Source organism: Triticum urartu, chromosome 2A, assembly GCF_056163025.1.
Source record: "Triticum urartu cultivar PI428250 chromosome 2A, HENAU_Tu73, whole genome shotgun sequence".
NCBI classification, from domain to species: Eukaryota; Viridiplantae; Streptophyta; class Magnoliopsida; order Poales; family Poaceae; genus Triticum; species Triticum urartu.
This window is the reverse complement of record NC_141874.1, coordinates 631264550-631336638: the sequence shown is the minus strand read 5'-3', so window position 1 is coordinate 631336638 and position 72089 is coordinate 631264550. Positions and strand designations below refer to the sequence as shown.

At 45.1% G+C, this 72089-nt stretch overlaps 1 protein-coding gene across 2 annotated transcripts; it reads right to left on the bottom strand.

Moving 5' to 3' along the window:
* Positions 1 to 44935: 44935 nt before the first annotated feature.
* On the bottom strand, positions 44936 to 53092 carry LOC125539157 (xyloglucan galactosyltransferase XLT2). 2 transcript variants are annotated; one of them, XM_048702527.2, is made up of 4 exons: positions 52465 to 53092; positions 51590 to 51670; positions 45794 to 50837; positions 44936 to 45560 (listed from the first exon to the last, which is right to left on the bottom strand). In XM_048702527.2, the coding sequence occupies exons 3-4, from the start codon at positions 47250 to 47252 to the stop codon at positions 45352 to 45354; spliced, it is 1668 nt and encodes a 555-aa protein (XP_048558484.1). In that variant the 5' UTR covers positions 47253 to 50837; positions 51590 to 51670; positions 52465 to 53092; the 3' UTR covers positions 44936 to 45351. The 2 variants fall into 2 exon arrangements, with proteins under 2 accessions (XP_048558484.1, XP_048558485.1); XM_048702528.2 differs by having other exon boundaries at positions 52655 to 53092.
* Between the last annotated feature and the right edge of the window lie 18997 nt (positions 53093 to 72089).

Here is a 72089-nt window from a genome sequence, read left to right as displayed (position 1 = left end):
CCCGGATGAGATCCCGGATGTCATGAGGAGTTCCGGAATGGTCCAGAGGTAAAGATTTATATATGGGAAGTCCTGTTTTGGTCACCGGAAAAGTTTCGGGGTTTATCGGTAACGTATCGGGACCACCGGGAGGGTCCCGGGGGTCCACCAAGTGGGGCCACAAGCCCCGGAGGGCTGCATGGGCCAAGTATGGGAGGGGACCAGCCCCAGGTGGGCTGGTGCGCCCCCCCACAAGGGCCCAAGTGTAACACCCCGGATGTAACTTTCCCAATTTGTACTCCAACTCTTGCCGTTTCCGGCGTTAAGTTATATTTATTTCCTTGGGTTCGGGTTCTTTGTCCCCGTGTATTGTTGTCGTTGTCATGCATCTCATATCATGTCATCATGTGCATTGCATTTGCATACGTGTTCGTCTCATGCATTCGAGCATTTTCCCCGTTGTCCGTTTTGCATTCCGGCGCTTCGTTCTCCTCCGGTGGTCATTGACAGCTTTCTTTCGTGTGTGGGGATTAAACATTTCCGGATTGGACCGAGACTTGCCAAGCGACCTTGGTTTACTACCGGTAGACCGCCTGTCAAGTTTCGTACCATTTGGACTTCGTTTGATACTCCAACGGTTAACCGAGGGACCGAAAAGGCCTCGTGTGTGTTGCAGCCCAACACCCCTCCAATTTGGCCCAAAACCCACTTAACTCTGCTCCATCATCTAGAGCGTTCGATCACGATCACGTGGCCGAAAACCGCACCTCATTTGGACTCTCCTAGCTCCCTCTATGCCTATTTATACCTTCCCCATTCCAAATCCGGATCTCTCCCTCTCCGAAACCCTAATTTTTCCACCGCGCGCCGCCGAACAGTGTCCGCCCGGGGCGGACACACCGCCGCCAGCCAACCGCTTCCTGCCACGTCATCGCCCGCCGCCGCCACTCCCACCGCGGCCTGGGAGCCCGCATCCGGCCCCCGCGGCCCGGTGAGCGCCGCCGCCGCCCGGGTCTCGTCTCCCGTGCCGCATCGCCACCTCCCTCGCCTCCGGCGCTCCGGCCGCTGAGCCACCATCGCCGCCCCGCCGCAGCTCCTTGCCGGCCCTGCCGCCTCCGGCCACCGCACCGGCCTCGAGTGCGCCGCCCGCCGTGAGCTGCCGACCGCCGCCGCCCGGCCCGGATCCGGCGAAGATCCGGCCGGCCCCTTGCTCCCCCGGCCACTCCAGCGAGCTCCAGCCCCGTCGGTGAACAGTGCGCGCCGCCGCCTCGATCTGCGTGCCGGGTCAAACCCTAGATCCGGTGGTAAAATTTCGTCTAAGTCCCGGAGATTTTCAATTCAAGTGCTCCTGTTCACGGCCCCGTAACTTTGCATCCGTAGCTCCAATTCATGCATATAGCATACCAAAATGTTCATCTCAGAGAGTTCATCATTTCATTCCATTGCATCATTTTCATTTGAGCTCACCGTGATGCCCGAAATGCTGTTAGAAGAGGGCTACTTGAGTTAATTGTCAGATCTGCTACTCCGTTTAGCACTTTTGTCATTTTTGCCATGATTATTGTGTGCACGATATGCCCGTGAGTTCTACATGTGTTTTGTTAAGGGTTTTGTCATCTTTCCAGAGGTGCAACCCATGTATTTTTGTGATGAGTGTGGTGACTAGTGCAAGCTTTCAAAGTGGTGCACTTGCTAATTCTGTTTTCAGGGACTTAGTAGTTTCACTAAGTCCTGAAGCTGTTTTTCTCATGTTGTCATATGTTCATGTTGTTTTCTAGTGATTCGTGCCTCTTTTGAGGATGATCAGTAAGGGAGTTTTGTTAGTATTGTAGTGCTCTATCCATCCATGTCTTTGTTTGCAATTATGGAGCACCCTAGCTTGAGTCAATCGAGCTCTACTTTTGCTACTTTGTGAATCTGGGCAGATTGTCAACTTGTTTGCAATTTTGCCGATGATGTTGTGGTTGATCCGTGCATGCTATGTTATTGTTCCTGCCATGTCTAGCTTGCATTTTATGCCTTCTTGATGGGTGTATGCTTGTCTTGCCATGACTTGCACCGTGGTGAGTGCATCGAGCTTGTAAACATGCCTACTTGAGTTATATTTCAGCATGTGTCAGTTTTTCACAAAGTCTGAAAACTGATTATGTTTTTGCTATGTTCACATGCTTGCAATTGTATTTTTTGATCCCTTTTGGCTCAAGGTCACTAAGGGACTTTTGTTAAGCTCTTTGAGTAGCTCCATGCCATGCTTTACTTTGCCATGTTCAGTTCCTGTAGCTTGTAGTTTTGTTGCTCCGAACAGGGCTACCTGATCTGAAATTCTAGACAAGTGTCAATTTCACTAAGTCTGAGATCTGTTTGTCATATGCATTTTTGCCATGCTTGTTTGAACCTGTTAATGGATGAATTGGCCGTAGCTCAGTGCTAGACTTTTGTTAAGCATCTTGTATGCTTCCATGCCATGTATTTTTTTGTCATGTTTGGGTGCTGTAGCATGTTCATCTCATTGCATTTAGATGCCTACTTGCTGTAAATCGCAGACCGGTGTCATATTTGAATCGCTTGCCATTTCCAAACCGTATCTCTGATTCCGGCATTCTTTATATCGTTTTCAAGCGATTTCATCTCATCTTTTCAGTGGCACACTTGGATTTCCAAGTTGAGGCCAGGTTCTTGCATTTCCTGTCATATCTTGCATTTTACATCCCGCATCGCATCCCGCATAACATATCATCATTGCATCATATTGCTTGATTCTTGCACGTGGTTGATTGTGTACTTGTTGCTTGTTTGTCTTGTTTGGGTAGAGCCGGGAGACGAGTTCGCTAACGAGGAGCCCATTGAGTTTGCTTTCGAGGATCCAGTCAACTCTAACAACTGTGCAGGCAAGATGATCATACCCTCGAAATCACTACTATCTTTGCTATGCTAGTTTTGCTTGCTCTTTTGCTATGCCATTGCTACGATGCCTACCATTTGCTTGCAAGCCTCCCAAATTGCCATGTCAAACCTCTAACCCACCACGTCCTAGCAAACCGTTGATTGGCTATGTTGCCGCTTTTGCTCAGCCCCTCTTATAGCGTTGCTAGTTGCAGGTGAAGATTGAAGGCCGTTCCTCGTTGGAACATTTATTTACTTGTTGGGATATCATTATATTATCTTGTTATCTTAATGCATCTATATACTTGGTAAAGGGTGGAAGGCTCGGCCTCTCGCTTAGTGTTTTGTTCCACTCTTGCCGCCCTAGTTTCAGTCATATCGGTGTTATGTTCCTGGATTTTGCGTTCCTTACGCGGTTGGGTTATAATGGGAACCCCTTGATAGTTCGCCTTGATTAAAGCTTTTCCAGCAATGCCCAACCTTGGTTTTACCATTTGCCACCTAGCCTTTTCTTTCCCTTGGGTTCTGCAGACTCAAGGGTCATCATTATTTTAACCCCCCCCCCCCCCCGGGCCAGTGCTCCTCTGAGTGTTGGTCCACCTGTCAGCTACCGGTGGCCACCAGGGGCAACTCTGGGCTGGCCTACACGTACCTAGGACAATCTGAGTGTGCCCTGAGAAAGAGATATGCGCAGCTCCTATCGGGATTTGTCGGCACATTCGGGCGGTGTTGCTGGTCTTGTTTTAACCTGTCGAAGTGTCTTGAATTACCGAGATACCGAGTCTGATCGGAACATCTTGGGAGGAGGTTTATTCCTTCGTTGACCGTGAGAGCTTGTCATGGGCTAAGTTGGGACTCCCCTGCAGGGATTGAACTTTCGAAAGCCGTGCCCGTGGTTATGGGCAGATGGGAATTTGTTAATGTCCGGTTGTAGATAACTTGAACCTTAATTTAATTAAAATGAATCAACCGAGTGTGTTACCGTGATGGCCTCTTCTCGGCGGAGTCCGGGAAGTGGACACGGTGTTGGAGTAATGTGTGCGCAGGTTGTTCTCTAGTTTCTCGCTCGTGCTTTGCCTCCTCTTCTCGCTCTCTTTTGCGAATAAGTTAGCCACCATACTTGCTAGTCACTTGCTGCAGCTCCACTCATATTTTACCTTGCCTTACCTATAAGCTTAAATAGTCTTGATCGCAAGGGTGCGAGATTGCTGAGTCCCTGTGGCTCACAGATTACTATTACACCAGATGCAGGGCCTGATGATTCCGCTCCAGGAGACGCGTATGAGCTCAAGTGGGAGTTCGATGAAGACTCTCAACGTTACTATGTTTCCTTTCCCGATGATCAGTAGTGGTGCCCAGTTGGGGGTGATTGGGACCGTGTCGCATGTTGGGTTCTCTTTTATTTTGGCGCCGTAGTCGGGCCATGAGTGTTTGGTTGATGTAATGTTATTTATGTACTTGATTGACGTGGCGAGTGTAAGCCAACTATGTTATCTCCCCTTTTATTATCATATTACATGGGATGTTGTGAAGATTGCCTAACTTGCGACATATGCCTTCAATGCGATTATGTCTCTAAGTCGTGCCTCGACACGTGGGAGCTATAGTCGCATCGAGGGTGTTACAAGTTGGTATCAGAGCCTTTCCCGACCTTAGGAGCCCCATTGCTTGATCGTTTTTAGTGGCCGAGTTGTGTCTAGAAAAATGTTTTGAGTCTTTTAGGAATTATATATCAGAGAGTTTAGGAATTCTTTTTACTTCTCAGTCTCCTCATCGCTCTGGTAAGGCATCCTGACGTAGAGTTTTGACTCTTCTCTTCTCAAATTTCACTAAAAAAAATTTAGGATCACGCGGGTATCTTGGAATCGTTCCGATGGGTTTATGATGAGAACATTGTCTTGGTGCCTCCTGTCAGGGGTTTAGTGGAAGTGTCCCGGGGAGTTGAGCTCTGAGGTGTTGTCATCATAATTTTATCGTTGCAGTTCTGGAATACCTGAGTTTAGTACGCCGACATCGAAAATCTCTTTTATGCAGTTCGTTGGTGAGATAATCTCGACGCCACCCAGTACTGGGGCGGGAGTTCGGGAGTATCGCCATAACTTGTATAACGGATGCTTTTCGAAGGTTGAGGTAGATGGTTTCCGAAGTTTTTCTCGGTTATGTGTTGAAGGATGGATACAGCTGGATGTAGGATTTGCTAGTTTGGGTGAGATATTATGCTTCCCCTGTATCCCCAATACCTGATTGCATAACCGGAAAGGTTCGGGAGTTTCATAGGTGGGAATTCTAGTAGCTCTAGTTCTTCTTCCACGGATATTGGTTTGAGATTGGGATTTCTTACCGATTATTCGTTCTTGATCCGTACCTTGTTGATTTATTTCTCTACCTTAATTCTACGTGGCTTCTCATTTTATGGATATGTGACCATTTCAAGAGGAATGCATTCGTTCATTTTGCTCGGATGTGAAGACTATATGTTGCAATTTTCATTCCGTTGGATTCAGCTTCAATAATTGTCTATCAATGTGCTAATGGTGGTCAACCTCTTCAGGATGGCTCCTCCAACGCGCACGACTCCGAATCCTAATCCGCCACCACCTCCACCTCCTCCGGAGGCATGGCAAGCTGTGATGGCCGCAACCAATGCAAACACACAGTTGATCATGCAAATTCTTCAAGAGCGCAATCAAGGCAACCAAGGGAATCAAGTCAGCAATCAGAATCACTTTGCTTCACTCAACCAGTTCCTTGCTAACGGGCCAAAGACTTTCAGCAATTGTGTTGAGGCAACCGATGCTGACGATTGGCTTGCGGATCTATGTAAGCATTTCGAGTGCAGTAACGTTAGGCCTGAGGACTTTGTTAAGTTCGCTTCCTTCCAACTCAAAGATCAAGCTGCAGAATGGTTCCAGCAGTACAAGGACTCCAAAGGTGGACGTGTTATCACTTGGGATGATTTCCGTCGAGATTTCCGAGCTCATCATATTCCCCAGAGCGTGGTTGAAAGGAAGCGTGAGGAATTCCACAACCTGAAGCAAGGCTCTTTGTCTGTCTATGACTACAACAAGTTGTTCCAGAAGCTCGCCCGCTTTGCCAAGCAGGACGTCCCTGATGAGAAGAGCATGATATACCAGTTCAGGGGTGGTCTCAGAGAAGAAATTCAGCTAGCTCTTGTTCTCTTCGAACCCTTGAGATACGATGAGTTCTACAACATGGAACTGAAGCAAGAGGCTGCTCAGTTGAGGTGTGATGGTTCCAAGAAGCGAGTCAGAGATGTTACTCCTTCTTCCTCTACTCAAGTGGCCAAGCAGCAGAAGTATTGGCTTCCTCCTCCTCCCCCGTTCCTTCAGCCGTATCAGCAGAAGAGCAAAGGTGGCAGTGGTTCTTCCCACCCACCCAACCCTGGCTTTCAGAACAAGACTACGTCTCAAGCTCCAAGATCGAGTGCTTCGTATCACCGTCCGCTTTCAGAGGTCACGTGCAACAAGTGCCAACAGAAGGGTCACTATGCCAACAAGTGTTTCAACCAAAGGCGTCTTCCTCCTCCTCCTCCTATCAGATCGGCAAGTACAGCTGTGGTCAAGCATAACCCCAAGCACGCCAAGGTCAATTTGATGAATGCAGCTCAGGCAGAGGACTCGTCAGATGTGATCATGGGTAACCTTCCTGTTAATGATATACCTGCAAAAGTTCTTTTTGACACTGGTGCATCGCATTGCTTCATCTCGAGACCGTTTACAAATAGGCATGAATTGGTTTCGCAAGTTTTGCCTAGTCCTTTAGCAGTTGTCTCTCCCGGTAAGCGCATGCAGGCTAACTCCATCGTTCCGGATGTTGCTATCACTTTGGGTGACTACAAGTTTTTAGCTTCCCCAACAGTTCTTGGTGACTCGGATATTGATCTTATTCTCGGAATGGATTGGCTTTCTAAGCACAAGGTACATCTTGATTGTGCAGCCAGGCAGATTCAATTGACTCATTCGTCTGAGGATGTAATTGTCTTTGCCGCTTGGGATAATACCATCCGTTTGTTTTCTCTCAATGAGAAGGGTGAACTGGATGCTATCTCGCAATTTCCAGTCGTTTGCGAATATCAAGACGTCTTTCCAGAAGAGCTCCCAGGAATGCCTCCACACCGGCCAGTTGAATTCGTTATTGATCTTGAGCCTGGTACGGAACCTGTGTGCAAACGTCCTTACAAGCTCGGACCTGAAGAATTGAAGGAGCTGAAGAAGCAACTCGATATTCAAGAGAAAATGGGTCTCATCCGGCCTAATTCTTCTTCGTGGGGTTGTGGTGTTCTTTTTGTGAAGAAGAAGGATGTAACGGACCGACTTTGTGTTGATTACCGTCCAGTGAACAAGAAGACCATCAAGAACAAATACCCACTTCCTAACATCAATGAGCTGTTCGAACAACTCAAAGGTGCCCAAGTATTCTCCAAGCTTGATCTCCGTATGTGTTATCGTCAGATTCGAATCCGTGAGCAAGATATTCCCAAGACGGCTTTCAGGACAAGCTTTGGTTCATATGAATATACTGTCATGTCTTTTGGCCTCGTCAACGCTCCTCCGACGTTCTCTCGCATGATGAACTTCATCTTCAACGCCTACACCAATGACTTCGTTTTGGTCTATCTCGACGACATTTTGGTTTTCTCCAAGAACAAGGAAGATCATGCCAAGCACTTGCGTTTGGTACTCGATAAGCTCAGGGAACATCAGTTCTACGCCAAGTTCTCCAAGTGTGAATTTTGGCTCGATGAGGTTCTTTATCTTGGTCATATCATCTCTGCCAAGGGCATTGCCGTAAATCCTGAGAAGGTGTCTGCAATTCTGAATTGGGAACCTCCTCAGAACGTGAAGCAACTCCGCAGCTTCCTCGGTCTCGCAAGCTATTGCCGAAGATTCGTTGAAAACTTTTCTAAGATCGCGAAGCCTCTCTCTAATCTTCTCCAGAAGCACGTCAAGTACGTTTGGTCTCCGGAGTGTGACATTGCTTTCAACACTTTGAAAGAGAAATTGATCACTGCACCAGTTCTGACTCCGCCTGATGAATCCAAGCCGTACGAGGTCTTTTGTGATGCCTCTCTCCAAGGTCTTGGCGCAGTATTGATGCAAAAGAAGAAAGTTGTTGCTTATACATCTCGCCAATTGAAGCCTAATGAGAAGAACTACCCCACTCATGATCTCGAGTTGGCGGCAGTTGTGCATGCTCTTTTGACTTGGAGACATCTTCTATTGGGAAGAAAAGTGGACATTTTCACTGATCATAAGAGTCTCAGGTACATCTTTACTCAGCCTAATCTCAACCTCAGGCAAACTCGATGGGTCGAAATGATTCAAGAGTATAATCCGAGTATCGAGTATACTCCAGGCAAGGCTAATGTGATTGCTGACGCTTTGAGCAGGAAAGCTTACTGCAACAGTCTGATTCTCAAGCCTTATCAACCCGAGCTTTGTGAAGCTTTCCGCAAACTTAATCTGCAAGTTGTTCCTCAAGGTTTCCTCGCCAACCTTCAAGTCTCTCCTACCTTGGAAGACCAGATTCGCCAAGCCCAGCTTCTTGATGCTATGGTGAAAAAGGTGAAGATTGGGATTGCCAAGAGTCAGTCCAAGTACAAGTGCTACCGCCTTGATGACAAGGACACTCTTTTCTTCGAGGATCGTATTATGGTACCCAAAGGTGACCTTCGTAAAGTGATCTTGAACGAGGCTCACAATTCTCTCCTCTCCATCCACCCTGGGAGCACGAAGATGTATCAGGACCTTAAATAGGCTTATTGTTGGACTCGAATGAAGCGCGAGATCGCTCAATTCGTGAATGAATGTGATGTCTGCAGAAGAGTGAAGGCAGAACACCAAAGGCCAGCTGGTCTCCTCCAACCTCTTGTCATTCCAGAATGGAAGTTTGACCACATTGAAATGGACTTCATGACTGGGTTTCCAAAGTCCAAGCATGGCAATGATGCTATATTCGTTGTCATCGACAAACTCACCAAAGTGGCTCACTTTCTGCCTATCAAAGACTCGATCACTGCGGCTCAATTGGCGGAACTCTATACCTCTCGTATTGTCTCTCCGCACGGTATTCCACAAGTGATCTCTTCAGACCGTGGCAGCATCTTTACCTCGAAGTTTTGGGATTCTTTTCAGAAGGCCATGGGCACCAACATCCGCTTCAGCACAGCTTTCCATCCTCAAACTAGCGGTCAAGTCGAGCGTGTCAACCAGATTCTTGAAGATATGCTCAGGGCTTGTGTGATCTCCTTCGGCATGAAGTGGGAGGATTGTCTTCCTTATGCTGAATTCTCCTACAACAACAGTTTTCAAGCAAGTTCGGGCAAGGCCCCATTTGAAATTCTGTATGGCAGGAAGTGCCGTACCCCTCTCAACTGGTCTGAAACCGGTGAATGTCAGCTTTTGGGTAATGACTTAATCACAGAGGCAAAAGAAATGTGCAAAGTCATTCGTGATAACCTCAAAGCAGCCCAATCCCGTCAGAAGAGCTACTATGATAGTAAGCACCGTGATTTGGCTTTCGAGATTGGTGATCATGTTTACCTCCGTGTCTCTCCTATGAAAGGTACTCGTCGCTTCGGTATCAAAGGGAAGCTTGCCCCTAGATACGTGGGACCTTTCAAGATTGTCAGCAAGAGAGGCGACCTCGCCTATCAACTCGAGCTTCCTTCAAACTTTGCAAATGTTCATGACGTGTTCCATGTCTCTCAGCTTCGAAAGTGCTTCAAGACTCCTGACCGCACCGTCAACTTCGAGGACATTGAGCTCCAAGAAGATCTATCTTGTCGTGAGCACCCAGTTGCTATTCTTGAAGAGACTGAATGCAAGACTCGCAACAAGTCAATCAAATTTCTCAAAGTCAAGTGGTCACACAATTCTGACCGTGAAGCTACATGGGAACGCGAGGATCACCTCCGTTCTGAGTACCCGGCGTTCTTTCAGTCCTAGATATCGGGATGAGATCCGTTCGTAGTGGTGGAGTGTTGTAACACCCCGGATGTAACTTTCCCAATTTGTACTCCAACTCTTGTCGTTTCCGGCGTTAAGTTATATTTATTTCCTCGGGTTTGGGTTCTTTGTCCCCGTGTATTGTTGTCGTTGTCATGCATCTCATATCATGTCATCATGTGCATTGCATTTGCATACGTGTTCGTCTCATGCATTCAAGCATTTTCCCCGTTGTCCGTTTTGCATTCCAGCGCTTCGTTCTCCTCCGGTGGTCATTTCCAGCATTCTTTCATGTGTGGGGATTAAACATTTCCGTATTGGACCGAGACTTGCCAAGCGACCTTGGTTTACTACCGGTAGACTGCCTGTCAAGTTCCGTACCATTTGGACTTCGTTTGATATTCCAACGGTTAACCGAGGGACCGAAAAGGCCTCGTGTGTGTTGCAGCCCAACACCCCTCCAATTTGGCCCAAAACCCACTTAACTCTGCTACATCATCTAGAGCGTTCGATTACGATCGCGTGGCCGAAAACCGCACCTCATTTGGACTCTCCTAGCTCCCTCTATGCCTATTTATACCTTCCCCATTCCAAATCCGGATCTCTCCCTCTCCGAAACCCTAATTTTTCCACCGCGCGCCGCCGGACAGTGTCCGCCCGGGGCGGACACACCGACGCCAGCCAACCGCCTCCTGCCACATCATCGCCCGCCGCCGCCACTCCCACCGCGGCCCGGGAGCCCGCATCCGGCCCCCGCGGCCCGGTGAGCGCCGCCGCCGGCCGGGTCTCGTCTCCCGCGCCGCGCCGCCACCTCCCTCGCCTCCGGCGCTCTGGCCGCCGAGGCGCCATCGCCGCCCCGCCGCAGCTCCTCGCCGACCCCGCCGCCTCCGGCCACCGCACCGGCCTCGACCGCGCCGCCCGCCGTGCGCCGCCGCCCGCCGCCGCCCGGCCCGGATCCGGCGAAGATCCGGCCGGCCCCTTGCTCCCCCGGCCACTCCGGCGAGCTCCAGCCCCGCCGGTGAACAGTGTGCGCCACCGCCTCGATCTGCGTGCCGGGTCAAACCCTATATCCGGTGGTAAAATTTCGTCTAAGTCCCAGAGATTTTCAATTCAAGTGCTCCTGTTCACGGCCCCGTAACTTTGCATCCGTAGCTCCGATTCATGCATATATCATATCAAATTGTTCATCTCAGAGAGTTCATCATTTCATTCCATTGCATCATTTTCATTTGAGCTCATCTTGATGCCCGAAATGCTGTTAGAAGAGGGCTACTTGAGTTAATTGTCAGATCTGCTACTCCGTTTAGTACTTTTGTCATTTTTGCCATGATTATTGTGTGCATGATATGCCCGTGAGTTCTACATGTGTTTTGTTAAGGGTTTTGTCATCTTTTCAGAGGTGCAACCCATGTATTTTTGTGATGAGTGTGGTGACTAGTGCAAGCTTGCAAAGTGATGCACTTGCTAATTCTGTTTTCAGGGACTTAGTAGTTTCACTAAGTCCTGGAGCTGTTTTTCTCATGTTGTCATATGTTCATGTTGTTTCCTAGTGATCCGTGCCTCTTTTGAGGATGATCAGTAAAGGAGTTCTGTTAGTATTGTAGTGCTCTATCCATCCATGTCTTTGTTTGCAATTATGGAGCACCCTAGCTTGAGTCAATCGAGCTCTACTTTTGCTACTTTGTGAATCTGGGCAGATTGTCAACTTGTTTGCAATTTTGCCGATGATGTTGTGGTTGATCCGTGCATGCTATGTTATTGTTCTTACCATGTCTAGCTTGCATTTTGTGCCTTCTTGATGGGTGTATGCTTTTCTTGCCATGACTTGCACCGTGGTGAGTGCATCCAGCTCGTAAACATGCCTACTTGAGTTATATTTCAGCATGTGTCAGTTTTTCACTAAGTCTGAAAACTGATTATGTTTTTGCTATGTTCACATGCTTGCAATTGTATTTTCTGATCCCTTTTGGCTCAAGGTCACTAAGGGGCTTTTGTTAAGCTCTTTGAGTAGCTCCATGACATGATTTACTTTGCCATGTTCAGTTCCTGTAGCTTATAGTTTTGTTGCTCCGAAGAGGGCTACCTGATCTGAAATTCTAGACAAGTGTTAATTTCACTAAGTCTGAGATCTGTTTGTCATATGCATTTTTGCCATGCTTGTTTGAACCTGTTAATGGATGAATTGGCCGTAGCTTAGTGCTAGACTTTTGTTAAGCATCTTGTATGCTTCCATGCCATGTATTTTTTTGTCATGTTTGGGTGCTGTAGCATGTTCATCTCATTGCATTTAGATGCCTACTTGCTGTAAATCGCAGACCGGTGTCATATTTGAATCGCTTGCCATTTCCAAACCGTATCTCCGATTCCGGCGTTCTTTATATCGTTTTCAAGCGATTTCATCTCATCTTTCCAGTGGCACACTTGGATTTCCATGTTGAGGCCAGGTTCTTGCATTTCCTGTCATATCTTGCATTTTACATCCCGCATCGCATCCCGCATAACATATCATCATTGCATCATATTGCTTGATTCTTGCACGTGGTTGATTGTGTACTTGTTGCTTGTTTGTCTTGTTTGGGTAGAGCCGGGAGACGAGTTCGCTAACGAGGAGCCCGTTGTGTTTGCTTTCGAGGATCCAGTCAACTCTAACAACTGTGCAGGCAATATGATCATACCCTCGAAATCACTACTATCTTTGCTATGCTAGTTTTGCTCGCTCTTTTGCTATGCCATTGCTACGATGCCTACCATTTGCTTGCAAGCCTCCCAAATTGCCATGTCAAACCTCTAACCCACCACGTCCTAGCAAACCGTTGATTGGCTATGTTGCCGCTTTTGCTCAGCCCCTCTTATAGCGTTGCTAGTTGCAGGTGAAGATTGAAGGCCGTTCCTCGTTGGAACATTTATTTACTTGTTGGGATATCATTATATTATCTTGTTATCTTAATGCATCTATATACTTGGTAAAGGGTGGAAGGCTCGGCCTCTCGCTTAGTGTTTTGTTCCACTCTTGCCGCCCTAGTTTCCGTCATATCGGTGTTATGTTCCCGGATTTTGCGTTCCTTACGCGGTTGGGTTATAATGGGAACCCCTTGATAGTTCGCCTTGATTAAAGCTTTTCCAGCAATGCCCAACCTTGGTTTTACCATTTGCCACCTAGCCTTTTCTTTCCCTTGGGTTCTGCAGACTCAAGGGTCATCATTATTTTAACCCCCCCCCCCCCGGGCCAGTGCTCCTCTGAGTGTTGGTCCACCTGTCAGCTACCGGTGGCCACCAGGGGCAACTCTGGGCTGGCCTACACGTACCTAGGACAATCTGAGTGTGCCCTGAGAAAGAGATATGCGCAGCTCCTATCAGGATTTGTCGGCACATTCGGGCGGTGTTGCTGGTCTTGTTTTAACCTGTCGAAGTGTCTTGAATTACCGAGATACCGAGTCTGATCGGAACATCTTGGGAGGAGGTCTATTCCTTCGTTGACCGTGAGAGCTTGTCATGGGCTAAGTTGGGACTCCCCTGCAGGGATTGAACTTTCGAAAGCCGTGCCCGTGGTTATGGGCAGATGGGAATTTGTTAATGTCCGGTTGTAGATAACTTGAACCTTAATTTAATTAAAATGAATCAACCGGGTGTGTTACCGTGATGGCCTCTTCTCGGCGGAGTCCGGGAAGTGGACACGGTGTTGGAGTAATGTTTGCGCAGGTTGTTCTCTAGTTTCTCGCTCGTGCTTTGCCTCCTCTTCTCGCTCTCTTTTGCGAATAAGTTAGCCACCATACTTGCTAGTCGCTTGCTGCAGCTCCACTCATATTTTACTTTGCCTTACCTATAAGCTTAAATAGTCTTGATCGCGAGGGTGCGAGATTGCTGAGTCCCTGTGGCTCACAGATTACTATTACACCAGATGCAGGGCCTGATGATTCCGCTCCAGGAGACGCGTATGAGCTCAAGTGGGAGTTCGATGAAGACTCTCAACGTTACTATGTTTCCTTTCCCGATGATCAGTAGTGGTGCCCAGTTGGGGGTGATTGGGACCGTGTCGCATGTTGGGTTCTCTTTTATTTTGGCGCCGTAGTCGGGCCATGAGTGTTTGGTTGATGTAATGTTATTTATGTACTTGATTGACGTGGCGAGTGTAAGCCAACTATGTTATCTCCCCTTTTATTATCATATTACATGGGATGTTGTGAAGATTGCCTAACTTGTGACATATGCCTTCAATGCGATTATGTCTCTAAGTCGTTCCTCGACACGTGGGAGCTATAGTCGCATCGAGGGTGTTACACCAAGGCGCCTAATGGGAGGAGGGGGGCAAACCCTAAGGGCAGATGGGCCTTAGGGCCCATGCCTGGTGCGCCTCCCTCTCCCCCTCCACCTGGCCGCCACCCAGATGGGATCTGGGGGCTGCCGCCACCCCTAGGGAGGGAACCCTAGGTGGGGGCGCAGCCCCTCCCATCCCCCTATATATACTTGAGGTTTGGGCTGCCCAAGACACACGAGTTCCTCTCCTTCTTGGTGCAGCCCTACCCCTCTCCCTCCTCGTCTCTTGCAATGCTTGGCGAAGCCCTGCTGGAGTACCACGCTCCTCCACCACCACCACGCCGTTGTGCTGCTGCTGGATGGAGTCTTCCCCAACCTCTCCTTCTCCCCTTGCTGGATCAAGGCATAGGAGACGTCACCGGGCTGTACGTGTGTTGAACACGGAGGTGCCGTCCGTTCGGCACTAGGATCATCGGTGATTTGGATCACGATGAGTACGACTCCATCAACCCTGTTCTCTTGAACGCTTCCGCGTAGCGATCTACAAGGGTATGTAGATGCACTCTCCTTCCACTCGTTGCTGGTTTCTCCATAGATAGATCTTGGTGACACGTAGGAAAATTTTGAATTTCTGCTACGTTCCCCAACAGTGGCATCATGAGCTAGGTCTATTGCGTAGATTCTATGCACGAGTAGAACACAAAGTAGTTGTGGGCGTTGATTTTGTTCAATATGCTTACCGTTACTAGTCCAATCTTGTTTCGACGGTATTGTGGGATGAAGCGGCCCGGACTGACCTTACACGTACTCTTACGTGAGATAGGTTCCAACGACTGACATGCACTAGTTCCATAAGGTGGCTAGCGGGTGCCAGTATCTCCCACTTTAGTCGGAACGGATTCGATGAAAAGGGTCCTTATGAAGGGTAAATAGCAATTGGCATATCACGTTGTGGTTTTGCGTAGGTAAGAAACGTTCTTGCTAGAAACCCATAGCAGCCACGTAAAACAAGCAAACAACAATTAGAGGACGTCTAACTTGTTTTTGCAGGGTATGCCATGTGATGTGATATGGCCAAAAGGATGTGATGAATGATATATGTGATGTATGAGATTGATCATGTTCTTGTAATAGGAATCATGACTTGCATGTCGATGAGTATGACAACCGGCAGGAGCCATAGGAGTTGTCTTAATTTATTTATGACCTGCGTGTCAACATAAATGTCATGTAATTACTTTACTTTATTGCTAACCGTTAGCTGTAGTAGTAGAAGTAATAGTTGGCGAGACAACTTCATGAAGACACGATGATAGAGATCATCATGATGGAGATCATGGTGTCATGCCGGTGATGATGATGATCATGGAGCCCCGAAGATGGAGATCAAGAGGAGCAAAGTGATGATGGCCATATCATGTCACTATTTGATTGCATGTGATGTTTATCATGTTTATGCATCTTATTTTCTTAGAACAACGGTAGTAAATAAGATGATCCCTCATTAAAATTTCAAGAAAGTGTTCCCCTAACTGTGCACCATTGCGATAGTTCATTGTTTCGAAGCACCATGTGATGATCGGGTGTGATAGATTCTAACGTTCGAATACAACAGGTGTTGACGAGCCTAGCATGTACAGACATGGCCTCGGAACACATGCAAAACACTTAGGTTGACTTGACGAGCCTAGCATGTACAGACATGGCCTCAGAACACAAGAGACCAAAAGGTCGAGCATGAGTCGTATGGTAGATACGATCAACATGAAGATGTTCACCGATGTTGACTAGTCCGTCTCACGTGATGATCGGACATGGCCTAGTTGACTCGGATCATGTAATCACTTAGATGACTAGAGGGATGTCTATCTGAGTGGGAGTTCATAAGATGAACTTAATTATCCTGAACATAGTCAAAAGGTCTTCGCAAATTATGTCATAGCTCGCACTTTAGTTCTACTGTTTAGATATGTTCCTAGAGAAAATTTAGTTGAAAGTTGATAGTAGCAATTATGCGGACTAGGTCCGTAAACTGAGGATTGTCCTCATTGCTTCATAGAAGGCTTATGTCCTTAATGCACCGCTCAGTGTGCTGAACCTCGAACGTCATCTGTGGATGTTGTGAACATCTGACATACACGTTTTGATAACTACGTGATAGTTAAGTTAAACGGTTTAGAGTTGAGGCACCGAAGACGTTTTGAAACGTCACGAAACATATGAGATGTTTCGAGGGTTGAAATTGGGATTTCAGGCTCGTGCCCACGTCAAGAGGTATAAGACCTCCGACGATTTTCTAAGCCTGCAGACTAAGGGAGAAAGCTCAATTGTTGAGCTTGTGCTCAGATTGTCTGAGTACATCAATCATTTGAATCGAGTGGGAGTTGATCTTCCAGATGAGATAGTGATGTTTCTCCGAAGTGATTACCACCAAGCTGCTAGAGCTTCATGATGAACTATAATATATCAGGGACATACATGATGATCCTTGAGATATTCGCGATGTTTGACACCACAAAAGTAGAAATCAAGAAGGAGCACCAACTGTTGATGGTTGGTGAAACCACTAGTTTCAAGAAGGGCAAGGGCAAAAAGGGATACGTCATGAAATGGCAATTCAGCTGCTGCTCTAGTGAAGAAACCCAAGGTTGAACCCAAACCCGAGACTAAGTGCTTCTGTAATAAGGGGAACAGTCACTGGAGCAGAATTACCCTAGATACTTGGTAGATGAGAAGGCTGGCAAGGTCGATAGAAGTATATTGGATGTACATTGTGTTAATGTGTACTTTACTAGTACTCCTAGTAGCACCATGGTATTAGATACCGGTTCGGTTGCTAAATGTTAGTAAACTCGAAATAAAAGGCTGCGGAGTAAACGGAGACTAGCTAAAGGTGAGCTGGCAATATGTGTTGGAAGTTTTTCCAAGCTTGATGTGATCAAGCATCGCACGCTCCCTCTACCATCGAGATTGGTGTTTGCGTTGAGCATAGACATTATTGGATTATGTCTATCGCAATACGGTTATTCATTTAAGGAGAATAATGGTTACTCTGTTTATTTGAATAATACCTTCAATGGTCTTGCACCTAAAATGAATGGTTTGTTGAATCTCGATCGTAGTGATACACATGTTCATGCCAAAATATATAAGATAGTAATGATAGTACCACCTACTTGTGGCACTGCCACGTAAGTCATATCGGTATAAAACACATGAAGAAGCTCCATGTTGATGGATCTTTCGGCTCACTCGTTTTGAAGAGTTTGAGACATGCGAACCATGTCTATTGGTGTATATGCATGAAGAAACTCCATGCAAATGGACCGTTTGGACTCACTTGGTTTTGAATTACTTGAGACATGCAAATCATACCACATGGGCAAGATGACTGAAAGCCTCGTTTTCAGTAAAATGGAACTAGAAAGCAACTTGCTGGAAGTAATACATTTTGATGTGTGCAGTCCAATGAGTGCTGAGGCATGTAGTGGATATCGTTATGTTCTTACTTCACAGATGATTTGAGTAGATGTTGAGTATATTTACTTGATGAATCACGATTCTGAATTATTGAAAGGTTCAAGTAATTTCAGGGTGAAGTTGAAAGATCGTCGTGACAAGAGGATAAAAGATCTATGATATGATCATAGAGATGAATATCTGAATTACGAGTTTGGCACAGAATTAAGACATTGTGGAAATTGTTTCACAACTAATACAGCCTGGAACACCATAGTGTGATGGTGTGTCCGAACATCATAACTGCACCCTATTGGATATGATGCATACCATGATGTCTCTTATCGAATTACCACGATAGTTTATGGTTTAGGCATTAGAGACAACCACATTCACTTTAAATAGGGCACCACGTAATTCCGATGAGATGACACCGTATGAACTATGGTTTAGAGAAACCTAAGCTGTCATTTCTTAAAAGTTTGGGGCTGCGACGCTTATGTGAAAAAGTTTCAGGCTGATAAGCTTGAACCCAAAGCGGATAAATGCATCTTCATAGGACACCCAAAACAGTTGGGTATACCTCCTGTCTCAGATCCGAAAGCAATAAGGGATTGTTTCTAGAATCGGGTCCTTTCTCGAGGAAAAGTTTCTCTCGAAAGAATTGAGTGGGAGGATGGTGGAGACTTGATGAGGTTATTGAACCGTCTCTTCAACTAGTGTGTGGCAGGGCACAGGAAGTTGTTCCTGTGGCACCTACACCAATTGAAGTGGAAGCTTATGATAGTGATCATGAAACTTCAGATCAAGTCACTAACAAACCTCGTGGGATGACAAGGATGCGTACTACTTCAGAGTGGTACGTAATCCTGTATTGGAAGTCATGTTGCTAGACAACAATGAACCTACGAGCTACGGAGAAGCGATGGTGGGCCCGGATTCCGATAAATGGCTCGAGGCCATAAAATCCGAGAGAGGATCCATGTATGAAAACAAAGTATAGACTTTGGCAGAACGGCTCGATGGTCGTAAGGCTGTTGAGTACAGATGGATTTTTAAAAGGAAGACGGACAATGATGGTAAATGTCACCATTAAGAAAGCTCGACTTGTCGTTAAGATGTTTTCCAACAAGTTCAAGGATTTGACTACGATGAGACTTTCTCACTCGTAGCGATGCTAAGAGTCTGTTGGAATTATATTAGCATTATTTATGAAATCTTGCAGATAGGATGTCAAACATTGTTTCCTCGACGATTTTCTTGAGGAAAGGTTGTATGTGATACAACCGGAAGGTTTTGTCAATCCTGAAAGATGCTAATAAGTATGCAAAGCTCCAACAATCCTTCTAAGGACTGGAGTAAGCATCTCGGAGTTGGAATGTATGCTTTGATGAGATGATCAAAGATTTTGGGTGTGTACAAAGTTTATGAGAAACTTGTATTTCCAAAGAAGTGGGTGGGAGCACTATAGAATTTCTGATGAATATATGTTGTTGACATATTGTCGATCAGAAATGACGTAGAATTTCTCGAAAGCATATAGGGTTATTTGGAAAGTGTTTTTCAATGGAAAGCCTGGATTAAGCTACTTGAACATTGAGCATCAAGATCTATAAGGATAGATCAAAACGCTTAATGGTACTTTCAAATGAGCACATACCTTGACATGATCTTGAAGGTGTTCAAGATGGATCAGTCAAAGAAGGAGTTCTTGCCTGAGTTGTAAGGTATGAAGTTAAGACTTAAAGCTCGACCACGGCAGAAGAAAGAGGAAGGACGAAGGTCGTCCCCTATGCTTTTGTCATAGGCTCTATACGGTATGCCATGCTGAGTACCGCACCTAATATGTGGCTTGCCACATATCTGGCAAGAGGGTACAAAGGTAATCTAGGAGTAGATCACCAGATAGCGGTCTAAATTATCCTTAGAGGAATAAGGATATGTTTCTCGGTTATGGAGGTGATAAAGAGTTCGACGTAAAGAGTTACGTCGATGCAAGCTTAACACCTATCCGGATAGCTCTGTGTAGAGATACCGGATACGTATAATGGAATAGCTCCAAGTAGAACAGTTATTTGAAATGGCTCCAAATGTAGCGTAGTAGTTGCATCTACAAGGTGACATAGAAATTTGCGAAGTACATACGGATCTGAATGTTGCAGACCCGTTGACTGAAATCTCTCTCACAAGCATAACATGATCAAACCCAGAACTCTTTGGTGTTAGTCACATGGGGATGTGACCTTGAGTGTTAATCACATATCGATGTGAACTGGATTATTGACTCTAGTCCAAGTGGGAGACTGTTGGAAATATGCCCTAGAGGCAATGATAAATTGGTTATTATTATATTTCCTTGTTCATGATAATCGTTTATTATCCATGCTAGAATTGTATTGATAGGAAACTCAGATACATGTGTGGATACATAGACAACACCATGTCCCTAGTAAGCCTCTAGTTGACTAGCTCGTTGATCAATAGATGGTTACGGTTTCCTGACCATGGACATTGGATGTCGTTGATAACGGGATCACATCATTAGGAGAATGATGTGATGGACAAGACCCAATCCTAAGCCTAGCACAAAGATCGTGTAGTTCGTATGCTGAAGCTTTTCTAATGTCAAGTATCATTTCCTTAGACCATGAGATTGTGCAACTCCCAGATACCATAGGAATACTTTGGGTGTGCCAAACGTCACAACGTAACTGGGTGGCTATAAAGGTACACTACAGGTATCTCCGAAAGTGTCTGTTGGGTTGGCACGAATCGAGACTGGGATTTGTCACTCAGTGTGACGAAGAGGTATCTCTGGGCCCACTCGGTAGGACATCATCATAATGTGCACAATGTGATCAAGGAGTTGATCACGGGATGATGTGTTACGGAACGAGTAAAGAGACTTGCCGGTAACGAGATTGAACAAGGTATCGGGATACCGATGATCGAATCTCGGGCAAGTACAATACCGCTAGACAAAGGGAATTGTATACGGGATTGATCGAATCCTCGACATCGTGGTTCATCCGATGAGATCATCGTGGAACATGTGGGAACCAACATGGGTATCCAGATCCCACTTTTGGTTATTGACCGGAGAACGTCTCGGTCATGTCTGCATGGTTCCCGAACCTGTAGGGTCTACACACTTAAGGTTCGATGACGCTAGGGTTATAAAGGAAGTTTGTATGTGGTTACCGAATGTTGTTTGGAGTCCCGGATGAGATCTCGGACGTCACGAGGAGTTCCAGAATGGTCCGGAGGTAAAGATTTATATATGGGAAGTCCTGTTTTGGTCACCGGAAAAGTTTCGAGGTTTATCGGTAACGTACCGGGACCACCGGGAGGGTCCCGGGGGTCCACCAAGTGGGACCACAAGCCCCGAAGGGCTGCATGGGCCAAGTATGGGAGGGGACCAGCCCCAGGTGGGCTGGTGTGCCCCCCACAAGGGCCCAAGGCGCCTAAGGGGAGGAGGGGGGCAAACCCTAAGGGCAGATGGGCCTTAGGGCCCATGCCTGGTGCGCCTCCCTCTCCCCCTCCACCTGGCCGCCACCCAGATGGGATCTGGGGGCTGCCGCCACCCCTAGGGAGGGAACCCTAGGTGGAGGCGCAGCCCCTCCCATCCCCCTATATATACTTGAGGTTTGGGCTGCCCAAGACACACGAGTTCCTCTCCTTCTTGGCGCAGCCCTACCCCTCTCCCTCCTCGTCTCTTGCGATGCTTGGCGAAGCCCTGCTGGAGTACCACGCTCCTCCACCACCACCACGCCGTTGTGCTGCTGCTGGATGGAGTCTTCCCCAACCTCTCCTTCTCCCCTTGCTGGATCAAGGCGTAGGAGACGTCACCGGGCTGTACGTGTGTTGAACACGGAGGTGCCGTCCGTTCGGCACTAGGATCATCGGTGATTTGGATCACGACGAGTATGACTCCATCAACCCTGTTCTCTTGAACGCTTCCGCGTAGCGATCTACATGGGTATGTAGATGCACTCTCCTTCCCCTCGTTGCTGGTTTCTCCATAGATAGATCTTGGTGACACGTAGGAAAAAGTTTGAATTTCTGCTACGATCCCCAACAGGTTCCTGGGTCATTTTACCACCTCTAATCATAACTCTAACAGCATTATCAATATTCTTACTATTCAATTCATTGAGCAAATCATTTTGAGCCTTAAGTACTTGTTCTACTTGAGTGGTAACCATAGAAGCATGTTTACTAATAAGTTTAAGTTCACCTTTGACATTAGCCATATAATCATCCAAGTGTTCAAGCATATTAGCATTGTGTTTTAATTCTCTACCAAAATAAGCATTGAAGTCTTCTTGCTTAACCATAAATTTATCAAACTCATCTAAGCATGGGCTAGCAAACTTAGTAAATGGGATTTCAGCTTTATCATATCTATAAAGAGAATTTACCTTTACTACCTGTGTCGGGTTATCAAGACCATGTATTCCTTCAATTGGAGATGGATTAAAATCATATGTTTCTTCAACAGGCGGTAAATTAAGACCGTGTATTTCTTCAATAGGAGGTAAATTCTTAGCATCTTTACCTTTAATACCTTTTTCTTTCATAGATTTCTTTGCCTCTTGCATATCTTTAGGACTAAGAAATAGAACACCTCTTTTCTTCGGAGTTGGATTAGGAATAGGCTCAGGAAGTGTCCAATTATTTTCATTATTCAACATATTATTCAATAGAATTTCAGCTTCATCCGGTGTTCTTTCCCTGAAAACAGAACCAACACAACTATCCTGGTAATCTCTGGAAGCAGCGGTTAGTCCATTATAAAAGATATCAAGTATTTCATTTTTCTTAAGAGGATGATCAGGAAAAGCATTAAGTAACTTGAGAAGCCTCCCCCAAGCTTGTGGGAGACTCTCTTCTTCAATTTGCACAAAATTATATATATCCCTCAAAGCAGCTTTTTTCTTATAAGCAGGGAAATATTTAGCAGAGAAGTAATAAATCATATCCTGGGGACTACGCACACAACCATGATCTAGAGAATTAAACTATATCTTAGCATCACCCTTTAATGAGAACGGAAATATTTTAAGGATATAAAGGTAGCGAGATTTCTCATCATTAGTGAACAGGGTGGCTATATCATTTAATTTAGTAAGATGTGCCACAACAGCTTAAGATTCATAGCCATGAAAAGGATCAGATGAAGGAAATATGCCCTAGAGGCAATAATAAAGTTATTATTTATTTCCTTATATCATGATAAATGTTTATTATTCATGCTAGAATTGTATTAACCGGAAACAAAATACATGTGTGAATACATAGACAAACAGAGTGTCACTAGTATGCCTCTACTTGACTAGCTTGTTGATCAAAGATGGTTATGTTTCCTAACCATAGACATGAGTTGTCATTTGATTAACGGGATCACATCATTAGGAGAATGATGTGATTGACTTGACCCATTCCGTTAGCTTAGCTCTTGATCGTTTAGTTTGTTGCTATTGCTTTTTCATGACTTATACATGTTCCTATGACTATGAGATTATGCAAGTCCCGTTTACCGGAGGAACACTTTGTGTGCTACCAAACATCACAACGTAACTGGGTGATTATAAAGGTGCTCTACAGGTGTCTCCAAAGGTACTTGTTGGGTTGGCGTATTTCGAGATTAGGATTTGTCACTCCGATTGTCGGAGAGGTATCTCTGGGCCCACTCGGTAATGCACATCACTATAAGCCTTGCAAGCATTGCAACTAATGAGTTAGTTGCAGGATGATGTGTTATGGAACGAGTAAAGAGACTTGCCGGTAACGAGATAGAACTAGGTATTGAGATACCGACGATCAAATCTCGGGCAAGTAACATACCGATGACAAAGGGAACAACGTATGTTGTTATGCGGTTTGACCGATAAAGATCTTCGTAGAATATGTAGGAGCCAATATGAGCATCCAGGTTCCGCTATTGGTTATTGACCAGAGACGTGTCTCGGTCATGTCTACATAGTTCTCGAACCCGTAGGGTCCGCACGCTTAAAGTTCGATGACGGTTATATTATGAGTTTATGTGTTTTGATGTACCGAAGGAGTTCGGAGTCCCGGATGAGATCAGGGACATGACGAGGAGTCTCGAAATGGTCAAGACGTAAAAATTGATATATTGGACGACTATATTCGGACATCATAAAGGTTCCGAGTGATTCGGGTATTTTCGGGAGTACCGGGGAGTTACGGGAATTCGTATTGGGCCTTAATGGGCCATACGGGAAAGGAGAGAAAGGCCTCAAAGGGTGGCCGCACCCCTCCCCATGGGCTGGTCCGAATTGGACTAGGGAGGGGGGCGCCCCCTTCCTTCCTTCTCCTTTTCCCTTCCCTTTCCTTCCCTCCTACTCCTACTACTTGGAAGGGCTCCTAGTTCTACTAGGAAAGGGGGAATCCTACTCCCGGTGGGAGTAGGACTCCCCTAGGGCACGCCATAGAGAGGGCTGGCCCCTCCCCTCCTCCACTCTTTTATATACGTGGCCAGGGGGCACCCCATAGACACAACAATTGATCTCTTGATCTCTTAGCCGTGTGCAGTGCCCCCCTCCACCATAATCCACCTCGATCATATCGTAGCGGTGCTTAGGCGAAGCCCTGCGTCGGTAGAACATCATCATCATCACCAAGCCGTCGTGCTGATGAAACTCTCCCTCAACACTTGGCTGGATCGGAGTTCGAGGGATGTCATCGAGTTGAACGTGTGCAGAACTCGGAGGTGTCGTGCAATCGGTACTTGATCGGTCGGATCGTGAAGACGTACGACTACATCAACTGCGTTGTGCTAACGCTTCCGCTTTCGGTCTACGAGGGTACGTAGACAACACTCTTCCCTCTCGTTGCTATGCATCACCATGATCTTGCGTGTGCGTAGGAAATTTTTGAAATTACTACATTCCCCAACAGTGGCATCCGAGCCAGGTTTTATGCGTAGATGTCATATGCACGAGTAGAACACAAGTGAGTTGTGGGCGATATAAGTCATACTGCTTAACAGCATGTCATACTTTGGTTCGGCGGTATTCTTGGATGAAGTGGCCCGGACCGACATTACGCGTACGCTTACGCGAGACTAGTTCTACCGGCGAGCTTTGCACACAGGTAGCTAGCGGGTGTCAGTTTCTCCAACTTTAGTTGAACCGAGTGTGGCTACGCCCGGTCCTTGCGAAGGTTAAAACAGCACCAACTTGACGAACTATCATTGTGGTTTTGATGCGTAGGTAAGAATGGTTCTTGCTCAGCCCGTAGCAGCCACGTAAAACTTGCAACAACAAAGTAGAGGACGTCTAACTTGTTTTTGCAGGGCATGTTGTGATGTGATATGGTCAAGACATGATGAGATATAAGTTGTTATATAAGATGATCATGTTTTGTTGAAGTTATCAGCAACTGGCAGAAGCCTTATGGTTGTCTCTTTATTGCATAAGATGCAAGCGCCAAATAATTGCTTTACTTTATCGCTATGCGATAGCAATAGTTGCAAGAGCAGTAGTTGGCGAGACGACCATGTGACGACACATTGATATAGATCAAGATGATGGAGATCATGGTGTCATGCCGGTGACGATGGAAATCATGACGATACTTTGGAGATGGAGATCAAAGGCACAAGATGATGATGGCCATATCATGTCACATATTTTGATTGCATGTGATGTTTATATTTTATACATCTTATTTTGCTTAGTTCGATGGTAGCTTTATAAGTCTCACTAATTATCAAGGTACACGTGTTCTCCCTGAGTATGCACCGTTGCGAAAGTTCGTCGTGCTGAGACACCACGTGACGATCGGGTGTGATAGGCTCTACGTTCAAATACAACGGGTGCAAAACAGTTGCACACGCGGAATACTCAGGTTAAACTTGACGAGCCTAGCATATAACAGATATGGCCTCGGAACACGGAGACCGAAAGGTCGAGCGTGAATCATATAGTAGATATGATTAACATAGTGATGTTCACCATTGAAACTACTCCATCTCACGTGATGATCGGACATGGTTTAGTTGATTTGGATCACGTGATCACTTAGAGGATTAGAGGGATTTCTATCTAAGTGGGAGTTCTTAAGTAATATGATTAATTGAACTTTAATTTATCATGAACTTAGTCCTTGTAGTATTAGCATATCTATGTTGTAGATCAATAGCTCGCGTTTAGCTCCCCTATTTTATTTTTGATATGTTCCTAGAGAAATCTAAGTTGAAAGATGTTAGTAGCAATGATGCGGATTGGATCCGTGATCTGAGGTTTATCCTCATTGCTGCACAGAAGAATTAGGTCTTTGATGCACCGCTAGGTGACAAACCTATTGCAGGAGCAGATGCAGATGTTATGAACATTTGGCTAGCTCAATATGATGACTACTTGATAGTTTAGTGCGCCATGCTTAAACGGCTTAGAATCGGGACTTCAAAGACGTTTTGAACGTCATGGACCATATGAGATGTTCCAGGAGTTGAAGTTAATATTTCAAGCAAATACCTGAGTTGAGAGATATGAAGTCTCCAACAAGTTCTATAGCTAAAAGATGGAGGAGAATAGCTCAAGCAGTGAGCATGTGCTCAGATTGTCTGGGTACTACAATCGCTTGAATCAAGTGGGAGTTAATCTTCCAGATAAAATAGTGATTGACAGAATTCTGTAGTCACCATCACCAAGTTAGTAGAACTTCGTGATGAACTATGATATGCAAGGGATAACGGAAATGATTCCCAAGCTCTTCGTAATGCTGAAATCGTGAAGGTAGAAATCAAAAAAAATATCAAGTGTTGATGGTAGACAAGACCACTATTTTCAAGAAAAAGGCAAAGGGAAGAAGGGGAACTTCATGAAGAATGGCAAGCAAGTTGCTGCTCAAGTGAAGAAGCCCAAGTCTGGTCCTAAGCCTGAGACTAAGTGCTTCTACTGCAAAGGGACTGGTCACTGGAAGCGGAACTGCCCCAAGTATTTGGCGGATAAGAAGGATGGCAAAGTGAACAAAGGTATATTTGATATACAGATTATTGATGTGTATTTTACTAGTGTTCGTAGCAACCCCTCGGTATTTGATATTGGTTCAGTTGCTAAGAGTAGTAACTCGAAATGGGAGTTGCAGAATGAACATAGACTAGTTAAGGGTGAAGTGACGATGTGTGTTGGAAGTGGTTCCAAGATTGATATGATCATCATCGCACACTCCCTATACTTTTGGGATTAGTGTTGAACCTAAATAAGTGTTATTTGGTGTTTGCGTTGAGCATGAATATGATTTGATCATGTTTATTGCAATACGGTTATTCATTTAAGTAAGAGAATAAATTGTTGTTCTGTTTACATGAATAAAACCTTATATGATTACACGCCCAATGAAAATGGTTCGTTGGATCTCGATCGTCGTGATACACATATTCATAATATTGAAACCAAAAGATGCAAAGTTAATAATGATAGTGCAACTTATTTGTGGCACTGCCGTTTAGGTCATATTGGTGTAAAGTGCATGAAGAAAATCCATGCTGATGGGCTTTTAGAATCACTTGATTATGAATCAGTTGATGCTTGCGAACCATGCCTCATGGGCAAGATGACTAAGACTCCGTTCTCCGGAACAATGGAGCGAGCAAAAGATTTGTTGGAAATCATACATACTGATGTATGTGGTCCGATGAATATTGAGGCTCACGGCAGGTATCATTATTTTCTGATATTCACAGATGATTTGAGCAGATAGGAGTATATCTACTTGATGAAACACAAGTCTGAAACATTTGAAAAGTTCAAAGAATTTTAGAGTGAAGTGGAGAATCATCGTAACAAAAATAAAAGTTTCTACGATATGATCGCAGAAGTAAAATATTTGAGTTACGAGTTTGGCCTTCAGTTGAAAACAATGTGAAATAGTTTCACTACTCACGCCACCTGGAACACCACACTGTAATGGTGTGTCCGAACGTCATAACCGTACTTTATTCAATATGGTGCGATCTATGATGTCTCTTATTGATCCACCACTATCGTTTTGGGGTTATGCATTAGAGACAGCTGCATTCACGTTAAATAGGGCACCATATAAATCTGTTGAGATGAGACCGTATGAACTATGGTTTGGCAAGAAACCTAAGCTGTCGTTTCTTAAAGTTTGAGGTTGCAATGCTTATGTGAAAAAGTTTCAACCTGATAAGCTCAAACCCAAATCGGAGAAGTGCGTCTTCATAGGATACCCAAAAGAAAATGTTGGGTACACCTTCTATCATAGATCCGAAGGCAAGATATTCGTTGCTTTGAATGGATCCTTTCTAGAGAAGGAGTTTCTCTCGAAAGAAGTGAGTGGGAGGAAAGTAGAACTTGATGAGGTAACTGTACCTGCTCCCTTATTGAAAAGTAGTTCATCATAGAAATCTATTCCTGTGACTACTACACCAATTAGTGAGGAAGCTAATGATGATGATCATGTAACTTCAGATCAAGTTACTACCGAACCTCGTAGGTAAACCAGAGTGAGATCCGCACCAGAGTGGTACGTTAATCCTGTTCTGGAGGTCATGTTACTTGACCATGACGAGCCTACGAACTATGAGGAAGCGATGATGAGCCCAGATTCCGCGAAATGGCTTGAGTCCATGAAATATGAGATGAGATCCATGTATGAGAACAAAGTATGGACTTTGATTGACTTTCCCAAAGATCGGCGAGCCATTGAGATTAAAAGGATCTTCAAGAGGAAGACGGACGTTGATAGTAGTGTTACTATCTATAAAACTAGAATGGTTGCCAAAAGTTTTCGACAAGTTCAAGGTGTTGACTACGATGAGAGTTTCTCACTTGTATCTATGCTTAAGTCTGTCCGAATCATGTTAGCAATTGCCACATTTTATGAAATCTAGCAAATGGATAAACAAAACTGCATTCCTTAATGGATTTATTAAAGAAGAGTTGTATATGATGCAACCAGAAGGTTTTGTCAATCCTAAAGGTGCTAACAAAATATGCAAGCTCCAGCGATCCATCTATGGACTGGTGCAAGCATCTCGGAGTTGGAATATACGCTTTGATAAGTTGATCAAAGCATATAGTTTTATACAGACTTGCGGTGAAGCCTGTATTTACAAGAAAGTGAGTGGGAGCACTACATCATTTCTGATAAGTATATGTGAATGACATATTGTTGATCGGAGATAATGTAGAATTATTCTGCAAAGCATAAAGGAGTATTTGAAAGGAGTTTTTCAAAGAAAGACCTCGGTGAAGCTGCCTACATATTGAGCATCAAGATCTATATAGATAGATCAAGACGCTTGATAAGTTTTTTTCAGTGAGTACATACCTTGACAAGATTTTGAAATAGTTCAAAATGGAACAGTCAAAGAAAGAGTTCTTGCCTGTGTTACAAGGTGTGAAACTGAGTAAGACTCAAAGCCCGACCACGGCAGAAGATAGAAAGAGAATGAAACTCATTCCCTATGCCTTGGCCATAGGTTCTATAAAATATGCCATGCTGTGTACCAGATCTATTGTATACCCTACACTGTTTTTGGCAAGGGAGTACAATAGTGATCTAGGAGTAGATCACTGGACAGCGGTCAAAATTATCCTTAGTGGAATAAGGATATGTTTCTCGATTATGGAGGTGACAAAAAGGTTCTTCGTAAAGGGTTACATCGATGCAAATTTTGACACTGATCTAGATGACTCTAAATCTCAATCTGGATACATATTGAAAGTGGGGGCAATTAGCTAGAGTAGCTCCGTGCAGAGCATTGTTGACATAGAAATTTGCAAAATACTTACGGATCTGAATATGGCAGACCCGTTGACTAAACTTCTCTGACAAGCAAAACATGATCACACCTTGACTAAACGCGGTTGATGTAGTCGTACGTCTTCACGATCCGACCGATCAAGTACCGAACGCACAGCACCTCCGAGTTCTTCACACGTTCAACTCGATGACGTCCCTCGAATTCCGATCCAGCCGAGTGTCGAGGGAGAGTTTCATCAGCACGACGGCTTGGTGACGATGATGATGTTCTACCGACGCAGGGCTTCGCCTAAGCACTGCTATGATATGACCGAGGTGTGATCATGTTTTGCTTGTGAGAGAAGTTTAGTCAACGGGTCTCCCACATTCAGATCCGTAAGTATTTTGCAAATTTCTATGTCAACAATGCTCTGCACGGATCTACTCTAGCTAATTGCTCCCACTTTCAATATGTATCCAGATTGAGATTTAGAGTCATCTGGATCAGTGTCAAAATTTGCATCATCGTAACCCTTTACGACGAACCTTTTTGTCACCTCCATAATCGAGAAACATATCCTTATTCCACTAAGGATAATTTTGACCGTTGTCTAGTGATCTACTCCTATATCACTATTGTACTCCCTTGCCAAACTCAGGGCATGGTATACAATAGGTCTGGTACACAGCATGGCATACTTTATAGAACCTATGGCTGAGGCATAGGGAATGACTTTCATTTTCTCTCTATCTTCTGCCATGGTTGGGTTTTGAGTCTTACTCAACTTCACACCTTGTAACACAGGCAAGAACTCCTTCTTTGACTGTTCCATTTTGAACTACTTCAAAATCTTGTCAAGGTATGTACTCATTGAAAAACTTATCAAGTGTCTTGATCTATCTCTATAGATCTTGATGCTCAATATGTAAGCAACTTCACCGAGGTCTTTCTTTGAAAAACTCCTTTCAAACATTCCTTTATGCTTTGCAGAATAATTCTACATTACCTCCGATCAACAATATGTCATTCACATATACTTATCAGAAATGTTGTGCTGCTCCCACTCACTTTCTTGTAAATACAGGCTTCACCGCAAGTCTGTATAAAACTATATGCTTTGATCAACTTATCAAAGCGTATATTCCAACTCCGAGATGTTTGCACCAGTCCATAGATGGATCGCTGGAGCTTGCATATTTTGTTAGTACCTTTAGGATTGACAAAACCTTCTGGTTTCATCATATACAACTCTTCTTTAATAAATCCATTAAGGAATGCAGTTTTGTTTATCCATTTGCCAGATTTCATAAAATGTGGCAATTGCTAACATGATTCGGACATACTTAAGCATAGATACGAGTGAGAAACTCTCATCGTAGTCAACACCTTGAACTTGTCAAAAACCTTTTTGCGACAATTCTAGCTTTGTAGATAGTGACACTACTATCAGTGTCCGTCTTCCTCTTGAAGATCCATTTAATATCAATGGCTCGCCGATCAATGGGCAAGTCAATAAAAGTCAATACTTTGTTCTCATACATGGATCTCATCTCAGATTTCATGGCCTCAAGCCATTTCACGGAATCTGGGCTCATCATTGCTTCCTCATAGTTCGTAGGCTCGTCATGGTCAAGTAACATGACCTCTAGAATAGGATTACCGTACCACTCTGGTGCGAATCTCACTCTGGTTTACCTATGAGGTTTCGGTAGTAACTTGATCTGAAGTTACATGATCATCATCATTAGCTTCCTCACTAATTGGTGTAGTAGTCACAGGAACAGATTTCGATGATGAACTACTTTCCAATAAGGGAGCAGGTACAGTTACCTCATCAAGTTCTAATTTCCTCCCACTCACTTCTTTCGAAAGAAACTCCTTCTCTAGAAAGGATCCATTCTCAGCAACTAATATCTTGCCTTCGGATTTGTGATAGAAGGTGTACCCAACATTTTCTTTTGGGTATCCTATGAAGACGCACTTCTCCGATTTGGGTTTGAGCTTATCAGGTTGAAACTTTTTCACATAAGCATTGCAACCTCAAACTTTAAAAAACGACAGCTTAGGTTTCTTGCCAAACCATAGTTCATACGGTGTCATCTCGACGGATTTAGATGGTTCCCTATTTAATGTGAATGTAGCTGTCTCTAATGCATAACCCCAAGACGATAGTGGTAAATCGGTAAGAGACATCATAGATTGCAGCATATCTAATAAAGTACGGTTACGAAGTTCAGACACACCATTACACTGTGGTGTTCCAGGTGGCGTGAGTAGTGAAACTATTTCACATTGTTTTAACTAAAGCCCAAACTCGTAACTCAAATATTTTACTTCGGTGATCATATCGTAGAAACTTTTATTTTTGTTATGATGATTCTCCACTTCACTCTAAAATTCTTTGAACTTTTCAAATGTTTCAGACTTGTGTTTCATCAAGTAGATATACCCATATCTGCTCAAATCATCTGTGAAGGTCAGAAAATAACGATACCCGCCGCGAGCCGCAACACTCATTGGACTGCATACATCAGTATGTATTATTTCCAATCTTGTTTGTTGCTCGCTCCATTGTTCCGGAGAACGGAGTCTTAGTCATCTTTCCCATGAGGCATGGTTCGCAAGCATCAACTGATTCATAATCAAGTGATTCCAAAATCCCATCAGCATGGATTTTCTTCATGCGCTTTACACCAATATGACCTAAATGGCAGTGCCACAAATAAGTTGCACTATCATTATTAACTTTGCATCTTTTGGCTTCAATATTATGAAAATGTGTATCACCACGATCGAGATCCAACAAACCATTTTCATTGGGTGTATGACCATACAAGGTTTTATTCATGTAAACAGAACAACAATTATTCTCTAATTTACATGAATAACCGTATTGCAATAAACATGATCCAATCATATTTATGCTCAACGCAAACACCAAATAACATTTATTTAGGTTCAACACTAATCCCGAAAGTATAGGGAGTGTGCGATGATGATCATATCAATCTTGGAACCACTTCCAACACACATCGTCACTTCACCCTTAACTAGTCTTTGTTTATTTTGCAACTCCCATTTCGAGTTACTACTCTTTGCAACTGAACCAGTATCAAATACCGAGGGGTTGCTATAAACACTAGTAAAGTACACATCAATAACATGTATATCAAATATAGCTTTGTTCACTTTGCCATCCTTCTTATCCACCAAATACTTGTGGTAGTTACGCTTCTAGTGACTAGTTCCTTTGCAGTAGAAGCACTAAGTCTCAAGCTTAGGTCCAGACTTGGGTTTCTTCATTAGAGCAGCAACTTGTTTGCCGTTCTTATTGAAGTTCCCCTTCTTCCCTTTGCCCTTTCTCTTGAAACTAGTGGTCTTGTCAACCATCAACACTTGATGTTTTTCTAGATTTCTACCTTCGCCGATTTTTACATCACGAAGAGCTTGGGAATCGTTTCCGTTATCCCTTGCATATTATAGTTCATCACGAAATTCTACTAACTTGGTGATGGTGACTAGAGAATTCTGTCAATCACTATTTTATCTGGAAGATTAACTCCCACTTGATTCAAGCGATTGTTGTACCCAGACAATCTGAGCACATGCTCACTGCTTGAGCTATTCTCCTCCATCTTTTAGCTATAGAACCTGTTGGAGACTTCATATCTCTCAACTCGGGTTTTTACTTGAAATATTAACTTCAACTCCTGGAACATCTCATATGGTCCATGACGTTCAAAACGTCTTTGAAGTCCCGATTCTAAGCTGTTAAGCATGGTGCACTAAACTATCAAGTAGTCATCATATTGAGCTAGCCAAATGTTCATAACGTCTGTATCTGCTCCTGCAATAGGTCTGTCACCTAGCGGTGCATCAAGAACATAATTATTCTGTGCAACAATGAGGATAAACCTCAGATCACGGATCCAATCCACATCATTGCTACTAACATCTTTCAACTTAGTTTTCTCTAGGAACATATAAAATTAAACGGGGAGCAACATCGCGAGCTATTGATCTACAACATAGATATGCTAATACTACCAAGACTAAGTTCATGATAAATTAAAGTTCAATTAATCATATTAGTTAAGAAGTCCCACTTAGATAGACATCCCTCTAATCATCTAAGTGATCACGTGATCCAAATCAACTAAACCATAACCGATCATCACGTGAAATGGAATAGCTTTCAATGGTGAACATCATTATGTTGATCATATCTACTATATGATTCACGCTCGACCTTTTGGTCTCAGTGTTCCGAGGTCATATCTGCATATGCTAGGCTCGTCAAGTTTAACCTGAGTATTCTGCGTGTGCAAAAACTGGCTTGCACCCATTGTAGATGGACGTAGAGCTTATCACACCCGATCATCACGTGGTGTCTGGGCACGACGAACTTTGGCAACGGTGCATACTCAGGGAGAATACTTTTATCTTGAGATTTAGTGAGAGATCATCTTATAATGCTACCGTCAAACAAAGCAAGATAAGATGCATAAAAGATAAACATCACATGCAATCAATATAAGTGATATGATATGGCCATCATCATCTTGTGCTTGTGATCTCCATCTCCGAAGCACCGTCATGATCACCATCGTCACCGGCGTGACACCTTGATCACCATCGTAGCATCATTGTCGTCTCGCCAATCGTATGCTTCCACGACTATCGCTACCGCTTAGTGATAAAGTAAAGCATTACAGCGCAATTGCATTGCATACAATAAAGCGACAACCATATGGCTCCTGCCAGTTGCCAATAACTCGGTTACAAAACATTATCATCTCATACAATAAAATTTAGCATCATGTCTTGACCATATCACATCACAACATGCCCTGCAAAAACAAGTTAGACGTCCTATACTTTGTTGTTGCAAGTTTTACGTGGCTGCTACGGGCTGAGCAAGAACCATTCTTACCTATGCATCAAAACCACAATGATAGTTTGTCAAGTTGGTGTTGCTTTAGCCTTCGCAAGGACCGGGCGTAGCCACACTCGGTTCAACTAAAGTTGGAGAAACTGACACCCGCCAGCCACCTATGTGCAAAGCACGTCGGTAGAACCAGTCTCGCGTAAGCGTACGCGTAATGTCGGTCCGGGCCGCTTTATCCAACAATACCGCCGAACCAAAGTGTGACATGCTGGTAAGCAGTATGACTTATATCGCCCACAACTCACTTGTGTTCTACTCGTGCACAACATCAACACATAAAACCTAGGCTCGGATGCCACTGTAGGGGAACGTAGTAATTTCAAAAAAATTCCTACGCACACGCAAGATCATGGTGATGCATAGCAACGAGAGGGGAGAGTGTTGTCTACGTACCCTCGTAGACTGGAAGTGGAAGCGTTATAACAACGCGGTTGATGTAGTCGTACGTATTCACGGCCCGACCGATCAAGCACCGAAACTACTGCACCTCCGAGTTCTAGCACACGTTCAGCTCGATGACGATCCCCGGACTCCGATCCAGCAGAATGTCGGGGAAGAGTTCCGTCAGCATGACGGCGTGGTGACGATTTTGATGTTCTACCGTCCCAGGGCTTCGCCTAAGCACCGCTACAATATTATCAAGGATTATGGTGGAGGGGGGCACCGCACACGGCTAAGAGATCAATGATCAATTGTTGTGTCTATGGGGTGCCCCCTGCCCCCGTATATAAAGGAGCAAGGGAGGAAGGCGGCCGGCCTAGGAGGAGGACGTGCCAAGGGGGGAGTCCTACTCCCACCGGGAGTAGGACTCCTCCTTCCCTTGTTGGAGTAGGAGAGAAGGAAAGAGGGGGAGAGGAACAAGGAAAAGTGGGCTGCACCCCTTGTCCAATTCGAACCAGAGGGGGGGCGCGCGCCTCCTTCCTTTTGGCCTCTCTCCTCTATTCCCGTATGGCCCAATAAGGCCCATATACTCCACGGCGAATTCCCGTAACTCTCCGGTACTCCGAAAAATACCCGAATCACTCGGAACCTTTCCGATGTCCGAATATAGTCGTCCAATATATCGATCTTTACGTCTCGGCCATTTAGAGACTCCTCGTCATGTCCCCGATCTCATCCGGGACTACGAACTCCTTCGGTACATCAAAACTCATAAACTCATAATATAACTGTCATCGAAACCTTAAGCGTGCGGACCCTACGGGTTCGAGAACAATGTAGACATGACCGAGACACGTCTCCGGTCAATAACCAATAGCGGAACCTGGATGCTCATATTGGCTCCCACATATTCTACGAAGATCTTTATCGGTCAGACCGCATAACAACATACGTTGTTCCCTTTGTCATCGGTATGTTACTTGCCCGATATTCGATCGTCGGTATCTCAATACCTAATTCAATCTCGTTACCGGCAAGTCTCTTTACTCGTTCCGTAATACATCATCCTGCAACTAACTTATTAGTTGCAATGCTTACAAGGCTTAAGTGATGTGCATTACCGAGAGGGCCCAGAGACACCTCTCCGACAATCGGAGTGACAAATCCTAATCTCGAAATACGCCAACCCAACAAGTACCTTCGGAGACACCTGTAGAGCACCTTTGTAATCACCCAGTTATGTCGTGACGTTTGGTAGCACACAAAGTGTTCCTCCGGTAAATGGGAGTTGCATAATCTCATAGTCATAGGAACATGTATAAGTCATGAAGAAAGCAATAGCAACAAACTAAACGATCAAGTGCTATGCTAACGGAATGGGTCAAGTCAATCACATCATTCTCCTAATGATGTGATCCCGTTAATCAAATGACAACTCATGTCTATGGTTAGGAAACATAACCATCTTTGATCAACGAGCTAGTTAAGTAGAGGCATACTAGTGACACTCTATTTGTCTATGTATTCACACATGTATTATGTTTCTGGTTAATACAATTCTAGCATGAATAATAAACATTTATCATGATATAAGGAAATAAATAATAACTTTATTATTGCCTCTAGGGCATATTTCCTTCACTATAGTGCTATATCCATGGCTCACGCTCATGTATTGCGTGAAAGTTGAAAAGGTTTGAGAACATCAAAAGTATGAAACAATTGCTTAGCTTGTCATCGGGGTTGTGCATGATTTGAATATTTTGTGTGGTGAAGATGGAGCATAGCCAGACCATATGATTCTGTAGGGATAACTTTCTTTGGCCATGTTATTTTGAAAAGACATGATTGCTTTATTAGTAGGCTTGAAGTATTATTGTTTTTATGTCAAATGATAGACTATTGCTTTGAATCACTCGTATCTTAATATTCATGACATGATTAGATATGTGATCATGATTATTCTAGGTAGCATTCCACATCAAAAATTATCTTTTTTATCATTTACCTACTCAAGGATGAGCATGAATTAAGCTTGGGGATGCTGATATGTCTCCGTCGTATCTATAATTTTTGATTGTTCCATGCCAATATTTTACAACTTTCATATACTTTTGGCAACTTTTTATACTATTTTTGGGACTAACATATTGATCCAGTGCCCAGTGCCAGTTCCTGTTTGTTGCATGTTTTTTGTTTCATAGAATATCCATATCAAACGAAGTCCAAACGAGATAAAAACGGACGGAGATTATTTTTGGAATATTCGGAGAATATGGGAAGAAAAATCCACGCGAGACGGTTCCCGAGTGGGGCAGGAGGCAGGGGGCGCGCCCCTGACCCTCGTGGCCACCCTGTAAGGAGGTTGGTGCCCTTCTTTCGCCACAAGAAAGCTAATATCCGGATAGAGATTGTGTTAAAATTTCAGCCCAATCGGAGTTACGGATCTCCGGGAATATAAGAAACGGTGAAAGGGTAGAATCTGGGAACGCAGAAATAGAGAGAGACAGAGAGACAGATCCAATCTCGGAGGGGATCTCGCCCCTCCCATGCCATGGAGACCAAGGACCAGAGGGGAAACCATTCTCCCATCTAGGGAGGAGATCAAGGAAGAAGAAGAAGGAGGGGGGCTCTCTCCCCCTCGCTTCCGGTGGCACCGGAGTGCCACCGGGGCCATCATCATCACCGCAATCTTTACCAACAACTTCACCGCCATCATCACCAACTCTTCCCCCCTCTATGCAGCGATGTAACCCCTATTTTACCCGCTGTAATCTCTACTTAAACATGGTGATCAACGCTATATATTATTTCCCAATGATGTATGGCTATCCTATGATGTTTGAGCAGATCCATTTTGTCCTATGGATTATTTGATGATCGTGATTGGTTTGAGTTGCATGTTTTATTATTGGTGCTGTCCTATGGTGCTCTCCGTGTCGCGCAAGCGTGAGGGATTCCCGCTGTAGGGTTTGCAATATGTTCATGATTTGCTTATGGTGGGTGGCGTGAGTGACAGAAGCACAGACCCGAGTAAGTAGGTTGTTTGCGTATGGGATAAAGAGGACTTGATACTTTAATGCTATGATTGAGTTTTACCTTAATGATCTTTAGTAGTTGCGGATGCTTGCTAGAGTTCCAATCATAAGTGCATATGATCCAAGTAGAGAAAGTATGTTAGCTTATGCCTCTCCCTCATATAAAATTGCAATAATGATTACCGGTTTAGTTATCGATTGCCTAGGGACAAATAACTTTCTCGTAACCAAAAAGCTCTTTACTAAAACTAACTTAGTTGTGTCTTTATCTAAACAGCCCCTAATTTTTATTTACGCTCTCATTATTATCTTGCAAACCTATCCAAAAACACCTACAAAGTACTTCTAGTTTCATACTTGTTCTAGGTAAAGCGAATGTTAAGCGTGCGTAGAGTTGTATCGGTGGTCGATAGAACTTGAGGGAATATTTGTTCTACCTTTAGCTCCTCGTTGGGTCCGACACTCTTACTTATCGAAAACTGTTGCGATCCCCTATACTTGTGGGTTATCAGAGGCCCAACCCAAATTGTAGTTTTTTTGCCTATTTCAGTGTTTCGCAGAAAAGGAATATCAAACGGAGTCCAAACGGAATGAAACCTTCGGGAGCGTGATGTTTGGAACAAACGTGATCCAGAGGATTTGGAGTGGACGTCAAGCAACCAACGAGGTAGCCACGAGGCAGGGGGCGCGCCTACCCCCCTGGTTGTGCCCTCCCCCTTGTGGGCCCCTCGTGGCTCCACCGACCTACTTCTTCCTCCTATATATACCTACGTACCCTGAAAACATCCAGGAGAACCATGAAACCCTATTTCCACCACTGCAACCTTCTGTACCCAAGAGATCCCATCTTGGGGCCTTTTCCGGAGCTCCGCCGAAGGGGGAATTGATCACGGAGGGCCTCTACATCAACTCCATGGTCCCTCCGATGATGTGTGAGTAGTTTACCACCGACCTTCGGGTCCATAGTTATTAGCTAGATGGCTTTTTCTCTCTCTTTGGATCTCAATACAAAGTTCTCCTCAATTCTCTTGGAGATCTATTCAATGTAATCTTCTTTTGCGGTGTGTTTGTCGAGATCCGATGAATTTTGGGTTTATGATCAAGACTATCTATGAACAATATTTGAATCTTCTCTAAATTCTTTTATGTATGATTGGTTATCTTTGCAAGTCTCTTCGAATTATCAGTTTGGTTTGGCCTACTAGATTGATCTTTCTTGCAATGGGAGCAGTGCTTAGCTTTGGGTTCAATCTTGCGGTGCTCGATCCCAGTGACAGTAGGGGAAACGACACATATTGTATTGTTGCCATCAAGGATAAAAAGATGGGGTTTATATGATATTGCATGAGTTTATCCCTCTACATCATGTCATCTTGCTTAAAGCGTTACTCCGTTCTTATGAACTTAATACTCTAGATGCATGCTAGATAGCGGTCGATGTGTGGAGTAATAGTAGTAGATGCAGGCAGGAGTCGGTCTACTTGTCACAGACGTGATGCCTATATACATGATCATACCTAGATATTCTCATAACTATGCTTAATTCTATCAATTGCTCGACAGTAATTTGTTCACCCACCGTAATACTTATGCTATCTTGAGAGAAGCCACTAGTGAAACCTATGGCCCCCGGGTCTATTTTCCATCATACAAGTTTCCAATCTATTTTATTTTGCAATCTTTACTCTCAATTTATATCATAAAAATACCAAAAATATTTATCGTATTATTATTATCTCTATCAGATCTCACTCTTGCAAGTGGCCGTGAAGGGATTGACAACCCCTTTATCGCGTTGGTTGTGAGGTTCTTATTTGTTTGTGTAGGTACGAGGTGACTCGCACGTGGTCTCCTACTGGATTGATACATTGGTTCTCAAAAACCGAGGGAAATACTTACGCTGCTTTGCTGCATCACCCTTTCCTCTTCAAGAGAAAACCAACGGATGCTCAAGAGGTAGCAATCACCAATATGGTTCCCTATGAATGAAGAGATCAATATTATGACCATGGAAACTGCAATCGACAAACTACAGTTGTAACCATACCTTGTTGAAGGGATCAAGACAACGATCGACAAACTATAGTTGTAACCATATCTGCACCAACGATCGTTTGATAGCACAAGGACGATGAGAAAGGTTCTTCAACAACAACGTCTTCATGAAGGGAAGGACACTCAAGTGCCGCCATCATCGTATCCAACTACAAAGGCCAAGTTCTAAGTTTTCACCCTGAAGAACAAGTCCAAGCATATTCGAGCAATGCCTTTAACAAGGTAATGACGCAAAAACATCGCCATTGCCAGGTAAAAACCATCTTGATTCAAACGTTGGTTTTCTCCACATAGCTCCAGACTGGGTACTCAAGAAGCACCACCAAATTGAATTCAAGTGCGTTTTCACCATCAATTTTCCACGACCCCAGCAGCTACATGTGCTAGGCCGGAAAACCCAACACCACCGTTGCACACCCATACCTCTATATTAAGCCACCGCTGCATCTTGCCGAAGTGAGAGCCGCCAGAACTCACACAGGATCCTTCCGACCGCATCCCACAACCACGTTTGTACTAGCTACCAATAGTAACCACCGATTCTGGGTAGAGGATCCTTCACCTTGGTGTCCACCGCAACCCGCAAATTGAAGGTTGGCCGGTGCCACCACGGAATTCCAGCAGGAACCCTGTAGTAGCCGCCAGCAGCGGATCCTTCGGCTAGGCCAAGGCAGATTGAACTCCGTAGGCGGCACATGCCTGACTAGGTTGAATCCAACGCCTGCGTAGCCGCCGATATGAGCCAGCCTCACACGTCGGCAGAAACACGGTCACCCGACATGCAATTCCACGTGTGGGGGAGGGTCATGGGCTGATGGCTGAAACACAACCCACGAGTAGACCCTTTAACTTACTGACGCCTACTACTATTACAACACTTCGGGAGCGATTCTATGCTTGCCTCTCTAGGTATTAAGTTCATGATAAACAGAGTAATGCATGAAGTATGATGAAATAATATAGATAAAATAAAATCAAGCAATATGATTAAACCTTGTCGTTTTACCCTTATAGTAGCAACAATACAAATACATGCCTTGCTACCCCTCCTGTCACAGAGTGAGGACACCGCAAGATTGAACCTACTACAAAGCACCTCTCCCACTGAAGATAAATCAATCTAGTTGGCCAAACCAAACAAATATATTAGAGAGAAATACAAAACTATAACAATCACACATAATAAAGTTCAGAAAACACTCAATTACTTTTAATGAATAATCTGATCATAAACCCACAATTCATCGGATCCCAGCAAGCGCACCACAAAAGAAGATTACATCGAATAGAACACCGAGGAGAACATTCTATTGAAGATCAAAGAGAGATAGAGAGACCCACCTAGCCAGTCAATATGGACCCATAGGTCATGTGGGAACTACTCACACATCATTGGAGGTGCGACAAGGTTGATGTAGAAGCCCTCCGTGATCGACTCCCCCTCCGGCAGAGTACCGACGAAGGCCTCCAGATGGGATCGCGGAAGATCAGAGACTAGCGGCAGTGGAATAATTGTTTTAGGTCTCGCTCTGGGGTTTTGGAATATTTGGGAAATTATATCGCTAGAACTAGGTCAGACGGAGCCATGAGGGTTCCACAAGACATCAGGGTGCGCCTCCCCCAGGGCGTGCCCTATTGTCTTGCCATCTACTCGTAGGTCTTCTAGTCTTCCCCTGAAGCTTCTAGGGTCCCTCCTGGTCCAGCAAAAATCGTCAAAAGGTTTCGTTGTGTTTGGACTCCATTTGGTAGGGATTGTCTGTAAAACCAAAAACAAGCAGAAAACAACAACGTGCACTTGGCACTAGGTTAATGGGTTAGTTCCCAAAAATGATATAAAATTGCATATAAAGCACAAGATTGAGAATATAATAGCATGAAACAATCAAAAATTATAGATACGTCAGAGATGCATGAGTGCCCCAGGTTCTTTGTGGTTTCCCATTTCATGGGATTTGAGTGTGGGGATCAGGCACCATCCCCAGTCCACTTTGAAATCAACGGGTGCCCCAACGGTCCTCCAGCCCGATATAACAAGACATGAAGGGGCTGGGTCGTCGCATCTCATTCACCTTAGGCCTACCGTCAGACACCAATCTGCGAAGCAGCAATTTCTAAGGAACCCCTTATGGTACGACACGTCAGGGCTGCACCGTCTTAGGCGAGCCCAGTAGATGGAATCAAACCCAAGGACTTGAATCAGCGCAGATCTCAGCAAAGGGCTCTGAACCCCTGGAGCCTCTCTCTGTTCGGCCTCCAGCAACGAAAATGACATCCCATGAGACCTCATGGCGGGTAGGTGATAACCCACAAGTATAGGGGATCAATTGTAGCCTCTTTCGATAAGTAAGAGTGTCGAACCCAACAAAGAGCTAAAGGTAGAACAAATATTCCCTCAAGTTCTATCGACCACCGATACAACTCTACGCACGCTTAACGTTCGCTTTACCTAGAACAAGTATGAAACTAGAAGTACTTTGTAGGTGTAACGGGATAGTTTTGCAAGAATATAAAGAGCACGTAAATAAAAACTAGGGGCTGTTTTAGGTAAAGAAGCAATAAAGTTAGTATAGCGAGTGTGGAAAAGTGGTGGTAGGAGTTGCAAAATTGTCCCTAAGCAATTGACTACTTTACTAGACCGATAGCAAGTTTTATGTGGGAGAGGCCACTGCTAGCATGTCATCCCTGACTTGGAATTCTATGCACTTATGATTGGAACTATTAGCAAGCATCCGCAACTACTAACGTTCATTGAGGTAAAACCCAACCATAGCATTAAGATATATTGGTCCCCCTTCAATCCCGTATGCATCAATTTCTATGCTATGTTGAAGCTTCTGTCACTCTTGCCCTCCAATACATAGTCCTATCAACATACAACTAACCCTATGGTGTGATCCACGCGTGCGCTCATATGATGGGCACCAAAGGACAACAATGTAACCACAAAAAATTAAACCAATCATAGCAATCAACCAATTACCGATAGGACAACGAAAATCTACTCAGATATCATAGGATGTTAACACATCATTGGATAATAATATGAAGCATAAAGCACCATGTTCAAGTAAAGGGTACAGCGGGCTGTGGGAGAGTGGACCGCTGTAGATAGATGGGGGAAGGTGATGAAGATGTTGGTGAAGATGAGGGAGGTGTTGGTGTAGATCGCTGTCACACGATGATGGCCCCGGCGGCGTTCCGGCGCCACCAGGAGAGAGGGGGAGAGGGCCCCCTTCTTCTTCTTCTTCTTCTTCTTCTTCTTCTTCTTCTTCTTCTTCTTCTTCTTCTTCTTCTTCTTCTTCTTCTTCTTCTTCCTTGACCTTGTCCCTAGATGGGAGAAGGGTTTCCCCTCTGGTCCATGGCCTCCATGGCGGCGGAGGGACGAGAGCCCCTCCGAGATTGGATCTGTCTCTCTGTCTCTATCTGTTTCTGCGTTTCAGATTCTGGCCTTTCACCGTTTCTTATATTCCCGGAGATCCGTAACTCCGATTGGGCTGAAATTTTAACACGATTTCTATCCGGATATTGGCTTTCTTGCGGAAAAAGAAGGGCACCAACCGCCTTACGGGATGCCCACGAGGGCCCAGGGCGCGCCCCTGCCTCATGGCCCCTTCGGGCATCGTCTCGCGTTGATTCTTCTTCCCAAAAATCACATATATTCCAAAAAAAATCCCCGTTAGTTTTTATCCCGTTTGAACTCCGTTTGATATGGATTTTCTGCGAAACAAAAAACATGCAACAAACAGGAACTGGCACTGGGCACTGGATCAATATGTTAGTCCCAAAAATAGTATAAAAAGTTGTCAAAAGTATATGAAAGTTGTAGAATATTGGCATGGAACAATCAAAAATTATAGATACGATGGAGATGTGTCAGTAGGCCTGTGGGATCCTTCTAGGCGGAGCTCCCAGGGAACAGTGCTGATGACCAGCAAGAAGACGAGGAGCCTGCGTGGGTTATCGAAGACCAACCAACTCCAAATCCAGATACGCTTGGGGCTACTTTTGGTGTAATACACGAGGGGTGGCTTCTCAGAGGGGAGACCGACAGCAGGCTTGCCACGGGGGTTAGGAGGCCCACCAGGGATCTAGCAACATGAAGTAGCCCAGAGGATCAAATATGCAACTAGAGGCCATCTTGGTCCCCAAGTCAATATGACAGCGGCCAGATTGGATCTACCGCATTTAAAACCCTAGCCCCCATCACCTATATAAGGTGGGGGCTAAGGGGCTCCCATTACCATCTACATTCGTAGAACCATACTCTTGGTAGACTCATACTTCATCCCTAATTGTAACCCTCGCACGAGGTATCCCACCATGAATACAAACACAAAGTAGGACGTAGGGTATTACTCCTTCCTGGAGGCCCAAAGTTAGGTAAACTCTTCATGTGCCCTCCGATCTGGTACTTCTGGCCATGTTCGCTACCATACCGAGGGTACCGACGGGTTTATGCATTGTCAATGTATGGCCGTCGGTCTCTTGACTTGTCCTCATGGTTTGGGTTGTTAATGTGTTTTAGGTGTTGCACTTTGTCTTTTGTTGAGAGATTGTCGTCAAGGGTCCCGTTGCGTTGTACACATGTTGGAGATTGTGGTTGTTCTGTGTTGGTAGTGTTTGTTGGGCTGCATGTGCGGTTGTGGAGATTCATACTTTGTGAGCAGTTTGGTCATTGTCTGATTATCGATGTTTGTTCGTTTTTCCCTAAATTAACTGGATAATTCTCTTCTTCTTAATTAACCGACGATGCAAATCTTTTATATTCATTTTGAAAAAAATCATGTGAACCAAACACTAATGTTCACAAACTTACGTTTATGAGTTCTTTGTTTCATGCATACATTCCTATTTTCTTCTTGCATTTTTCTATTTCCGTGTTTTATGAACGCCGCATTGAAAAGAAGTCGTAAATCAGAGATGCCCTAGAAAGCCAAATGCTCCGATAAACAAGTGCAGTCAACTTGTAGAGATGGTAACTTTTTCCCAAAGGAGTTGGAGATAGTACTCCCTCCATTTTTATTACTTCGCATATTAGCTTTGACCTAAACATTCACAACAAAATATATATATGGTATGAAAACATATTGAATGATGATTACAATGGCATTGACTTGGTATTGTGGATGTTAAATATTTTTTTATAAACTTGATCAATGTTTAGATAGTTTGACTCGAAACAAAACTAATATGGGAAGTACATAAAAACGGAAGGAGTAACACTATTATCTTAACTGAGTATATTTCGAATTCAAAAAGGAAATTAACAGAGTATACTTTTCCTCAAGATGTGTGCTAAGTATAAAATTACATTACTGTCAGTCAGGTCCTGCCCCCCACCGTCTAGAACCTGCAACGAATCCATCTCATGGTCAACTGCAATAAACACCGATGCATCGGCCGTAGCACTGTCACAGTAAACTAATCTGCGAGAGCTAACCATGGGCTAGCAGCAGTACTTCCGATCGATGTGCTTACCACGTTGTATAGTACTAGTATGAACAGCCACTCCGCAAATCACCTCTCGCAGGTTTGACCCCAAGACTGCTCCACGATCCGAAATTTCGGCGATGCCTCCAAGCATTTTTAAATGCATGCTTCAAGTCTTGTTCACCTGGTGATCGAAAACAAGTATTGTTGGCTCGGTCATGATGTTTGCAAGCTTTGGCGTCCTGATGCCGGTGCTGGGGGGATGACGGTTCTTATGTGTGGCCAAAACGCCCTCCTCGATCTGTCCCGTGAGACGTATCGGCGCCGCCCCCGCCGGATCACCGGCCTATTGTTGCCGCTGGAAGCAGGAGGCGCCGTCGACGTGCCGTTGACGCGTCGAGCGACCAGAGGAGCTGGTGGGCCGTCTGTAGAAGATTTGCAAAGGTGGTGGTCAGTCGATCAATGGCGATGTGTTTTAGATGGGGCATGGATATAGCTTGGACATAAAAGAAACAGAAATTGTACTTAGTAAAAACAATTTAAGAACATAGTAACATTAGAAATCGGCTCACAGTCATAGCCGCATATGTAAATGAAGAAGCGGAAGAAAACAAGAACGTAGAAGGCGGTGAGAAGAGAACCGATCGAGGCCACGCACCTTCTTCACGCGCAATGCTCCGCCGGCGGCGGCGGAACCGCTTGAGCACGCCACCCAGCGCCACGTCTAGCGCGTCTTCCATGCCGTCGCCGAGCCCGTCGGACGACGAACCGTACACCAGCCTGGGGATCATCTCCACGACGCGCTCCCGCATCCGCCGGACCCGCTGCTCGCTGAACCCCCGCAGAACGTCCAGCACGCTTACGTTGCCCACACGCAGCGCCTGCCGGTCCATGAACACCGACCACTCCCTCTCCTTCCCCCGCTCGCCAACCGGCAGGAACCACCGGTACTGGTCGTACGCCGTCCGCCGCCAGAACAGCACCGGCACGGCCCCGGCCACCATGCAGTCGAACAGGGACCGCCGCGTGTAGCTGTCCCCGCGCGGCTGCAGGCAGAACCTGGAATCGAGGAACAGCTTCATCACCGTCGTGGCATTGTCGTTGCACTTGGTGCCGCTGCAGTCCACGGAGCGGCAGTGCGCTCTCCCGGCGTCCTCGCACTCCTCCAACAGCACATCCCTGAAGTCGTCCTTGAACCCGGACCGCTGCGCGCCGGCGAACCCGAAGAGGTTGGTGCGGTTGAGAGACAGCACGTGCCGCTGCCACGCGCGCACGTCGGCGGCGGCGCGCGGGTGGAAGCCAGTCGGGTACGGGACGCCGACGTCCAGGGGATCAAGCCGGTCGGCCTCGATGACGAGGCGGGTGACGTTGGCCATCCCGGGCCTGATCACGAAGTTGGTGCCCCACCCGTCGTCGTAGTACCGACGGAAGTCCCACGTGATGCGCCCCAGCGTGATGAAGTGATCCCACCCGCCGGATTTCTTGAAGGACGTCTGGTTCGTGAGCCACTCGAGGAGCCGTGTGCCGGCGCGGTCACGGTCGGCGACGGTGGCGTTGAGGCCCCACAGGTGGCTGCCGACGTCGAGGCCGGCGTAGAACGGCACGTAGAACGCGTCCGCGAGCGACGGGTCGATGGTGCGGCACCGGTGGGAGAGGAGGCGGCGGTGGATGGTGACCTCCAGAGGGAACTGGTCGGTGTTGTACCAGCTGGGCATCGACGCGTTGGGCACGATGGCGGAGAAGCCCGGCACCGTGGCGGCCGGCCGGCCCAAGCCGCCGTTGGTCAGATACGGGCAGAACGAGTACCACGGACAGAGGCGCTCGCAGTGCGTGACCAGGTCATGGTTGAACTCCAGCGGGAGGTCGTAGACGTAGATGATCCCGGCCTCGCACGCGCCGGGCTCAACCTCGCCGTTAGCCCAGGTGCGGTTGCAGCGTACCGGGGGCGGGAGGAACCGCGTGGTCGGGAATCTGTGGAGGTTCTTGAAGAGCATGAGCTGGACCGCTAGGAAAGCGACGGCCAGCACGGCGATTCGCAGCAGCGCCGACGCCGCGGACGGCGTGGCTGTATTGGCCGGCGATCCCGGCGGCGAGGGGGACGTTGGTGACTCCGGCATTGGGAGCACGCCAAGGAAGTGGGAGGGGGCACTGGTGCATGCGAGAGCTGGACTGTAACTAGGAGATCCAAGGTATCGGCTCTAACCTGAGGAAGACGCAAAAAAGGGGTAGGATTGGTGGAGCGGTGGAGGCAGGAATAGGTGCTGCGTAGCAGTGGATCCAAAGCAACGTATCTGACCAGGCTATGCAAATGGTACGAAGAAGGAAGAGACAGAATGAGGAAGCCGGCAAGAGGCTTTTGGCGATCCATTATAGTAGGAGCATTTCGTACCACAAAGCCTTGCTTGTACATATATATTTTGATTCTTTCTTTAGAAGAAAGGACTACTAGTACTTCTCTTCATCGCGTACGATCCGGGACTACCACGCCATCGGCTACATCAATCGTCCGGACATGCACATCACGCTGCACCCGGACGTATCCGTGAGATCCAGGACCAGTGGAAGATGTGCAGCGTCGATGCTCACACGTGCAGGGCGTATCACGCCATCGACTCCATGACGCTCAGTAGGTTGCATCGTTTTGGGGTATTTGCAAAGGACGTGACTAACAAACAGTCGACTGTACGCTAAGGATCAGATTCACACGATCCACACGATCGTAAACCTGGTCTTTTGTTTCATTACCGAACGATTGCCCCCTGCCAGCATGCGATGCCATTTCCAGCGCAGGTTTGCATGCATACGGTTGCTCTCACCAGTACTAGTTATAAACAGGACAATATTGCTGACGTCAGCCAAGATTCCTCTCAAATTCTGATTTCAAAATGTTTTGTAGCTCAGACCGTTGATCCGATTGAAAAATTGTTTTCACGTAAAAAAATTGTCACGACGAGATCTTCGAAACTAGATCCCATGTTGGTATGTTTCAATGATTTTTTTTGTCAAAAGTTACCATGCATATGCATAAGCTACATAAGTTATCAATCTATTCACACCGGACTTATCAGGCATCAAATTAAACTGGAAGTTTTCGGCAACGTTTCAATGACTTCTATAGGTCGAATGTTATCACTTGATTCTGTAAAGAGTTACCCATATTGTTCATATGTTTTTTTACTGGCAACATTACATCGGTTGTTTGAACTATCATGGACAATTATCAATTCGAATACTAGATATTACCGCAACCACCCACGTAACAACATCACTACTGTAGTGTTTTTGCTACTACCTAGCAAGCTGGGTAACCTGCGTCATGCCATGGCGATAATTTAGCATAATCAATCTGTTAACTATGTAACATTCTTCCTAAACCTAGAGATATGATCACATATGCATGTCACCACAAAATCACAAGGGTAGAGTTAAGCATGCTGACATACTATAAGTTATCAGGCCGAAGCAGTGTGAGTTATGAGGCCAAAGCAGTATGAATTATGAGGTAGAACCAATTTAACTTACCATGCTGGAAAAAAGAATGAGTTGAACAAGCTAAGAGAGTGTGAGTTAAACATTCTGGCACTATATAAGTTATCAAGTTGCATAAAGCTCTCTCATGTTGAATGTAAAAATAAAGTGTTGAAAGAAGATCAAATTAAACTGTACACACGGTATAATTTATCAGGCTAAAACAATATGAATTATCAGGTAGTATACCATGCCGAAAAACATGGATTCAATTAACCAAGCTAACAAAAAAATGGTTGTTATCATGCTGAAATACTTGAAGTTATCAGGCTCTAGTTGCCTATGTCATCAAGATGAAGTAAAACATGAGTGTTGAAAGCGGTCCGAGTTAAACATTGTAACACATCACAAGTTATCACGCTGACATTTTGTATTTATCAGGCTCAAGTTACATAAGTTATTTGGTTGAGGTAAAATTATAAGTGTTGAAAGCGGTTAGAGTTATACATGCTGACACAATGTAATTTATCAAGCTAAATCAATATGAATTATCAGGTGGAAACAAAATTGGAGTTGCCACACTAAAAAACAAAACGAGTTAAATAGGGAAATAAAAGTGATTGTTATCATGACACCCTAGGAGTAATCAAGTGGAAGTAAAAACATGAGTGTTGAAAAGTAGTTCAAGTTAATCATTCGTACACATCGCAACTTATCAGGCTGACATATTATAACTATCAGCCTCAAGTTACATAAGTTATCAGATTGAAAGTAAAAAAAATTAAGTGTTGAAAGCGGAACAAGTTAAATTGCTACACACAGTATAATATATCAGGCCAAAAACGTATGAATTATCAGGCTAAAAGTATGAATTATCAGGTAGAAATTGTTTAGGGTACCATTCTGAAAAAAATGAATTAACCAAGCTAACAAAATTGGTTGTTATCATGCCCACATACTTGAACTTATCAGGGTGATACGGAGTATATTATAAGTTATCATGCTCAAGCTGCATAAGTCATCAAGATGAAGTAAAAAAATATGATTGCTGAAAAAAGCAGTCCGGGTTAACCATTCTGACACATCACGACCTATCATGCTGACATATTATAATTTATCAGCATCAAGTTGCATAAGTTATTAGGTTGAACGTAAAGTTAAAGTGTTCGAAGCAGATCAAGTTAAACTACTACACATGGTATAATTATCAGGCCAAAAACCTATAAATTATCAGGTAGAAACAATTGAATTACCATGCTGAAAAATAAAATGAGTTAAAACATGCTATCAAAGTGAGTGTTATTATGCTGACACAGTAGAAAGCTACCAGACTAACATCGAATAAGTTATCGGGCTCAAGCTGAGTTGAAACAAATTCGAGTTAAAAATATGAATTGTCAAGATAAACAGTTTAGATGCCATGTTGAAAAAAGAGCCAAACAGGCTAACACATTACAAACAAAATCATACAGATTTCGCTAAGCAAAGTGATGCGAAGTTCAATACATGTTGAGTGCTATCACGCTGGCACACTGGAAGCCACCAGGCTAAACATAGTATAAGTTAACAGGCTAAAACATTACCACAAAATCAGGCAACAAAGAACAACACAGCTGGTCCAGAAAGAAACCTCATATAATCATTTTCCCCAACCTCACTCCATACCCCTAATTTCCAATAACACAAAACAAAAGTATCATACGACAACAGGGAATATAAATATAAATGGTGTTTGTTAATCATAATCAGTGGAGGTCGTAAATCCTACACTTTTAATGGATCATGGACACTTGTACATGGTCCATCTTGCAAAAAAACACTACCAAACAGTGGGATGCCTCTTCTTCCTAAACAAACTAAACAAAACAATGATCACAACCAAGTTATTGCGTCGTGTCGTCAATTTCCAATTTATACAGTTTGTCGAGTAAGTCAAGGCGGTTGTCAAAGGAACAACCCCCCTATTTTTTTGTTGAAACGATTTGAGCTTTTGGCACAGCCACATCCATGTGAGGTGAAAAAATCAGCAAAGGAGAAGTGATTGCCAAGTAGTCATGCTCACTTCATCATTTCAGGAAGCATTTGTGGTGCATAAAATGCCCTTGCAGAAAGGATCAAGTCTCACTGGTGACAAAAACCTGAGAGAGAGGTCAAGGATGGAGACGTGGGTGTTGAGCATGCTGCTGATGCCCTCCTTCAGAGAACAGCTTCTCCTCCGCCCACCACTACTACGCCTAAAAATGGAGCACCACCCACACACGCAATTGTAGCATGAATTATCAGGTAGAAACAATTAAATTACCATGTTGAAAAAAAGGCTAACAAAATGTGAGTTGTCGTGCAGACACACTATAAGTTATCACTTACATACTATAAGTTATTAGGCCCAAGTAACATAAGTTATCGGGTTGAAGTAAAATAAAAGTGTTGAAAGCGGTTCGAGTTGAACCTGTTGAAACAGTATAATTTACCAGGCTGTATGGATTATCAAGTAGAAGCAATTTAAGTTACCATACTAAAAATAGAATGAGTTAAACATGCTAAGAAAGTGAATGTTATCATGCTGACATGCTAAAAAATATTATCAGGATCAAGTTGCATAAGTTATCAGGTTGAAAGTGGTTCGAATCAAACATGCTGACATGTTATAACTTATCAGGCTAAATCAGTATGGATTATGAGGTAGAAACAACGTTTAAGTCACCATATTAAACACAGAATGAGTTAAACAGGTCAACAAAGCGAATATCCCCATACTGACACACTAAAAGTTATCAGGCTGACATAGCATAGGTTATCTGGCTCAAGTTGTATAAGCTATCAAGTTGAAGTAAAATATGAGTGTTGAAGCAGTCGAGTTAAACATGCTGACACACCATAAGTTATCAGGCCGAAGCAATATAACTTATCAAGAAAAACAGTTTGAGCTACCATGTCGTAAATAAATGAGTTAAACAGGCTAACATAACATGAGTTATACACTCACCACCGCTGGTCCCTTGCGCTTCTTTTCTGATTCATCCATGTTTGCAACAGCCATCAATTTCCTTTGTTTGGCCATTGGGATCTGGAAATGCACGGTACATGATTGTGATCTAGTCGAAATTGATGTATGTGCCAATGAAAGAGAAATAGAGTGACTCATCATATTATATGAGAGTTACCAAAAAAATGTTTGTACAACTACAAAGAAATAGTTAAACAAATCAGATTGTGAAGCAAGCTTGCTTCATCTTCATGTCTTTCAGAACCTAGTGCATTGGGCATGCACTGAGCCACACAAAAAAATCTACACCTAAGAAACATTATTTTCGCAAACACACATGATCTTCAACACTGCTAAAAAATATATCATAGCACACAAGATGCCCCGTTGACCGTGGTCACTGCTAAACCATGTTGATAAACACACCGGTGCCATGGTGGAAACTATAAACCTAAAACAAGATGGTAACTATTTTTGTGTGTCGCTACACTATCAAATACCAAGCACTGGATACATCATACACACTAATCCCACAAAATAAATCACTTTCTTCAAAGGACCGGGTTTCTCTTCTTCCTCAACAAACTAAGGAAAATAGGAAGACACAGTGGATGACAAGCAAGCTATTGCAACATATGGTGGACATCACTATAACTGATTAAAATTTTCTGTTTGTGTATGTCGCTGATTAGCTCAAAGGCATGTATGAAACATCCTCTATTTTCTGATGTAACAGACTGAGGCTTCAACAGTCACAACCACACAACGTGAAGCAACAAAGAAAGTGATAATTGGGTAGTCATGAACACTGGTCATTTCAACAAGCATGTTCAGTGCACATATGTTCTTGCAAAAAAAGATGGATTGAGACTCACTAGTGACCAACATCAATGAGAGGTCGAGGAAGGGGTCATAGAGAGCAGCTATTCGATGTCATTTCTGCCCATCATCCCCGCGCCTGACAATGGAGAGCCGCACACGCACACACGGCTCCCTGTTGATACTCGTGCTTCACCGCAACACCTCCCCCACGCTGAAGAATTGAGACGAACACCACACACGCACCTGAGAGGCTCGCCTGGGAGCAGCAGGTCGGGGAGGAAGCGGGCGACGATAGAGGCGTTGTGGATGTACGAGTCGGGCTTCGTTGAAGGGCGCGCCGGAGGTTCGAGGAGAAGGTGCCTCCGCCGTGGGTGTTGAGGGCTGTGGGAATGGTAAATCCCGATGACTACATGCACCACCTGACCGTGCAGAAAAACATCGCCCCTATCGATGTCCCATGGGTTCGCTCATGCCGTTGAAGAACGGGAGGCACTACAGCTTCTGATGGCTGCTCCATCATCACCACCACCCGACCATGGTGAGGTCAACCTCCTCCATTTCCTTCATGGTGTGGATGGAAGATCTTGGGGAGCTGGAGAAGGTGGATTCGTCGCGGGAAGGAAGTGGATCTAGCATGGGGGAAGGGGAGACTGGTGGGGAGAAGGGAGAGATATGGTGGGGAAAGGGATAGATGCGGTGGAGAAGGTGGCCGCAGGATGCGGATCCGACGGTGCGCGAGGTGTTCGGACCTGTCGCAGATTTCTAGTCGGCAGGAATTTAGCTTTGTCGATTTGCAAATGTGGCCGAGTTGTGTCCCGTTGAGTGAATACAAGCAAAAAAAACCATGTTTTGGACATAGTTTTGTAGTCTGCAGGGCATCACTGAGCAGTTTCATACGTGATGTTTGGTTGACAATTAGTCTGGGTTATGGTTGTTCATGTGCAAAACATGACGTTTGATTATGCATGGTCTATGTTGTAGTCATGTCCTCACTAATGGTGATTTTACCACACATTACACTACATGTGCAGTACCAAATAAACATTGTTTGAGTCCTATCTAGTAAACAAATGGTGGTTCATTTCTAACTACTAAAATTACATTCCGGTGTGGCGTGTGACTTGGCGAACGCGGAGCAGCGGACGGCGTTGTGCCACTCGTATCACACATGTTGCCTCGCTGCCGGTTCCTCCTCGGACACGTCGAGCCTTGAGCCCTAGGGGCCGCCGCCACCGCTGCCTCCGAGGTAGTGGAGGATGCGACCTAGCGCCTTGGTGATCAAGGCCGCGGATCGCCCTTGACGAATTGCCCGCTGCGGTTGCTGCAACGCAAGCCCATCAATACGGGCATAGTGGTTGTGCTCCGTCTCCTCCTCCACGGGCGCCCGATCTGAACGACGTTGTTTCGTGGCGGGACGATGGCTCCTTCTTGACACTGCGTCTGATCTGGACGCCACCGAGATTGCGCACGGGAGGGGGGAGCTCCTCCTTCACCCCCCGGAGAGGGGACACCTGCTCTCGCTTCATGGGATAGCGCGGCAGCTCCTCCTTGACCACCGCAAACGGGAGCAGGCCCATCTATCATGAGCTCCATCTGGTGGATGAATTCCTCGTCCGTCAGAGCGGCCTCCGCGAGGAGGCGCGACTGCTGCTCCTACAGCGACGCCTGGTCCTCCTCGTCGCCGGAGGAGATGATGATCTCCTCTAGGGCTAGAGCAAAAGCTCATAGCTCGTGAGCTTAATGAGCGTTCGATAGTTCGGCTCGTTAACTTCCTTATCGAAGGAGCCGCCGCCATGGATGCCGAGTGTCAGTATTAAAACTAATGGATCTCAGGTAGGGGGTCCCGAGCTGTGGATCTAGGGATGATGGTGAACAGGAGACAAATGGGCATGATATTTTAGCCAGGTTCGGGCCCTCTCGAAGAGGTAAAATCGTACGCCCTGCTTGATTATATCGATGATGGAGTATCGAGTATAGGTTGATCTACCTCAAGATCGTATGTTATGTCCTAAACCCTAAGGCTAGTGACTGTGCTTGTGTCTCCATGGACTAAACCCACAGTTTATATAGGCATCGGGGATATCTAGGGTTACACATGGTCGGTTACCAACTAGGGATGTACACGACGACAACTGAAGTAGTCCTTGAAGTTCACGCCAAGTCTTCGGCAGTGTCCGTCTTGATCATGTTTGAGTTCGAGGCTTCTGGAGTCCTTCCTTGCGAGATCGGCGGGCCATAAGCTCGGCCCATGGACCGTGGGCCAACTAGGTTGTAACCCCTTAGTCCAGGACACCGTCAGTAGCCCCTGAACTTGTCTTCGAAGCCAGGGATAGGAATCTTCCTCGGACTAATGTCTTTGACTTGGAGTCTTTGGCTTGACAGGCGAGTTCCTCTTATTAGTCTCAACTCAGCCTCCAGGCTCGTAACATATCTTCGGTCCCCACTCATCGGGAGGATGCCGTCCTCCCAGCCCGAGTACTTTCCTGGTGACCTAGTCGTGACTCCCACCATGTGTGGTCCTTTTATTTAAAATAATCCTTTCTTGATCGTTGAGCCACCTTGGGAACTGGCCGCTTTATGGCTAGGTGTCGAAGTGTCGCCCCTCGCTTTATTTAACGGGTATTTAACCCAAAGCTACGGTGAAAAACGCATCCCAGCTTTCTCCCTCCTCGACCAAGCACGAAATCTTCCCTCAGAAGTTTAGTCTGAGACCTTCAGCAATGGCGAACGACGCGAGTTCATCGAAGCGCCCCCATGGCTCCCCTCAAAGGCGACTGGGGGAGATGCTCCATCACCCATCTCCAACTCGACCAGCTTGCCACTCAAGGTTACCTGCCGGACCCAGATCTAGCTTCACCCACCCTGGCTTAATATCCGTGGATGGGCAAGCGCGTGCGTATAGCCATCCTATCCCGCACAGGGAGGAGCGAGTTTGCTTTGTCCCTTTTTTTACTGCGGGTCATGGATTTCCCATCCATCCCTTCCTCCGGGGTTTACTTGAATTCTATGGGAGCCAACTCCACCACCTCACGTCCAACTCCATCTTACATGTCACGGGGTTCGTCGCCCTCTGTGAGATGTACCTCGGATGTGAGGCACACTTCGCGCTATGGAAGAAGTACTTCTATGAGATGTGTTGTTCCCGGGGTAGGAAACTTCACGAGGTGGGCGCAGCCGAGGTATGCAGTATCGCTGGAACCAGCTACCCAGTGGGCAGCCCTAGAGAGGATACCGATACGTGGGCCAATGAGTGGTTCTACATCGCTGATGTTCTGCTGTATGAGCCTACTCGTCCCGAACTACCGATCTTCTCCCTCGAACCCTCGAGGAAGCATTTCAACTGGAGGCCGAGGAGCTCCTTGCAAAAGTATGACTCCGATGTAGCCCGCCTAGCCACTCAGGTGAGGTGTTTGACACACAACGAGCTTACCATTGTCGACGTAGTGGCGATGACAATTGACCGAAGAGTCCAACCCCTTCAGCAACACATGCACCCACTTTGGGTGTACAATGGAACCAATGATGCCACCCGATCTATCCGGGAAGGTTTGAAGGAACAGAAGGCCATGGGCGCCGCTCTGGCCAGTATATAAAAGGTGGAGACGGTGGATTTTTCCAGGTGGAAGTTTATGGACGACTTCTCGTACTATAGACCCGTCGAAGCGGTAAGTCTTCTTCAAACTATCTCGTCCATCCGAGCAGTACCTTTATATTTCTGAATAGCTATTCAACATATCCGAACAGAGGTGGAAATGTTGGATTGAGACAATAAGCTACCCAACGCCTGAGCCAGGGGTGTATTATCGCGATGACGACTGATAACCCACAAGTACAGGGGATCAATTGTAGCCTCTTTCGGTAAGTAAGAGTGTCGAACCCAACGAGGAGCTAAAGGTAGAACAAATATTCCCTCAGGTTCTGTCAACCACCGATACAACTCTATGCACGCTTGACGTTCGCTTTACCTAGAACAAGTATGAAACTAGAAGTACTTTGTAGGTGTTGTTGGATAGGTTTGCAAGATAATAAAGATTACGTAAATAAAAAGTAGGGGTTGTTTAGGTAAAGAAGCAATAAAGTAAATATAGCGAGTGTGGAAAAGTGGTGGTAGGAGTTGCGAAATTGTCCTTTAAGCAATTGACTACTTTACTAGACCGATAGCAAGTCTTATGTGGGAGAGGCCACTGCTAGCATGCCATCCCTGACTTGGAATTCTATGCACTTATGATTGGAACTATTACCAAGCATCCGCAACTACTAACATTCATTAAGGTAAAACCCAACCATAGCATTAAGATATATTGGTCCCCCTTTAATCCCGTATGCATCAATTTCTATGCTAGGTTGAAGCTTCTGTCACTCTTGCCCTCCAATACATAGTCCTATCAACATACAACTAACCCTAGGGTGTGATCCACACGCGCAATCATATGATGGGCACCAAAGGACAGCAACATAACCACAAGCAAATTAAATCAATCATAGCAATTCATCAACCACCGATAGGACAACGAAAATCTACTCAGACATCATAGGATGGCAACACATCATTGGATAATAATATGAAGCATAAAGCACCATGTTCAAGTAGAGGGTACATCGAGTTGCGGGAGAGTGGACCGCTGTAGATAGAGGGGGGAAGGTGATGGAGATGTTGGTGAAGATGGCAGAGGTGTTGGTGTAGATTGCGGTGCTGATGATGATGGCCACGGCAGCGTTCCGGCGCCACCGGAAGAGAAGGGAAGAGGGGGGACCTTCGTCTTCTTCTTCCTTGACCTCCTCCCTAGATGGGAGAAGGGTTTCCCCTCTAGTCCTTGGCCTCCATGGCATGGGAGGGGCGAGAGCCCATCCGAGATTGGATCTGTCCCTCTGTCTCTCTCTATTTCTGCGTTCTGTTCTGCTGCCCTTTCACCGTTTCGTATATATATGGAGATCCGTAACTCCGATTGGACTGAAACCTTCGTCGTGATTTTTTACCAAAAATTAGCTTTCTTGCAGCCGAAGAAGGGCATCAATCGCCTTACGGGTGGCCCACGAGGGTCAGGGGCGCGCCCAGGGGGCAGGCGCGCCCCCTGCCTCATGGCCATCTCGGGCACCGTCTCGCATGGATTTTTCTTTCGAAATTTTCCAAATATTCCAAAAATAAGCTCCATCCGTTTTTATCCCGTTTGGATTCCGTTTGATATGGACATTCTACGAAACATAAAACATGCAACAGACAGGAATTGGCACTAGGCACTGGATCAATATGTTAGTCCCAAAAATAGTATAAAAAGTTGCCAAAAGTATATAAAAGTTGTAGAATATTGGCATGGAACAATCAAAAATTATAGATACGACGGAGACGTTTCAACGACCCCGACTTCCACGAGGCTGAGCTACCCATTTTTTTGCTGACGAGCTTTTTTAGCAAGATAGCCTTGATGGCTCTAAAGTGGCTATTGTTCCTGACCTGCCGGGGCCCTACCATCTTCAACGGTAAGGTCTCCTCCAACCTCTCCTCGAAAGAGATCCTCTACCTGCAAGGCCCCGGGCACCCTGACTTCTCTTCCTAAGGGTCGCCGCTCAAAGCGCCAGCGAACTGATCCGACCCCTCGAGAGCGCCAGCCGGCGGGCGTCCGAGGTGCCATTCCACAACTGGCCACTGTGGAGGTAGAGCATGCCGCTCCTCCCCCAAATAGGTAGGTTTTATTGGTAGCAACTTTTAAAATTACTACGACATTGTGTTTTTTACTGCCCGAGCTCTTATATAGGTGACCCATCCATGCATCGCTACCCGAGGAGGCGGGCATCATGGGTGCTTCAGTGCCAAGGACCACCACTCAACTAATACCCACTCCGGGAGATATTCCTGAAGTACCTCAAGTAGAAGCTTTGGGAACTTGTTCTGCCACCAACTATGAGGTGAACAGCGCCATGAATCATCGGCGGAGGAAGGTTTCTTTAAGGAATACTGTCTTCTCCAACCAAGAATTCAACACCCTCAGTTTGGTGGATGTCTAGATCAGCGCGGCCCAATCTGGCTTGGAGAAGGCGGTGGATGTTTTATCCAAGGGTTTGTAGGTAAAAAAAACCTTTCTCCCCCGATTACTTTAACAGTACATTACATATAGCCTCAATAGTCCTCAAGATGAATCAGTACTTGTTCCTCTAAATGGAAACAAGCCATCTCATCTCAAGAATACTTTTGGTACTCCCTCCGTTTTTATTTACTCTGCATATTAGAGTTGACTGAAGTCAAACTTCGTAAAGTTTGACCAACTTTATAGAAAACAATATAGACATTTATCATAATAAATCTATATGATGTGAAATACATTTAATAATAAATCTAATGTTGTTGATTTGTTATTGTATATCTTAATATTTTTGTATATAAACTTGGTCAAAGTTTGTAAAGCTTGACTTTGACCAAAGCTAATATGCGAACTAAATAAAAACGGAGGGAGTATTTCCAAGGACTTCCAAAGAGGTGAACGTCTGCTGTGTATGGCAGTAGCCCCTACAGCACTTGTCGGATGGGTCATCCAACGAGTGGACTCGTAGTGGTAGTAACATTGATTAAATGAGAGACCATGTAGCCCCCGGACCTTAATTTGGACTCCGGTGACCGTATTAAGGGTTGAATATATGTAATAATGTTTTATTCCATAGACCGCTCGGGAGGAAAACAAGAGCCTCTCTGAGGTGTTAACCCAGACCAAGGCAAAGCTGGACGCCATGTTTACAACAATTTTATATGGTTTTGGTATGATTTGATTAGAACTAACCCGAACTGACGTTGTTTCTAACAGAACTACCGTGGTGTCATTTTTTGTGCAGAAATAAAAGTTCTCGGAATGGGCTAAAAATTTACGGTGATTTTTTATGGACCAAAAGAGACCCCCGAAGCACAAGAGCTGGGCCAGGAAGTGGACGAGGAGTCCACAAGACCTCTTGGCGCGCCCTACCCCCCGGGAGGGGGCTCCAGGCTTGTGGGCACCTCGGGCACCCCCTTGACGTGAGACCGACGCCAAAAATTCTTATAAATATCCAAACCTCCGAAAAGAACCCTGGATCAGAAGTTTCACCGCCGAAAGCCTCTATAGCCATGAAAAACCAATCGGGAGCCCGTTCCGGCACCCTGCCGGAGAGGAAACCATCGCTGGAGGCTATCTTCGTCATCTTGGCGGTCTCCATGACGAGGAGGGAGTAGTTCACCCTCAGGTCTGAGGGTATGTACCAGTAGCTATGTGTTTGATCTCTCTCTCTCCCTCTCTCTCTCTCGTGTTCTTGATTTGGCACGATATTGATGTACTGCGAGCTTTGTTACTATAGTTAGATCATATGGTGTTTCTCCCCCTCTACCTTCTTGTGATGAATTGAGTCTTGCTCTTTGTGGTTTCGTTATGTTGGATTGAGTATTGGATTTGAGAACACTTGATGTATGTCTTGAGATGGGATACCTGTGGTGACAATGGGACGTTCTATTGATTCACTTGATGTATGTTTTGGCACTCAACCCGCGGATTCTCGAGGTGACATTGGGGTAATTTATGCATACGGGTTGATGCACGTTTTCGTCCTACGTTCTCTGAAAGAAGCTTTGGAGTGATTCTTTGTTGCACGTTCAGGGATTGTTATATGATCCAATTATGTCATCATTGTTGAGAGAATTTGCACTAGTGAAAGTATGAACCCTTGGCCTTGTTTTCAAGCAATGCAATATTGTTTGTGCTCCATTTTACTACTTGTTACCTTGATGTTTTTATATTTTCATATTACAAAAACCTATATCTACTATCCATACTACACTTGTATCACCATCTCTTTGCCAAAATAGTGCACCTATACAATTTAGCGTTGTATTGGGTGTGTTTAGGACACAAGAGACTCTTTGTTATTTGGTTGCAAGGTTGTTTGAGAGAGACCATCTTCATCCTATGCCTCCCATGGATTGATAAACCTTAGGTCATCCACTTGAGGGAAAATTGCTACTGTCCTACAAAACTCTGCGCTTGGAGGCCCAACACGAGTATAGAAGAAGAAGGTTGTGTAGTAGACATCACTTGACCCACCGAAATGTTATCTGAAGAGTGGATGATAGCAGAGACCCACCAAACCCAATGATGGGCCGACTCATCCTCCTGTTGCACACAATGATCTAAATTAACAATTTTCAACGGCTGCTTGCATGTCCCTTGAAAATTCTTGATAAAACACGCCTTCAACTCCGCCCATGAGTTGATAGAATTAGGAGGCAGGCCTTTCAACCATGTACGAGCCGGCCCTTCCAACATCATAGTGAAATATTTGGCGCAAACTGCGTCGTTGACTTCCAGCATGTACGTGGCTAACTCATAGCTCTTAACCCAAGCTGCTAGCTCAAGATCTGCCGTGTAATTGGGCACCTTTCGAGGACCTTTGAAATCCTTAGGCATACGCTCATTGCGCAAAGCCGGTATTAAACACGACACTCCAAGAGTTCTAGCACTTAACTGAGCTCCTACTACAGTAGAAGGAACCATAGGGGGCGGCTCATAAGCCCCCTGGTTTACGGCCTCCTCGCAGCGGTTTCGCCCGCCATCCATGTGTGCTTGAGACGCGCCCCGGGGATCGGGCGGGTTAACATGGGGTGGGTTTCGGCGCCGCTCACTGCTGGAGACTGCGGGCGAGTCGATACGCCGGCTGTAACTTCGACTCGGACGGGGAGTTGAATGCATCCTTTCACGACTGTATGAGTAGGTGGCATGCTGCACCAGGGCTGTTTGTAGGAGCTCGACTGTGTTCCGGGTTTCCACCACTGCCGGTGAGCCGCCAGTCATTGGAATCACTGCAAGCCGGGTCGCCGCCGCTACCATGTTATCTACTAGGTTAGAGAAGTGTCTAGGCGGCATCAGGAAACGTTGTGGCGGCATCTGATTAGGGGCGGGTTAGGCGTTGGCTCTTCCCTCCATATCGGCTCAGTCTGACGGGGTTGAGCCACCACTCGATTTCCCGACAAATCCAGGTTGAACTGGGGATTCACCGGGCATCTGCAGTACTTGGTCCTGCTCCGGGAGTGCCAAACAAGCGCCTTGGGTCATACGTCAATGGTAGGCGACTCGGATGCCTTCTCTGGAACAAAACATTGGATGTGTTTTGGTCCAGATTTAAACGCCAAGCCTCTATCCTCACACGCTCTGCCTCTGCGTCAATTTGAGCCTTCAGCGCAGCTGTCTGAACGTTCTCGGCTAAGATATCCTCTTGGGCCTTGGTTATCTCCTCGTGAATCTTTGCAATCTCTGCGTTGCGCTCTACCTGATTTGCCGCCGTGACCTCTGTAACCAACAAAGCTGTCAAGGTACCTATGAGATCCAGCAGTACCTGAGTCAGCGGCCTTGTTGAACCAGAAACCTCAACCCTTGTGGCAGCCGGGTCAGAGGTCGTTGCAGCCGCTATTGAATAATTGAGAGCCGGCCCTATTGTCGGTGTCAAAACTGGCAGATCTCGGGTAGGGTGTCCAGAACTGTGCGTTTAAGGCTGATGGTAACAGAAGGCGGGGGACACAATGTTTACCCAGGTTCGGGCCCTCTCGATGGAGGTAATACCCTACTTCCTGCTTGATTGATCTTGATGATATGAGTATTACAAGAGTTGATCTACCACGAGATCGTAGAGGCTAAACCCTAGAAGCTAGCCTATGATTATGATTGTTCTCCTCCTACGGACTAAACCCTCTGGTTTATATAGACATCGGAGGGGGCTAGGGTTACACAGAGTCGGTTACAGAGAAGGAGATCTACATATCCGAATCGCCAAGCTTGTCTTCCATGCAAAGGAGAGTCCCACCCGGACACGGGACGAAGCCTTCAATCTTGTACCTTCATAGTCCAATAGTCCGGCCAAAGTACATAGTCCGGCTGTCCGAGGACCCCCTAATCCAGGACTCCCTCGGTAGCCCCTGAACCAGGCTTCAATGTCGATGAGTCCGGCGCACAGATTGTCTTCGGCATTGCAAGGATGGTTCCTTCTCCGAATACTCCATAGAAGATTTTGAACACAAGGATTGTGTCCGGCTCTGTGAAACAAATTCCACATACCACCATAGAGATTGCAATATTCCACAAATCCAATCTGCTGACAACTTTTCATAACGTGACATCACGCCACGACCCGGTCTTTATTCAAACCGTTTTCCTCAGCCAGTTGATGCACATGTTGCGAGGCGATTTCCTTGGCACGTCTTATCGAAGCAGAGATCATGTCCCCTTATCATGGGATTCTCATCAATACGGGTATGGGTAACCCAACCGTGTCATCAATCGCGGCGCTTGAGGAATAAGCGATTTTATGGGGCAAGTGGGGAGGCGCACAGTTTCTACTGCCTTTATGAAGGGACAAGGATTCCTCTTTTTCACCCACGCCTTCTTCTTCCCCTGCCCATCCATTCTTGCGCACTCGAGCTCCAGTGCCCAAGTTCTCATCTTATCCGCAAAGCCATTCCAAACATGTTCGGAGCGGGAGGCAAGTGGATGGTCTCCTCCATTACGGAGGAGGACATTACGAAGCTCCGGGAAGCCGGATACCTAGCCGCAGACATCGCACACCGGCTCCCAGACGCGGGGCAGATCGTCCCTACTCCAGAACCCCATGAGAGGGTTGTATTCCTCACCCACTTCATCCGTGGACTGGGATTTCCCCTCCACCCATTTGTCTGCGGGCTCATGTTCTACTACGGGCTGGACTTCCATGATCTGGCCCCCAATTTCATCCTCAACATCTCGGCGTTTATCATCGTGTGCGAGGCCTTCCTCCGCATCAAGCCCCACTTCGGCCTGTGGCTGAAGACCTTCAACGTGAAACCGAAGGTGGTGGTCGGCCAGCAAGCGGAGTGCGGAGGTGCCATGGTGGGCAAAATGCCCAACGTCACCTGGCTCGAAGGCTCCTATGTGGAGACCGTGAAGGGGTGGCAATCGGGGTGGTTCCACATCACCGAGCCACGCGACACCAACTAGGTGGCGGCCCCTGAACTTCGATCCGGCATCCCCATGCGGCTCACCTCCTGGAAAGAGAAGGGCCTATCCTGGGGTTCATCGGTGGAGCTAACCGGACTCTAGAGCTGTGTTAAAAATATGATAAGCAAGAAAATCAAGCTTGTCAACATGGTCCAGGTCATGCTCTTCCGCCGGATCCTTCTGTGTCAAAGACAGGCATTCAATATGTGGGAGTCCGACCCGGCCAAGCACCAGACGCTGTGATAGCTTTTTGACACGACGCATAAAGACGTCTGGAAGGTGCTGTTCAAGGCCGTCGAGGTACCTCCTCCCCTTACCGAGGATCGCGGACTCAGCGCAAAGCACCCTACCAATCCGGTAAGCTCTTTATATCTCACAAGATGTTCCTTTCCCCAGTATAATCATGTGAGGGATCTGAGCCTCCACACCATTTTAATAGGACTGGGTAGCGACAGCGGAGCGGATCGATTGTCCGGCCCCACTACCCGAAGATCCAGCAAAGGCTCTCTTAACGGAGATGCTGGTTCCGGCGCCCTATGAGGCGCCGGAGAAGAAGGCCGCGGGGACCAGGAAAGGTCTCCGGCGCAAGATTGTATCGGACTCATCGTCCGAAAACACCGAGGCGCACTCCTCCCACGAAAACAAGGAGGAGGAAGAGGAAAGTTCTCCACCCCCAACCGGGGGGGACAAGAAAAGGAAGGCCGCCCCATCTGGGGAGGCCGAAGGGTCCAAGAAGGGAAGGACCCGCCTTCCGGACCACTCCACAACAGCCGCTTACAGCGACGAGGAGTGGTTGCCCAGGGACAAGCCCCTAGCGAAGTCGTAAGTATCCGGATACTATAATAGTTCTGGTATGTTTTGTTTTATTGCTTCTTATCATGTCAAACATGATCGTGCAATCCATCCAAAGCCCACATTAACGTATCTGATAACCCACAAGTATAGGGGATCACAACAGTTTTCGAGGGTAAAGTATTCAACCCAAATTTATTGATTCGACACAAGGGGAGCCAAAGAATACTCTCAAGTATTAGCAGCCGAGTTATCAATTCAACCACACCTGGAAACTTAGTATCTGCAGCAAAGTATTTAGTAGCAAAGTAATATGATAATAGTGGTAATGGTAACAAAAGTTAACGGTAGTAAAAGCAATGTTTTTGGTATTTTATAGTGATGATAGCAATAACAACGGGAAAGTAAATAAGAGAAGAACAATATATGGAAAGCTCGTAGGCAATGGATCGGTGATGGAGAATTATGCCGGATGCGGTTCATCATGTAACAGTCATAACCTAGGGTGACACAGAACTAGCTCCAGTTCGTCAATGTAATGTAGGCATGTATTCTGAATATAGTCATACGTGCTTATGGAAAAGAACTTGCATGACATCTTTTGTCCTACCCTCCCGTGGCAGCGGGGTCCTTACGGAAACTAAGGGATATTAAGGCCTTCTTTTAATAGAGTACCGGAACAAAGCATTAACACATAGTGAATACATGAACTCCTCAAACTACGGTCATCACCGGTAAGTATCCCGATTATTGTCACTTCGGGGTTAACGGATCATAACACATAATAGGTAACTATAGACTTGCAAGATAGGATCAAGAACACTCATATATTGATGAAAACATAATAGGTTCAGATATGAAATCATGGCACTTGGGCCCTAGTGACAAGCATTAAGCATAGCAAAGTCATAGCAACATCAATCTCAGAACATAGTGGACACTAGGGATCAAACCCTAACAAAACTAACTCGATTACATGATAGATCTCATCCAACCCATCACCGTCCAGCAAGCCTACGATGGAATTACTCACACACGGCGGTGAGCATCATGAAATTGGTGATGGAGGATGGTTGATGATGACGATGGCGACGGATTCCCCTCTCCGGAGCCCCGAACAGACTCCAGATCAGCCCTCCCGAGAGCTTTTAGGGCTTGGCGGCGGCTCCGTATTGTAAAACGCGATGATTTCTTCTCTCTGATTTTTTTCTCCCCATAACACAATATATGGAGTTGGAGTCGGAGAGGCAACAGGGGGCCCACGAGGTAGGGGGTGCGCCCTAGGGGGGCAGGCGCGCCCCCCACCCTCGTGGACAGGTGGTGGGCCCCTGGCCTTCATCTTTTGCAGGTATTTTTTATATTTTCTGAAAAGTCGCTTCGTGAAGTTTCAGGTCATTCCGAGAACGTTTGTTTCTGCACATAAATAACACCATGGTAATTCTGCTGAAAACAGCGTCAGTCCGGGTTAGTTCCATTCAAATCATGCAAGTTAGAGTCCAAAACAAGGGCAAAAGTGTTTGGAAATGTAGGTACAACAGAGACGTATCAACTCCCCCAAGATTAAAACTTTGCTTGTCCTCAAGCAATTCAGTTGACAAACTGAAAGTGATAAAGAAAAACTTTTACAAACTCTGTTTGCTCTTGTTGTTGTAAATATGTAAAGCCAGCATTCAAGTTTTCAGCAAAGATTATAACTAACCACATTTGCAATAACGCATAGGTCTCAAGTTTACTCATATCAATAGCATAATCAACTAGCGAGCCATAATAATAAATCTCAGATGACAGCACTTTCTCAAAACAATCATAATATGATATACCAAGGTGGTATCTCGCTAGCCCTTTCTGAGACCGCAAAACATAAATGCAGAGCACCTTTAAAGACCAAGGACTGACTAGACATTGTAATTCATGTTAAAAGAGATCCAGTCAAGTCATACTCAATGTAAACTAACAGTAATGAATGCAAATGACAGCGGTGCTCTCCAACTGGTGCTTTTTAATTAGAGGATGATGACTCAGCATAAAAGTAAATAGATAGGCCCTTCGCAGAGGGAAGCAGGGATTTGTAGAGGTGCCAGAGCTCGGTTTTGAAACAGAGGTGAATAATAGTTTGATTGGTATATTTCATTGTCAACATAACAACCAAGAGATGGCGATATCTTCCATGCTACACACATTATAGGCGGTTCCCAAACAGAATGGTAAAGTTTATACTCCCCCTTCCACCAACAAGCATCAATCCATGGCTTGCTCGAAACAACGAGTGCCTCCAACTAACAAGAGTCCTAGGGGGAGTTTTGTTTGCAATTATTTTGATTTAGTTTGCATAAAGCATGGGACTGGGCATCCCGGTGACCAGCCATTTATCTCGTGAGTGAGGAGCGGAGTCCACTCCTCTTGAGAATAACCCGCCTAACATGGAAGATACGGACAGCCCTAGTTGATACATGAGCTATTCGAGCATACAAAACAGGATATTTATTTGAAGGTTTAGAGTTTGGCACATACAAATTTACTTGGAACGGCAGATAGATACCGTATATAGGTAGGTATAGTGGACTCATGTGGAATAACTTTGGCGTTTAAGGGATTGGATGCACAAGCAGTATTCCCACTTAGTACAGGTGAAGGCTAGCAAAAGACTGGGAAGCGACCAGCTAGAGAGCGACAACAGTCATGCACATGCATTAAAATTAATCAACACCGAATGCAAGCATGAGTAGGATATAATCCACCATGAACATGAATATCATGAAGGCTATGTTGATTTTGTTTCGACTACATGCGTGAACATGCGCCAAGTCAAGTCACTTAAATCATTCAGAGGAGGATACCACCCTATCATACCACATCACAACCATTTTAATAGCATGTTGGCACGCAAGGTAAACCATAATAACTCATAGCTAATCAAGCATGGCACAAGAAACTATGATCTCTAATTGTCATTGCAAACATGTTTATTCATAATAGGCTGAATCAGGAACGATGAACTAATCATATTTACAAAAACAAAAGAGGTCGAGTTCATACCAGCTTTTCTCATCTCAGTCAGTCCATCATATATTGTCATAATTGCCTTTCACTTGCACGACCGAACGATGTGAATAATAATAATAGTGCGCGTGCATTAGACTAAGCTAGAATCTGCAAGCATTCAATAAACAGGAGAAGACAAGGCAATACGGGCTCTTTTGTCAGATCAACAATAATGCATATAAGAGCCACTTCAACAATTTAATTATGGTCTTCTCCTATCGACCCCCAAAGAAAAGAAAAGAAATAAAACTATTTACACAGGAAAGCTCCCAACAAGCAAAAGAAGAACAAGAAATCTTTTTGGGTTTTGTTTTTAATTACTACTACAAGCAAGGAAATTAAACTGATTAAAAGCTACAACTATTTTTTTTTGGTTTTTCTTAAGGTTTATTAAACACGCAAGAAGAAAGCATAAAAAGGAAAATAAACTAGAATGGATGATACAATGAAAAAGTATGAGCACCGACATCTAGCAATGAATGTGTGAGCATAAATGTAATGTCGGTGGGAAATACGTACCCCCCCAAGCTTAGGCTTTTGGCCTAAGTTGGTCTATGGCCACGGCTGGCCTGGCGGATATACATAATAATAGTTGGGGTCGTACTGAGAAGAAGAAGAAGAGGAAGACTCCGATTGCCACTGGCTGACAATCATCTCCGGATCCCACTGGTAATTAGACTGTCATGAAGGATCAACTTGTGGTTCCGGCTCTGGCTCCATAGCTGGTGAAGGGTTCCGGTAGGCGTGAATAGCCTTCAACAGAACAAGGTATTGGCCTACAGATAAATCAAACAAAGAAGGAGCAGGCAGGGTGATAGTCTCAGGATGATGTTTATTAAAGAGCAATTGATATTTAAACTCTCCTTCCCTATTCTTAACAATAAAATCATGTGCCACCATACTTTTATAATCTAGATAAACATGAGACAGCACTTTTTCTTCCTTCTCATAATGCCTAATAGGTATGTTAAAATGTGCAGCTAGGCGTGAAGCATAGATGACTCCAAAGATGGGGCCCTTTGTACGGTTGAGACTTAACCGTTTGGCAATAATGCCGCCCATACTAACAGAGTTATCACCATATAAACTGTGGAGCAAAATAATAATATCAGGGATACTAAGGTTTCCACAGTTTCCGTGACCAATTAAGCAACGACTAGCAAATAATGCAAAATAGTGTAAAACAGGAAAATGTATGCTAGTGATTCGTGCATCGGAAACCTTCCTTGTTTCCCCTACAGTGATAGTATCAATAAACCCCTCCACATCATCATGATGTGGTTCTTCTATCTTGCCCTCAAAAGGGACTAAACAAACCCAACAAAAATCATAAACTGACATCTCCTTATGCTCATCATATAAATAAAACTCCACCGTAGGTGGTGAGCTCCTAGAATGGAAATGAAAGTTTTGCACAAAGATATTTGTGAGTAAGAGATACTGATCGCATTGGTCGCGGAGGAAAGTGGTGAGGCCTGCATTCTTAGCCAATTCATGAAAATCTTCATAAATCCCGACTGCTCTCAAGAAATCCTCGGAAGGCCATTCACACGCCCGAACCTCCGCGGTGCGCGGCAGGTTATACTTAGGCTTCGGTGCCTTTTCCTTCGAGCTTTGGCTCGATGAGCCCCTCAAAAGTCTCCTCACCATTTTCTGAAAAATTCTGAAATTTTTAGTAACTTCAAAATAAAAGTAAACCAAACTCAATAATATTGATAGCAACTACTCCTACAAGTACCTAGAGCCTATATCATGCATCAAAACTAGTTTTGACCATATAAATTTCACATGCAAGCTCAAGAACAGGGTCACCTAAGCAGCAAAAATTTGCAATGAATAAAGCACTAGAACAAAAACTAATTGGACCAATGGAGGAGTCGCATACCAAGGAACAATCTCCCCAAGCAGTTTTGTGAGAGGTGCTTTGAGCAAGGTGATCGAAAATGGCAGCAAAACGAGCTTGGACTCGGGTTTGAGCTGGTTATTCGTGTTTGTGGGAGGAAGAAGAAGTGTATGGGTGAAAGGATAAGTGGAGGAGGGCCGCCGTGGGCCCATGAGGAAGGGAGCGCGCCCTCCACCCTCGTGGGCAGGTGGTTGACCCCCCTGCTGTGTTCTTAGTGCCAAATATTCTCAAATATTCTAGAAAAAATCATATTTAAATTTCAGGGCATTTGGAGAACTTTTATTTTCGAGGTATTTTTATATTGCATGGATAATCATATAACAGACAGAAAAATATTTATTTTTATTTTATTAATATAAATAACAGAAAGTAAAAGTGTGATACAGAAGGCTGTGCCTTCTAGTTTCATCCATCTCATGATCATCAAAGGGAATCCAATAACAAGGTTGATCAAGTCTTGTTAACGAACTCATTCCGAATAACATGGAACTGGAGAAATTTCGAATAACACTATGTTACCTCAACGGGGATATGTGCTACGTCTTGAGCTTGTGTTGGTTTTCCCCGAAGAGGAAGGGATGATGCAACAAAGTAGCGTAAGTATTTCCCTCAGTTTTTGAGAACCAAGGTATCAATCCAGTAGGAGGCCACGCTCAAGTCCCTCGTACCTGCACAAAACGATAGCTACTCGCAACCAACGCGATTAGGGGTTGTCAATCCCTTCACGGTCACTTACGAGAGTGAGATCTGATAGATATAATATTTTTGGTATTTTTGGTATAAATATGCAAAGTAAAAAGTAAAGGCAAAGTAAAAAAGCAAAGCAAGATTAAAGTGATGGAGATTGATATGATGAGAATAGACCCGGGGGCCATAGGTTTCACTAGTGGCTTCTCTCAAGAGCATAAGTATTCTACGGTGGGTGAACAAATTACTGTTGAGCAATTGACAGAATTGAGCATAGTTATGTGAATATCTAGGCATGATCATGTATATAGGCATCACGTCCGTGACAAGTAGACCGAAACGATTCTGCATCTACTACTATTACTCCACTCATCGACCGCTATCCAGCACGCATCTAGAGTATTAAGTTAAAAACAGAGTAACGCCTTAAGCAAGATGACATGATGTAGAGAGATAAATTCATGCAATATGAAATAAACCCCATCTTGTTATCCTCGATGGCAACGATGCAATACGTGCCTTGCTGCCCCTTCTGTCACTGGGAAAGGACACCGCAAGATCGAACCCAAAGCTAAGCACTTCTCCCATGGCAAGAACTACCAATCTAGTTGGCCAAACCAAACATATAATTCGAAGAGACTTGCAAAGATAACCAATCATACATAAAAGAATTCAGAGAAGATTCAAATATTATTCATAGATAGACTTGATCATAAACCCACAATTCATCGGTCTCAACAAACACACCGCAAAAAGAAGATTACATCGAATAGATCTCCACAAGAGAGGGGGAGAACTTTGTATTGAGATCCAAAAAGAGAGCAGAAGCCATATAGCTACTAACTATGGACCCGAAGGTCTGAGGTAAACTACTCACACTTCATCGGAGAGGCTATGATGATGTAGAAGCCCTCCGTGATGACTGCCCTTCTCCGACGGAGCTCCGGAACAGGCCTCAAGATGGGATCTCGTGGATACAGAAAGTTGCGGCGGTGGAATTAGGTTTTTGGCTCCTGTTCTGTTTGTTTGGGGGTACGTATGTATATATAGGAGGAAGAAGTACGTTGGTGGAGCATCGAGGGGCCCATGAGGCAGGGGGCGCGCCCTAGGGGGGGCGCCCCCCACCCTCGTGACCGCCTCTCTGATGCCTTGGCGTAGGGTCCAAGTCTCCTGGATCACGTTCGGTGAGAAAATCACGTTCCCGAAGGTTTCATTCCGTTTGGACTCCGTTTGATATTCTGTTTCTTCAAAACACTGAAATAGGCAAAAAAAATAGCAATTCTGGGCTGGGCCTTCGGTTAATAGGTTAGTCCCAAAAATAATATAAGAGTGGTAAATAAAGCCCAATATAGTCCAAAACAGTAGATAATATAGCATGGAGCAATCAAAAATTATAGATACGTTGGAGACGTATCAGGCATCCCCAAGCTTAATTCCTGCTCGTCCTCGAGTAGGTAAATGATAAAAAGAGAATTTTTGATGCGGAGTGCTACTTGGCATAATTTCAATGCAAATCTTCTTAATTGTGATATGAATATTCAGATTCGAAAGATTCAAGACAAAAGTTTATATTGACATAAAAATAATAATACTTCAAGCATACTAACAAAGCAATTATGTCTTCTCAAAATAACATGGCCAAAGAAAGTTATCCCTACAAAATCATATAGTCTGGCTATGCTCTATCTTCACCACACAAAGTATTTAAATCATGCACAACCCCGATGACAAGCCAAGCAATTGTTTCATACTCTAACTTTTTCAAAACTTTTTCAATCTTCACGCAATACATGAGCGTGAGCCATGGATATAGCACTATAGGTGGAATAGAATGGTGGTTGTGGAGAAGGCAAAAAGGAGAAAATAGTCTCACATCAACTAGGTGTATCAACGGGCTATGGAGATGCCCATAAATAGATATCAATGTGAGTGAGTAGGGATTGCCATGCAACGGATGCACTAGAGCTATAAGTATATGAAAGCTCAAAAAGAAACTAAGTGGGTGTGCATCCAACTTGCTTGCTCATGAAGACCTAGGGCAATTTGAGGAAGCTCATCATTGGAATATACAAGCCAAGTTCTATAATGTAAAATTCCCACTAGTATATGAAAGTGATAACATGAGAGACTCTCTACTATGAAGATCATGGTGCTACTTTGAAGCACAAGTGTGGTAAAAGGATAGTAACATTGTCCCTTCTCTCTTTTTCTATCATTTTTTAATTTCTATTTGGGCCTTTTCTCCTTTTTTATGGCCTCTTTTTATTTGGGCTTCTTT

What these genes read in the sequence shown, in the direction of transcription:
- LOC125539157 (XM_048702527.2), bottom strand. Translation starts at nt 47,252, where the DNA reads ATGCCGGAGTCACCAACGTCCCCCTCGCCGCCGGGATCGCCGGCCAAT. An exon ending in GAGCATTGCGCGTGAAGAAG is followed by an intron (nt 45,561 to 45,793) that starts GTGCGTGGCCTC and finishes AATCTTCTACAG; the next exon opens with ACGGCCCACCAGCTCCTCTG.